A 71,240-nucleotide genomic window follows, 5' to 3' on the forward strand; every position below is an offset into this window, starting at 1 on the left:
GACACACAGACACCCCCCCCCCAACACACACAGTAAAAAAAAATCAAAGCCATATAAATTTTGTTTTTATTGTTCCAGTCAAAAAAAGAGGAACACCTCAATATGTAAACAATTTCCCTAACACAGCGAGTTCTTAAAGAGAGAGAGAGATAGACTCTAAAAAAATTTGGCATTGTAGTGATTTCTCAATACGCGGTTTGTGCTTTCGCATCGAACATGCTTTCATCTCCTTGTCCGTGCACAGACGTGCTGGGAGTCGAGGAAAGAGAGTTACAAAAGGACAGAAAGTCACGTCAGGAGCCAAACCAGCACTTGAGCCCTGCCTGGCTTTCTTTTTCAGAAAACTTGGCGCGAAAGCCGGGCAACATGGACTCCAGGAGCAAATCTTATTTATCAAGAAGAGAAAGAGAGCCTTGGGAGGCATTTTGGAAAGATGCTTTTCCTTGTTTTTCTCCTGTTTCTCTCTCAGGGATCCCTGGCTTTGCTTGGAGAAGACTTGGTTTTGTGCGTTGTTGTGTTTAATTTCTACACATCACTCAGGTCTCCTACATCACCCTGTTTTATGATTTTCTTGGACATGTAGTTTACTACTAAGTGCGACCGACATTCCTCCAGCAATTTATTGTTTTTGCCAGATTCACAGAATCGTTTCAAATGTGCTTGACAGCTTTGTCAAGGACATTTTGCTTTTTTCCAGTGAAAGTTATTCTTTTAAAAACTCAATTCTAAAGACTTAAGGGCCTCTAAGTGCTGGGGTGGGTTTATTAATAGAGGGTGTCACGCGTTCCTCACTTTGCAGTCTCTAGATTCCCATCTTCTATAATTTAGCACCACTTTTCAAAATGCATATTTTGTGAGGTCCCCAGTAAACTGTCCCACCCCTCCGAGGCCAGTCTGCACACCACCTCCTCTCTTGTTTGGTGCACACCTATTTGTGGGTCCTCTCCCATGCTGGCCCCTCAACAGAAAGGGTTGCCATCCCCACTGGACCTCCATTTTTCCAATCCTGAGGAATGTCAGGTGAATGTCCCTTTTTTCTCTAGGAAGCCATTCCTGATTGCTGACATGAAAACTCATCTGCTTTCTTTGTATTTCATAACAGTTGGCTTTCCCACCCCTCTGTATTAGGTGGCTTTGTTCCTAAAATTAGAGTCAGTTTATTACCCTCTTTCTGCCTCAGCTTCTTTGTAAGGGGGCATCAGTATTTGCTCACGGGGCTTTTGTGTGTTTCTATGGACTTGCCATAGTGTTGTCTCATGGCCAGAGGTGGTTGCCGTAAGGGTGAGGCCTTGTTGAAGACAGAGGAAGATACCACTATTTCTTAGAGTCTTCAGAATAACTTGCCTGTGATATTGGCCACCATACTACAAGTGTTCATGGGCAACGCTTAGTCAAGCACATGTGGAGTTAGAACTATAAAGCATGGGGGCAGCAGCCAGCTTTCAGAATACTTTGAGTGGAGCTTTGTCCTTGGCTAGTTTCATTCAGCTGTTTCGATCCCTGAGAATGGAAACACTAGTGTGTGACTACCCCCATCACTGGCCTTGAAAACACCTTGAAGTTGCTTTGCACCTTGAAAACAAGACATATTATTTCTCGGAAGGGTGCAAGTATTTGATCAGAAACTCAAGGTCTTAAAATGATTTCTGGGAACAAAGTGGAAAATTAAGTACACCTTGTACTTTTTTGGAAAGGGTGCTGGAGCTGGAATACCAGCATGAACCCCCGTGACATCTTGATCACCTGGTTCTGAGGGTGGCTGGGCTTTGTTTGCCTAAGTAGTTCTTGGTAGTTCTCTGTGACGGTAGGAATGTTTAAATAGTTCCTGAGAGTTGTGTGTGATAATATGAATGAGCAATTCTAGGTCAAGAGAAACATAACTGTCTACAGTCATGTAAGTCTCAAGCCACATTCAGAGGTAGATTCCATTTCATAGACTCAGGATAAAAAAGACCACCAAACTTAGGAACTGTTCTGGACTTTGGAACTGGTGAGCTTTCCAGCATAAATTTCTTTTTATCTTAGAATATTACTCACAGAACAACTTCGTATTTTACTGGGCCATAGTAAACATTTTGGACCTTAATATTGTGCTATTTTATTGGGAAAGGCAAATATGATGAATTATCTTTTAATTAATAGTGAAAGAAAGTGATATGACTAAAAAAAAAAAAAGCAGTTAATTAAAGTATTGTTATGGTAGAAGATTTTTGCCTCCCTAATTATGTTCATCTTAGTTCAGTACTAACATTTTCTTTTTGTGCTTGGGGCCCTTGATGATTCCCTCATGGAGGGTAAAGGCTGGGTTCCTGGTCAAAGCAAGTTTCCAGTAACCTGCTGGGTTCGATTAACTTGTTCTTGGATAAGCTGGCTGGGTATATTGATGCATTTACCTTCTATCAATGAAGATTTTCTTCCTTGGACCTTTTTCTACTGTACAGAACACTATAGCACTGCCCGTGAATACCTCATTTGTCCAGAAAGCACCTAACTCACAGCTTGTCTATTAGCTATGGGATCTAATGGTAGCAGGTTAGAAAAGAGAAGGCTGTGGTTGGTGAGGGGATGGATGATATATGGATAATAATAATGCTTCACCGCTGCCAATAAATGAATCAGTGAAACCTTTAAAAGTAGCTAAGAAAGCGAAACCATCTGCGGTCATTTAGTATTGGTTGGTATAGACTGGTGTTGGTGTAGACCAGAACTGTTATTAGAATCACAGAAGCAGAGACTGGGAATCAAATGTTTGCTGAAAGAGGTGAGGAAACTAGCAGTAGGCAATTCTTTCTCAAGCTCACATGGAACGTTCACAAGATAGACTTCATCCTGGCCTATAAAACATAGCTTAACACACGTACATAATAGAAATCATACAGTCTTTACTCTTGGACCACAATGGAATTAAACTAGATAAAACCCAGAAAGACAGATGGAAAACTTTAGTTACTTGGAGATTCATAACACAGTTCTAAATCACACATGGCTCAAAGAAGAAAACTCAAAAGAATTTAAAAAATGAACTAATGAGAATGAAAATACAACCTACTAGAACTTATGGGATTCAGTAAAGCAGGGCTTAGTGGCAATTTGTAGAGCACATTGTAGAAAAGGCAAAAGATGTAATATCAAAAATTTAAGCTTCAACCTTAAGAAACTAGGAAAGAAGAAGTGAATTAAATCTAAAGTAAGAAGGAAAAAAAAAAGAAATACTAAAAAGTTAGAGCAGAAGTCAGAGAAATTGAGAAGTAGAGAATCAGTGGAGAAAATTAATAAAACCTGAAGCTGATAGTTGCAAAGATCCATGAAATTGACAAACACGTAGCCATGGAAGGCTACACCGCCTTGCATCAACCCAGAGAAGTCTTCTTTCTCTCAGTAAGGGAGAAAATCTACCTGAACATGCAAAGAGAGAGGAACCAGGGACTAGCAGGCCACACGTCGTATTGATGCCCATGGTAACAACATCAGAAACTTAAACGGACGTAGGTTTTCTAGTGGGGAGGATCAGGCTGGGAACGTTTCCATTGATCCCACATGGACACGGGCTGCTGTGGGGTGAGCTGCAGACGCTGAACTGATCTGGGACTCAGAGAGCGAGGACTTGACCCCACGATGTGGACACTGACATCCCCTCTTGGAGAGCTCACCACCGCCTGGGGCACCACCACGTCCGTGGGATCGCTGCCGTTGCTCCTGGCCTGCAGACTTTAATCCCGTCTGCTCCGTGGTGCCAGGCTGATTTTAACTCCGAAAGCTTGGGTGCCAGCTGCCACATCACCTTTCATAGCAACGGGAGGAGTCTCGTCTCAAGTTCAAAACCACGTGGAAAGCGGCAAGTTTGAGGGGAATTAATATTTGGGGGCTCTGCATCCTGGGGTCAAACATGAACACCTCAGATTTGAAATCGGGTCTTTTAAGAGGATTTTAAATATGATTTTTAAATTGCTTTTGTTTGCAGTTAGCTTATTATTATCAAACTGCTCTGTAGTTATTTGCTTTGGACCAATCTTAACCCTTTAGATAGAATTTGTTTAATGATGAGTAGCGGCAGCTCTCTGGGCATTATCACATCAGATAATGTGAATTGAATCCTGGAATCCTTATTTTCTTTCAGGTGAATGTTGTTTGGGCATGCGTGTCTGTGGCCATGGGGGTGATGGCTTAAGTGGGAGCCCCGGAGAAAGAAGGCTGGGCATGCTCTGCCTGGGGTGCTGACGGAGCACCTGCTTGCTTGGGAATTGCCTCATAGTTACTTTGGGGTCCTCACCCCCCCAAGCCTGTCCTTAAGCAGAGCAGCCCTGGTGCCTCTGCCAGCTCTCCTTGGAGATTCTCTGAGTAGCCCATGTTGACAGACCGTGGGTTGCCATGGCAGCAGCCAAACACGTCCTGGGTAACCAGGCACCACCTGGTGCGAGCTTCTCTCCCCCCCAGAGCACAGTCTGTGCAGACGGTGCTCGAGGAGAGACCATTCACCGACACAGACATTTAGGTCTTCCTCTCGGAGTCTGTGCACGGGGGCGAGCTCACCGTTGTCTCTGTTGTGTTAGCTAAGGGGCACCGGGGGAGCAGAGATGGCCAGCTGGCGGGCCAGCCCCATGTTGCAAAGCTCAGGAAGATCCCTCTGGAGAACTGCAGCTGTGCTTTGGCTCAAGACCTCACTTTTCACTCTTCCCAGTCTCTGCCCGGGCGCCCACCCATCACTCACAGGCTCTCAAGGTGTCTGTGGCGTGGGCACAAGATGGTCTGAGGGGCAGGCTTTGATCATAATACAGTGAGTCTTCACTTAACACCCAGACAGGCCTGGGAGACGGCGACGTGTATGGAAACCAGTCCTCTCGTTCAGCATTGGCTGGATCCACATTTGCTCATCACGGTTACAGGAAAATGACATCATGGGGGTGCCTACCGTACATGCTCAATTAAAACTGGGGACCACTAAGTGGTAAGAGATAGGAGGACCCCCAATAACAGGTTCTTGGCTATAGCTCAGGAGTAGGATAAACACTCCAAGGAAGGTGCCTGGGAAGAAACTTCTGGTGGCGAGAGGACCTGCGTGGAGAGCTTGATGAGAAGCTGTGCCGACACGAAAGCTGCGTGGGCACCACGGACAGCGGAAATTGTGTCTCCAGGAGTTGCTGTCCAGAGGAGTTCCTGGCAAGTGAAGAAGAGACCTTGACATGCTGGCCTCGTTTGGGGGCGCTGCCAGAAAGAAAGGGGTGGCCTTTGCATGGGTTGCGGGTTGAGTGGATCAGGCCCCTTACTTAAAATGACAGAACAGGGACACGCCATCTAGGGCGCTGGCTGGGTTGCTTCATGAGTCAGCTGAGTGTGTGCTTAGGCTTAACCAGACCAAAGGGTGAGAACTGCAGAGACTGAGGCATGAGATATGAAAAGGGGAAAAGCACCAAGATAACTGCCCTGGGACAGTGGGGTCCTTTTTGGGCTCCCTCACACTTAGGCCACTAATGCTTTGGTATTGTTTGGGGCTTCTGAATGGGAGGGGCACACTGCATTGGGGATCTGGAAGTTTCTTCCATTCTTCCAAGGAGACTTATCATCTCTCATCCAAGCGGCTGTTTGGTGGGGTCAAGAGAGCAGAGCCAGGTAACCCAAAGACACAGGGTTCCCAGCAGACTGTCCTGGGGGTGGGGGGTCATTGTCTAGATGGGCAGGAACCAGACTTTAAAGGAGCGGCTCGCCCTGAGAGCCTTCAGCAGGTGGCTGAGGCTTCTGGATTACCCAGGGTGGGATGACCCAAGGCTGAGCCAAGGGAGGGTATTACTCATCCTCACTCCCAGGCAGCAAAAAAGAAGAAAGAAGATGATGCTAGAATGGCACCTGCCACGGCTGGACCTGAGAACAAGGTACTTTCCACTTTTCTAAGAATGTTTTTTTCCTAAGAATGTTGACAGAGGCTCCAGCTGAACACGCACAGCTGAGGGGAGCCTGGGCCTCTGTGCTTCAGCTGGCCCAATTCTACGACTGGTCTTTGGTGGTGACAGACCTACACCCACACACTGCCCGTTGGCCTGGACTGGGTTTCACTAACCAAAGGGATCTCATCTTAGGCTCCCGGACTTTCCTTTGAAGGGATATTTTATGATTTCTCTCAGAATTTTAAAAGTGATGCTGAATTACATGCGCACTTCACTGGGGCCTGTTAGTGGCAGGTATTTTCATTGCCTGAGAGACACAGCCCTTCGTATTCCTATAAGACTGGCTGGTTGATATCACAGTATTCACGATCAGGGTTAATACAGTGTGTGCAGGGTCTTACTCTTGACAGTCACTCCCTCCGTAAGGGTTTGGAAAGTGGGGAAACGTCATTCTTTGAAACCAACATCTGTTGCCTCTGTGGTCACAGTTCTCTGACCGAACGCAGGGGATCAAGGTTCAGAAGGATAGTGCCTAAAAATAACCTGATAAACACCATTTTCACTGGTGACAGGTCTCCCTCAGCTAAGCACATCGACCGTCCCAGCGAGTCACTCCCCCGCGACCTTTCCCCAGGACTTTCCCTGGAATAGGTGGATGTAGGAAGCCTTTTGCCAAGGCAATGAGGTCAAGTGAAAGTTTGACTCCTGCAGTTATTTAAGTTTCGTGGTGTTGAGCTGTGAGATTCCCCCTCGAGCATCCTGCTGTTCTGCTGCCCCCGCGTCCTGCAGACGCCATCTACTAGCTTCTCACCAGGGCCACGCCCAGCGCAATTTCCTGCGCTCCTCTGTCAGCTGTGCAGCAGCACGAGGATCCGTTACACGATTTTTTTCTTACCCACTGAATTTCCAGGAAATCACCCATAAGAGAACTTGGTATTTTTAAAAAATAGAATAAAGAAATAAAGAACCAGCTTGGCGGACCTATGTCTGGCTTTGAAAGTGCTTCCTCAGAACACCAGTGAGATCTGCTCAGTGCCACTACAGGATGTCACTTAATATCGACTTATCTCAACCCCCCTCCTCTAGATTTCTTCCAGCCAATATTTCTGCAGGACCAACCTTTATCTCGGCCTTTGGACTCAGAAAGCTGCCAACAAGCCAACAACCTTTTTCTTACTCTCCTGTTTCCCTTGCGCTCTTTTCAAAGGACCCATTGGTTTTATTTGCACGTTAAGCTTTCAGCCAGGAGACTGGAGAGCCAGCACTCGTGCAGGTACGTGAGCAGCGTGCAGGGTTCTTCTCCATCATGTTGACCCGTTGTAGCTACAGGAGACAGCAGGGAAAGCTGGGAGCGGCCTGTTTAGTTCTTCAAGAGAGTGGGGGAGGGTAGCAGGCACGGGAGCGGCCCCTGGTGTGATGCAGGGTGACCGCTGCCTGCCCAGTTCACCCCACGGAGCGGAGACCTGTGGCCCAGCTCTGCACACGTTCAGTGCCCGTGGGGGCCAGCGAAGCGGCGTCTCAGTCCAGTTCTACAGGGACTCCCCACTTCTTTACTGGTCATCAGTGCGTGGCTTTAGCATATCGTTGTCTAATGAAATATATACATTCCACCTGCGTCTCGGCTGCCTGCTTATTACACTCTGGGGAAGAGCTGTGAAAAGGAAGGAGTCTTCCCTTGAGACCTGACTATGGCTGGACTTTCAGAGCCCGGTGAAGCAGCTCTCCCTCTTACCAAAAATGTGTTCTGTTTTCCTCAACCAGACCTATGAGTGACTCCAATTGATTTATATGGAAAAGAGTGTCATTATTCTAAACTGCTCAGGAATCTCTTCCTGGTGTTAGTAACACAATAGCTCAGAAAGGTGGCAAACTGGTCCCATGAAGGGCCTCAGAGTAAATACACTAGTCTGCTGGCTGTGTGGTCTCTGTTTTAACTACTTAGTTCCGCTACTACAATGCGAAAACAGTCATAGGCCCCACGTCAGTAAATGGGCAAACCTGTTCCAGTGAAATGTTGTTTGTGGACAGCAAAATTTGGATTTCATACCATTTTCACATGTTACAAAATATTCTTGTTATTCCCCACAACCATTTGAAAAAGTAAAAGTCATCGTCAGCTTGTGCGTGGGGCATAAACAAGATGGCGGGCCAGATTCTCTGAGCAGATGCGCCCAGCGTTTTTGCAGTAAACAGAGCCCTTGGCTTAAGCCACAGCACCTGGGTTTGAGACCCAGATGTACGATATTCTGGCTCGTAACCTTGGGGAAGGGAAGTGATTTAGTTTGCCCAAATCCCCCTTTCCATCTCTAAGGTGTAAATTATAATCCTCAAGCTCTCAGGGTGGGCTAGAATTAAACGAGGTGATTGCACTCACGCTTTGAACGCTCCGAACACCACACAACGCGGTGGTGTGGCTTTGAAGCTGCTGCTTGCAGCGTGCTTTGCTGAGCCCTGTTGTAGCCCGGCAGAGGCCTTGCTTCTAGGTGCCGCTCTACATCTGAAACACGCCAAGGCATTAGGTCAGAAATATTAGGAAGAGGTGTTTCGCTCCATTTTAAATGAGCAGATAACATTGTCTTAAATACAGCTTGGCCCTCAAGTCTAGAAACACGACAGTATCATCTTACTGTAATGGATTTACAGAATCAGCGAATCCTCCCTCATGTCTTTTTCAGCTTCATAGCCGCCCATTGAACGGAAATCATAGATGACACTGACCGGTTATGGCAATGTTTCATTTTTAACTACCTTTTGGACTCTTCTGAACCATATGGAATATCCCCTCTGTCAGGGAGAGAGCGACTGGAAACTATCAGACGATAGGCAAGTGGCTTTGGAAATGAGCATGACCATTTTAACTTTTAAAATCTTGAATCACTCAACTAAGGAAATGATTTCACATTCTTTGGTTGCGTTCAAGCTGCTTCTTAAAAACACTGTTAAGGTCTCTTTCTCTGCCCTTCATTTCCGCCACACCCCGCACCTTTGTAAAGGGTTCTGAACAGACCAAGGGTATTTGCTTCATCTAGATGAAGTAAATAAAGCAAAGGGGAAAAAGCAAGAAAGCTGAAATGTAAGGACATTTAAGGGGGGAAAGCATAAGGAGGCTGCCCTGGAGACTTCAAAATGTAGGCTTTTAAATGAAGTCACTGATAATTTTTAATTAGAGTGTAATGAAATATATACATTTCAGAGCCCTAGTTTGGTTAAACCAACAAGAGAAGATTGTGCTTCAGAAATAGACGGACATTTTTAGAGACAGCAGCGGCATTTCTGTCAGGGAACACAAGATAATAAGTTAAGTCAATGGATCTAGAGCTGGGGAGCTGGAGAAAGAGCAACAGACAGGGCTATAGGGAGGAGGGGGCTGGGGGAACGGGGGGCTCTTCTGTGGACATGGTCTGTGGGGTGAGCTGGGCTGAACGCCACGTTTGGAAGAAATTAATAGCAAAGTCATGAGCTGATTCCGCCCAGCCACTGCAAACAAGCTCATCGGAAAGCGTGTAGGTCGCCTAGGGGACAGCCAAAAACATAAACAATTTTATTAGTTACATCAAGTAGACTTATAAATGTGTGTGTGCTCTTCCAGTTGGTATCCTGTGCGGGTGGTTGAAAATCAGAATCTGAGGGTCTCAGCAGCCCTTGGGAGGTCCTGCTTCCGGCTGACTCTGTCCTTTTCTTCCAGACTGGGGTCAGCTGTGGCGGGCGGTCGCCCTTTCGTCCAAAGTTCTCATCCGGCCAATGGATCCTGCCATGCTTTTATGGAAAAGCGACTCAGACACATCAACCAGGCAGACCAGAAGATCAAGTTGCAAGTGATCCTTGTTAGCATGGGTCTTATGGATTTCAAAGAGGCTTATTTATTTTCAGAGCACTTGATTTGCTAACAAAGTGACCGAGGACTCCATTTTGTGGACTGGGGTGGGTAGAAAGCCGGGGTCACCTCTGTTGCGCTGTCTTCATAAAAAACGCCCTTCGGTACCTGCTGCTTAGAAAATCTAATCTTCGTGAGCTTCCTTTAGCTCCAAATTTTAGCAACGGACATAAAATACACTAACTGTGTTATCAATAACTGTAGAAAAATAGACGCGTTTGATGTGGGGGGGCGGGTCTAGTAAAAGGGCTTGGGGAGCCTCCTCCAGGAAAGATTCAGAGGCTCACGCTACAAAAAACGAGATTTGGTTCATATTTCATCTTCACCTACATCGACATCAAAGACGGTGAGAAACAGGGAGAGACCTCACACCCTGTGCCCGTCGCGGAGACAGACCCGGACCCAGGCGCAGCCCAGCCACGACCCAGGCTCCTTGCCAGTTGCGCGGGAGGCCCGGGTGGCGCCTCCGTCAGGCCGGGGCTGCGGCGTCCTTGGGGCCGTCGGGACGGTCGCAGTGGGCCCACCGAGTCTTCAAGAGCTAAAGGAGCAGACTTCGCAGGCCTGCTCCATCTTGCTTTGTGCTACCCTGCCTTCCTGGGGACTCGGGGTGTGGCAGGGCGAGCGCCCCCAGGCCAAGAGCGCCCTAATAAGGCGACAGCGAGGTAAGGCCACAGTCGCTCCCCACGGCCCAGCAGGAAGGGGATGGGGCTCGCCCTCCTCCGCCACGACAGCCTTCTCCGGAGAGTGTGGGGCGAATAAATGATCCGACAGCCACCCGGCGCCACGGGTGAAAGGTCGGCAAACAGGAAAGGGCTGTAGCCAACAGTTTTGTTTTCCATATCAGTGTCATGAAGCGCTCGTCCTGGTGAGGGTCTCGGATGTGGGAGAAGAGAGACCCCAGTTAAATGCAAAGCTGCTTCCTTATCTCTGGGACATGCGCGTGAGTGGACAGTGTCCAGCCCGACGCCAGGGCCCGCGCCACGCGGCCAGGGTCGGCAGGGACCAGGCTGAGCGCTCCCACCTCCACGGCGCGAAGCCTCCGGCTGGGCACAGCTGGGCACAGCTGCAGGAGCTGACAGTGAACTTGGATCCGGTCAAAGAATATTCGTGATGGACAAATGGCGTCGGGGGACAATTCATAAAGGAGAAGTTAAGGGGAGAGTTCTGTTACAGTGCAAGATCTCCGCCTGCCCTTGAGGGGCGTCGAAGATTCTCTCTCTCCTTATTTTTTCACTTGAATTTTTTTTCACTTTGTCGTTTAGCTTTTCAGTACAACATTCCCTTCCTGCCTTCCTCCTGCCTACATTTATCTTTGCAGAATAAAATAAATGAAGGTTTCGGTTGCCTGTTTTCTTTTGAATGGGAGACACTTTGGATTCGATGTCTAACCTGGGGCACAGTCCAGAGAGATTTCTTAGACGTCATCCAGATGGCTCATGTCATCTCTGAATAGGAAACCGGTCACTTCATAACAACAAGAGGACAAGAATGAAGACCAAGGCCGGTGATGCTGATGGATAAGCCATGGGAGGCGGGAAGCGAGCTGGGTGGCGTCAGTGTGGGGTCAGAGGCGACAGTGTCCATCATCCCCTGAGCCTGGTGACTGTCAGGGCTTTATGCCGAGACCGTCTTCGGCTAACGGACACGCCTCAGTTTCTAATAGGCTGTAGTTTCTACTCATGACAAAGTGGAACAGCAGGGGAATCAATGATGTTGCAGAAGGAAAATTTCCCAGACTGCTGCACTACGGAGGGCGCAAGCTCAGGGGGAAAACGTGGACACCGCCCCAGCCACTCGCCAGCGTGTCCTCCTTGGGGAAGGTTCTCGCGGCCAGGCAGTGAGGCCCTTGCGTCTTACAGAAGAGCCCTCAGTGTGTAAACATTTCCCCGCGTATCTGCGTTGGGTGGTGGGTTCTGTCATCTCCTGCGCCTGCCACTTCCCCAGACCTATGGCTTATTAGATTTGATGAGCAGATCGGCAGGGACCGTGAGGAAGGAGAACGGCCCTGGACGTGAACACAGGACAGTGACCATGCGCTCAGGGGCCAGTGCTGGGCGGGACCCAAGAGACTCGGCGAGCACAGGCCTCAGGACATAAATGCCTACTGGACGTCAGGAATCTTTTTTTTTTTTTAAATCTCATTTCTAAAGTTATGTATCTACACCTACACTAATTATACCTCTATGTACATTGTTTAAGAGTTCTGCTCTACAGTACTTTTGTACATGCTGGGTTTTAGTACTAATTGCAAAAAGAAAATAATTACATAAGGCATAGATATGTACAGTGTCTTCTCTTTCGCTCCCCCGGGTCCTGGAACTGCAGTGCCCCTGGGGGGCAGGCACCTGGCCCTGGAGGTGAAGTGTGGGGGTGTCGAGAGAATGGAGGGCCCTAGTCTATGTCTCATGCATGAGTAAGTAGGCACCGGAGACCTTACTTGACGTATCCCAGGTAAATTCCTTGGCTCGCTCTCGTGATCTGGTCTCAAACAACACGTGCAGGGGAAGGAGCTCCGAGCGCCGGGAGCTGAACACTGGGGCGTGGGGAGCAGATCAGCGTGGCCACTGGTGCTGGCGCATGGAACCGTCACCAAATCCGTGTCTACCTTGTCAACCTGAAGGACTGAGCGAGGGCAGGTAGATATTTTACACCTTGAAGATTTGTTTTCGGATAATGCCAAAATCAAATATAAATAAAGATCAAAATACGAGAGACAGGAAAGAAAGAGAATGAGAAGCGAGGACAGGCCGTGGGGCGGGGCGGGGAGCGGGAGTCGCCGCGCGGGGACTACACTTTGGACTCGTTCTCTAGGTTGGCCACGTCACCGTTCCTCTCCGTTTGCTCCTCCGGGCTCTTCTCCTCCTCCTCGGTCTCCAGTTCTGCGTGTTGGTTGAGTTTGCTGGACACAGACCAGCTCAGGGGCAGCTCCGCCCTGCTGGCCAGCTCAGCCAGCTCTTTGGCACTGAGAGACGGGGTGCTGGTCTCGTAGGTCTCGTGGAAGCTGTTGTAGTCCACCTCGTAGAAGCCGTCTTCCAGCGTCAGGACGGGCGTGAACCGGTAGCCCCACAGAATCTCACTGGTGATGTAGGAGCTCCGTGCTTGGCACGTCATCCCTGTGGAGAAAATGGAGGCTTTAGTCTGTGAGGGGCGTCCTGAGGCCAAGGGGCCCAGGAGCTGGGCAGGGCTCCAGGTGCTGCTGTTTAGATGGCGACCCACTCGGGGTTCGACCCCCTGCGGGGGTTACTCGTGCTGCTGACCTCCCAGTACCTGCAACGAGCTGGCGGTGGAGATTCTAGGCCTCCAGGCGGAGTCCTGGGGAGACACACATGCACACACATGCATACGCACACACACACGCACATGCATATGCACACACATGCACACACGCATGTGCGCTCGCACACGTGCACACCCACGTGGTTCTCCCTTGTCTGCTCTTTGAGAACCCTGCGGTCAAGGGTGACAGGGAATCTGCTGAGTCCTGCTGGGACTTGAGGGCTCGGCCGCAGACCGGGAACGATAGATCTGGTGGCACTCCCCGGGCATGACTGTGGGCTGCAGCCCCAGGCAGGGCCCCCCTCCCAGCAGCAGGGCCCACGGGCCACGCCCACGGCCCCAGATGATGGCAGAAGAGCGGGAGTCAGAGGCTCCTTGTTCTCACTGTGCGATAATCCAATACCCAAAAGGCCTTTCTCCTCCTTCTCAGAGATGAGAAGCCTGTTTCCAATCGGTACAGGCCCCCCTCTGCCCAGCAGCTGCTGGCAGCCCTGAAGCGGGTTTCCTTTAAACGCCAAGTGACCCCCAGGGTCGCCCCACCCATCTCCTCAGGAAAGAAAGCGGGCAGTGGACTTGGCGTAAGACACCGGAGGCCCCGGGGCGCTTTCTCCTCAGCTCGAACTCTCTTAGGAAAGTTCTCACAGGGACAACACTAAAACATGTAGCTTATTCGCAGTGACCTTGTCTTTTCGGGGCTGACTTGCCCATCGGCTGGGCAGAACCAGGCCCCAGGACACACCGTGAAAAATTTGAATTCCTTCTAAAGTCAGGGGGAAAAAAGAAACTTTTGGGTGGAAGGCGGTGCCCATAGAACCATCTGCGCTAAGACGGCCGCAGATGGCAGTGTCGGCAGGGCCTGGGAACAAGAGTAAGGGACCCACAAAGGGGCGCGTGGCCCGTGTGGGGTCAGGAAGGGGCCGCCAGCCCCGGCTCCTGGGGACAGTGCCACGAGCGGTCGCCCTGTGCCGACAGCGGGTGCGGGGGGGACGGGGTGGCTACACAGCGGCTTCAGGGTTACAAGGTGTCCCCCAAACGGTGCCCGGGATCCTCCTGGGTAGAGGACGAAACTGGGGCGCTGGGCTCTGCTCCCATGTCCGTGTAGAGTCTGAGCCAGCCTTGGGGTCTCCCTCCTCATCTCACCACGAAACGGGACCTTCCTCGGCGTGGCCCGACTCCCGCAGGCCTCTCCCCGAAACAGGCGTCGCGGGGCTTCTGGGTGTTAAAAAGGAGAAGCGGCTCCGCTTTGCTGCCCTTCTCAGCGATGCTGTCTGCGGAGTTACCAGGTGCCTGTGTTTGGGAGTGATGGGGGACAGGTGACGGCAGGGGAGCAGGGACCCTCGATGGGAAGGGCCCTCGACCGCCCCGTGCCCAGACAGGATTCCCTGGTGATGGATCCTTTACAGCTTTTTTTTTTTCCCCTAAAGGGAGTTGCTGTTTATTGTACAGTGACTAGGAATCCGACATGGGCAAATAAAAGAATTCCGAACGCTTGTGGGGGGCAGGCCCTAGTGGGGCTGGGGCCGCTGGGCCCGGACTTGCTGTGGTCTCCGAGGCGCTGCTCAGCCAGTGGGAACCACACGGACGGCACGGCCGCGGCGCCGGGGTGGCAGCTGGGGCTTCGTGCGTGCTCGTGTCCTTGATGGTCAGGTGTTGGGTCTCGGGAGAGCTGAAGACCCATCTCCATGGCAGCCTTGACTGGCTTCTGGGCAAATGACCATGGAAAGTTCCACAAGCCAGAGTCAGCTCTGAGGTGGGCGGATGTGAACTGAGGGGGATGTGAACTTTGGATAATATTCCCCATTTTTCTTCTTCGTCGCCATTACCATCTGCATGGGCATGTAGTATTCCCAAGCAGCTACTCCGAGCCGGGGCTCTTCTGGAGGCGTCATTCGGTATTTCATGGACCTCTTCTGACAAGCCCCAGTAGACGTGGCGTCATCTCCCTGTTTTATGGACGGAGAAACCGAAGCGCAGAGACGCCCCAGGTTTAATGCTCAGGGAATCCGGCCTCACTCTCCCAGCGGCGGGTTGCAGGTCTTGGGGCGCGAGGGGGGCTCTCCCTGGTGTGCTGGGGCAGCCGTGCCTTTGCCGTTATTAATGCTCAGGGCGGCGGTTTGATTACACCACAGTGTTGTCGGGGCTAAGCCATCTCCCCCAGAAGGGTGCCTGTGGGTGTGCGTCTTTTAAAAATAATTTCATTTCATAATTTCTCCACTGGAAGCTCTTTGGCATCCTGGTTATTCTTCTGAGAGTCTTACTTGCAGGTACGTAAACGCAGGCGTCTTGTTCCTCGAGCAGATTACCTAGAAGCAGGAGGGGAGGGGCTGGGAGCACCTGGTGCAGACGGGACAGGACAGCCGGGACAGGACAGCCGGGACAGGACAGCCGGGACAGGACAGCTGGGACAGGACAGCCGGAGCAGGACAGCCCACCAGGCTGGCTCAGGGATCTGTAGCAGGCGCTGGGCAAACAGGGTCAGGCCCTGCGAGATGAGGATTTAACAAGCGAAGCTCTATTTTTAGATTCACAGCGACAAGCCGTGATGGGAGACATCCTGTGCAGAACACCAGGAGGATGGAGCCGCCTCCAGGGAGGTCCCTGGATGAAGCCGGAGGTGTTCACTCATCAGGTGGACGATACATCAAAACTGCCGGGGAGGAGATTGCAGGGAAATAGAACAAACCACCCACACCACTTCTGAATACTGTGAAATGAATCTATCTTGCCAATATTTAGACACACAGAGCCAACGGGCTGTAGACACTTGGCTTTTTTATTTCAAATGCCAGGCTACATGGTGTGATACTTCCCTTTCCCTTTACCCCTGTGATCACTCTCAGTAAGAACTGTGCTAAATTAGCACAGTAATAAAGTGTTCCCTGCTTGTGTTTATAAGGCTGCGCGTGGGCGAGCAGAGAACAACGAGGCTGATGTACCCATCCGGGCGTCCAACACAGACAGCCGGCTGCAATCTCGGCCATGATGCATCGGGATTTTAACTCAGTAGGTCCAGCCAACTGCTGGTCGTTTCAGTGAGAACCAGCCCTCCCTGCGCTCAAGTTCACTAAACATTTGTGTTTCTTCTGCTACCCACATATTGGAGGGCCAGTGAGGTTTCCTCCCTGCCAGGCAAAACCAAATCGAAATGTGCATTTTTTTAATGTCTAATAAAAAAAGGCTTTCATGGGTATTCCTAGCCGAAACCTCTCCAGGGTGGTTAGCGCACCCACAAATGAAGTATGGAGCTCAGCACTAAATGTTATTTATTGAGTGTTTTTGTGTGCCGGGCACCTTGCCCTCACCCCAGCCCTCCTGGCTGCTGTTAGCAAGGCCGCTCCACAGAGGTGCCAAGGAAGGCAAAGAGACACAAGTGACCTTGTGGGTCACACAGTGGCATGGACTGAATTCTGTCCCCCCAGATTCACACATTGAAAGCCCCAGACACTAATGTGACTGTATCCAGAATAGGGATGAAGATGAGGCAGACTAAAGGGGGGTGACCAGGGTGGAGTCTCCCCGCCCAGTGGGACTGGTGTTCTTACAAGGGTGGGAGGTGCTTGTCCTTTCTGTGTGCGCCAAGGGAGAGGCCCCGGGCCTGAGCGAGAAGGTGGCCACCTACACCAGAAGGGAGAGCTCAGCAGAGACCAACGCAGGCAGCACCGACCGTGGCCTTCTGGCTCTAGAGCCTGGAGAGGAGGCATCTCTGTTGATTAAACCCACCAGTCCGCAGGGTGCGGCTGTGGCAGCCGTAGCTGATGGTGACCTGGGTTTAGCCTACAGGGTGAGACTCCAGAGTCTATGCCCCCGCCGCCCTGCTGTTATTCCTGTTTTTGGAAGCAGGGGCTGTGTGTTAAGTGTGATATCTATATAACTTCTTTAAGTATCTTCCACTTGTATTTTACAGGGTAAAACGGAGCCCCAATAAGCCCTGATGGCCGAAGGCTGCTGCCCCGGGCTGTGACTTCTCTGCCAGCCGGCACCTGCGTCCCGTCTGTCCTGCCTGCACCACTCTCTGCCCGCCTTTCCCCGCTGCTCTCCTTCTAAGCCTGTTCATGCTGAGCCACACACACGTGTTTGTTCTTTACCAAATCTCAGTCACTGGCGACCATCTTCAGGAAGTCACCTGGAGACACCATCTAGCCTTTATTTCTTTTAAAAGCAATCCCAAAGAGCCTCAAATCAAACAACAAACTGCAGACTTTTTCTTCAAATACTTTCCATGTATCTCTTTTCTCCATCAGGGAGAACCTGCATCCAGGCAGTGTCTGTCTTTATCACTGATCCCACCCACAAAGTGGTCTGGAGTGCTCACACCCATCGTTTTGCCGAGGGCTGTTTACATACGAGTCAGACCTCAGAGCCGAGGACAGATAATCCTCCAGCTGAAACAAGAAAACCCACGTGAAACTACTCATCTTGGAAAGTTCCAGTAGGTACTGGTAGATCATAGACCAATCAAGGCCTGCAGGTGTGCTAGAAAGCCCATCGGCAAGCTTCCTTGCTTCCAAAATGCCACCCTCATATGACACCCAGCGCTGGGAAACCCAGCACCTACTCACTTGACTCAATAAAACCTTTCAAAGCCTCCAAGTTTCTCCTGGCAGGAGAGTGACACTGGCTGATTCTCTCTTATAAGCTGAGTGCACCGCCTTTGTGAATTCCACAGGTGCTCTGTGTCTTTTTGACACTATCAATCACATACCTTCGAGACAGGATAGTAAATTTCTTGGCAGTTTTTTTTAATCTTAGTATATTCCCTGAGGAATATTGTTGATTGTGAGGTAGCACGATCGACAAAATATTGTGTTAAGTTACTTCAATTCACTTAAATACATTTTTTTTTCTACGTGGCTGTGTTCTCTATTTTATATCCAGTCAGGCTCATTTGTTTCCATTTGTATTTTCTTTGAGGACTTGCTTTTGTCATCTTTTCTAAAAAGAAATTTGTACACCATTTAAATAGTTCAAAAATTAAGTCAGTGGGTGATCCGGTGATAGTTACTGATGTCAAATTATAGTGTTCACACCTGGAACTTATGAAATGTTGACAATAAAAATAAGTTAAGACAAGCAAAAAAAAAAAAATCATGTCTTCACTCTTAAAGAAATCAAGAGTGAGGACATGAGCCTGGAAACAGCCTCCAGAGAGCTCTGGGAAAGCTGCCCGAATTCTGAGCTTTTTAGGGAGGTTTATATACAGTAATTTCAAGGATTTTTGCAGAGGCAAGAAAATCCAGCTGGGCATCTGGTTAACATAGCCATCGACTGTCATCTATGCACTGAGGGAAACAAGGAATGTGGTTAAAAGTTACCCCAATTCAAGGCTTATCCTCTGGGACCTGGGAGGTGCGGCAGGGCCATGTGCCTCAAAGCCAATCTCTTTTTGAAGTTACTGATTTGCCTGGAGTCCACTTCTTAGCTGTTGCTTTTACTTCTGCACGGTTCTTGAGTCCAGAACAGGGGTTCCCTTTAGAGGTCGAGTTTAGCTTATAGATTTATAAGCCGGCGTCCCCTAACCAAGTGTAATGGCAGGACAGGCCACAGTGCAGGTTTTCTATGATTCCAGCCGACAGGTGAAGGAGGAATCCTGGAGCCCTCAGTGGCTGTTGCAGGCTTTTATTGGGACTGACCAGGCACACGGCAGGCAGGGGTGCTGGGGGGCCGGGAGGCTGGCAGGCCTCCCAGCCCCCAGCAAGCCTTCACTCTGCCTGGGCTCTCCGGTGTTCTCTCTGCTTCTCTTGTGGTTCTGCTCTCTGCTTCTGCTGGGGTTGCCGTGACGCCACCCTTAAAAGCCCAGTCTCAGCCTAGGTGAATCCCTTCTACCTAGGCCCACACCCTCCTCCAGGTGCCGCCATCAGGCATGCATTCGGGACCGCAGGTTTCCGTCATCTATCCTAGTGGCGGGAGGGCAGAAAAGCCTGATACTTTTTACCTACCCTACACCAAGTCAGCCTTGAAATACATATTCAGAAAAGACCCCTTCCATTGCTCCCCGCCGTGCTGGATGTGGTCATCAGTTTCCAGCTTATCCTTCCCATGTTTCCTTTCGTAAATCAGCAGCCAACACTACACACCTGCTCTTACCTCCCAGGCTAAGCAGCTCTGCTTTAGAAGGATGTGTGTATATATGTGTGTTTGAGGAGGAAGAGGTTAAAGGAAAAAAATAGGAAAGAACATGAAGATAGAAAACTGCAATGGGGTGGGCTATAGGCCCCTCAGCTGCTTCCCCACTGACCAGTGTGCGCCCACCAGAATCTTCGGTGCTGAACTGCATTTGTTTAGGAATTTTGGGGGTAGGGTCCGAGAAACAGTGTTTGGCAACAGCATCTGGCAACATGGCTAATAAATACTTACATTTTTATTCATTTTAGATGATAATAAGTAATTTATTCATTTATTATATTTTTATTGAGGACCTACTATGTGTCAGGCATTTTGATGGGCTCTGGGGACACAATGATGACATGGCCTTTGGGCTTATTGGATTTACAGTTGACTGAGGATGAAATGGACACCCAAATAAGTGTGAAATCACAACTATGATAGATGCAGTGAAGCAAAGGTAGATCCTTCTGTAAAGCCATAACAAAGACATCACACGTGTTTTGGTGCGGGAATTAATGACAGTGTCCCTGAGGATGTGACATTTGAAATAAGATTTGGAGCATGAGCAGGGGAGGAGAGGGCAGGGCACATACACTACAGCAATAGTGTGTGCTCTGCAGGGTGTCTGGGGAGTTTGAGAAACTCAGAGGTGAGTGGCTTAAGATGTGGTCTATATACACAATGGAATAGTACTCAGCGATAAAAAAGATAAATCCATGCCATTTGCAGCAACTTGGATAGAGATGGAAGGGACTATGCTAAGTGAAATAAGTCAGAAGGACAAAGATAAATACCAGATGGTGTCACTGATATGTGGAATATGAAATATCTAAATTAATAGTCAAATAAAGATAAGTTGAAAAATTAACCCTTGGTAGCTGACTGCAGAACTGAAATGAAAGGGGGTTACGGGGGTGAGGAGGGAAGGAACAAAGAGGGAGGAAGCACCATGGACTATGTTGGTGCAAAGTGGGTGAGTGGGGGGTGGGTATACTGTGGTGATAATAACTGAGGATGGTACCCCACTTTTACCTCAGTTAAAAAAATCCTTAACAACAACAAAAATAGGAACTGAGAGAGGACTAGTGTGCTCGGGGTGTGGATAAAGGCGTCTGCAGATGGGACAATGACTTGGAAGTTGAGAACAGCCAGAAAGCTGCTTCAGTAGTACAAAGATGAGCTGGGGGAGACTCAGAGGAGACGTGGAGGCTGCAGCAGACAGAGGAGGCTGAGTGGAGAGACCTCTGCAATGAATTATTCATGGGCATGGGTCAGAGGGAAGAGTCGAGGCAGACGCCCAGCTTCCTAGGCAAGGGGTTGGATGGTGATGCCACAGGGGGTCTTGAGTATGGGAAGATGATGTGGCCGGTTGGCTGTAGAAGTCAGGCAGAAGCCAAGTCGGGAGCATGTTTCCAGAAGGGCAGAGAGTTCACAGAGCCAGGAAGTGTGAGATAAGAGGTAAAATGGCCCCAACCCAGACGTGGACATTGGATTTCAAAATGGCGGCCGCAGCCAGCTTGGTGAAAGCTGAGGGATAAAGGAGCAAGTGCGGGGGTTAAAAAGTGAATCTAAAGTGAGGAAATGAAACAAGTGAATTTAGAAAGGCTTTTCAAGAATCTCACGATGAAGATGAGAAAAGGAAGCAACTGCTAGCAAGGAGCGTGGCACAGAGAGGTTTTAAATTTGGGAGCCACCTGGCCAAGCTCTACTTAGGACGAGAACAGTTTGGGTTGAGTGGGCAGGGTGCAACTGCGGGTAATCAAATTCTCCCCCTCTGGAGGGATGGGTGAGGCTGGGAGAGCAAGGTGGAGGCCCCCTACCCTCCCAATCCCCTGTCCTCAGACAGGGGTGCTGGTTTAGGCAGATGCGTGATATGGCGGCGGAGAGTTGAAGGAATTTCTGTCTGAAAGTTCTAATTTTCCCTGTGTGGTGGGAGGTGAAGGAGAGGAGGAAGATGTGAAATTTTCTGTGTCGAGTGGGCGCGTGGGTTGATGGGAGAAACAGAGAGGGATTTAGGTGGCGGATCGTGCATTTGCATGACTATCCATTGCTTTTTGATCGAACCCAGAACTGCACTAGGTGGCCTCCTTCACTGTCTCGTGATCTTCGGGTCCCTCTGGGTTTATGGACATGTCCCAGTTCCGTGGCTGCCGTCCGCAAAGGCACACGGGGTATTAATGGGTCACGTGGGGCGGCTTTCAGGCGCTGGGCAGCAGCAGCCCCTGATTGTAACCAGGACACATACAGCCCTGGGGGATCTGGGGGCCACACTGGGCCCGAGAGAGCAGAGAGCTGGGGGGCGGTGATGAGAGGCAGAGGCCTTATCTCTCCACGGCCTTGGCACTTGCTGTTGCTCACACCTGGCTGTCACTGCACCCGAAACAATCCATCCCACCCGACCAGTGGGCCTCAGCCAGACTGCTGGGGTTGAGATCCATCCATCAAAGCCCCGGGGGATTATATGTTCATTTGAGCAAGAATTGATTGAACACTTTGGGGTTCCAGACCCTGCTTGGTGATGGGGGTGCAGGGATGAGGCCTCGACGTTGGAGACCCTCCGTCCAAGGTCCCAGCGCCACTGGGTGTGTTCTCAGAGGTTGGATCAATGAAAGTGGGTGGAGGAGCCTCCGGTTGTTGGAACCAAGGTGGGGTCAGCCTAGACTCCCCGAGGGGCGTGGTGCCCTAAAACACCACCTCAAGCTTCAATTGCCCTGGTGTTCATTTCTGTCTACTTTTTCTTTCATATAAAAACACTGGTTTTGAGCAAGTTGGGAGGGAGACTGTGGGCATGCTCTCATTCCAGACCGAGCAGAGGGGACGTCAAACGCCCTGGGAGTAGGCAGCCCCGAGGCGGGTGAGAAAACGGAGTTTTGCTGTTGGTCAAGAAAACATCACTTTCACGATGGGCCCAGCAGTGCGGCCTTTCCTGGAGGGACTTGGTGGGGCCTGGAGGCACCTGGAGTCTCCTGGAGGCACCTGGAGGGACCTGAGGCTCCTGGAGTCTCCCGGAGGGACCTGGAGGGCCATGAACGCGCAGAGGGAGAGCCTGGACTGTGTCCGGTTTTCAGAAAGACTTGAACGCCTGTTCCCATGGGGAGCAGGTGGAGGGTGGTGGGGGGAAGCCGCAGACGTGAGTGGGGTGGACACAAGCAAACGGGTTTTCTTTTGAGAAACACACTTTAAAGGTTTTTTTTTTTTTTTTTTTTTTTTTTACCAAAAGTCACTTATTTTTAGAAACACAAATAAGATTTCGTAGACGGACTCACAAACCCCGCGCTAGGGAGGCCGGGTAAGAGACCAGGGCTTCAGAATAGCAGAGGCGCCCGAACGTTCCATCCAGGCCGTGGTGACTGGAGGGTCCCCTCAGTGTTCAGCCACAGCGCTAGCTGGTTATGGTCCCGGTGACACCTGTTCCGGCTTCCTGGTTCCCCCGGCCCGGCCTTGTAAGGCAGGAAGAAGTGGGTAGAGGCCTTGTGTTCCTCCCGGGGACTCTGCTCTCCTCTCCTTGTTCCCGGAGGGAGGCTGGATTTCCAGCCGGTGTGCAGAGGGCGGCAGAGCTCCTGAGGGAGCAGCAGGTCTGGGCCTGGCCACCGTGAACGGCCCCGGGCTCGGCCAGCCTTGTGCGGGGGTGCCTGGATCAGGCGCAGGGGAGGGGAGCTTGCAGACTAAATCACGGATTAGTTGAAATAATCCCAAAGAACCCGGCACAGGGCAGAGCGGCACCTCCTTCCTGTAGCAGGCTGGCCCCAGGACAAGGGGGGGTTCCAGGTTTCCTGCCCCACCCAAGAGGGGGCTGGAGCTGAGCAGGGAGGAGAAGAGGCTGCAGAGGAGCCGGGGAAGGAAGCAGGATGGAGCCAGGAGGAGGCCTGGAGGGGGCACGAGGAGCAGAGGCACGTGAAGAAGCTGCGTTTGCTCCTTGGTCCTGGATGGGTTGAGTGAGACAGACGGGGGCGAGAGACCCGCGGCGGGTTAACAACGGCAGCTTTTATCTTGATTTTGATTTTGCTCTTTTCCTCCCAGACTTGTCTGACTGTTTCTGCCCCTTTTCTATGGTCCCCGCCAGAAGGTGCTTAGACTGGGGCGGGCTCTCGGGCCTTGCTTTGGGCCAACCCTGTTTGGCTGGTCTTTTACCCACGAGGGGACGGGTGAGTTCAGGTGCTTGATTTGGAAGCTACAGTCTTTGCTTTTCTGTACTGCACATTAATTGTATTGAAGTTCCTTTCCAAGAAAGGTCTATATGTTTTATCTTGATGCGGCAGATGGCAGGTGGGTTTAGGGGTTCTGGGGTGCCCTCTCCCTGCCCTGTAACAGACTAAGGACGCCGTTTATTGGCACAGACTCTCATTTCTCTCCTCATGAGGGTGGAGAGGTCGGCCTGAGGGTGGAGAGGTCGGCCTGAGGGTGGAGAGGTCGGCCTGAGGGCTCCTGGGTGCACTTAGACTGTCCTCGGCTGCAGCCGGGGCTGAGGCCAGGCCATGGGTTTGTGGTGCCCGTGCTGAACTCTGGGCTGGGGGACCCCGAGACTTCCCTGGGGCTGACCTCTGGCCCCTGGCTCTCCCCTCTGGAGGCTGGAGCTGCTCTCTCCTGCCCTGCACCCTCTGCTCCTCCCCTGGCCCTCCTCTGCCTCCCAGCTTCCTGCCGCTGCTGACTCAGAAGCAGTCTTCACCTTTGCCCTTGCTGCTGTCTAGGTGGCCGTAGCTGGAGGAACTGCCCCCAGGCTTGGCTTCTTGCGGGGGTGTTGTCCTGGTGGGTGTGGGGTGGCCAGAGTGTGAGGAGGGAAGGGGCACTCGGGTCCCGCTTGAGTCCTGGCCCCGCTCAGTGGGGACCGGGCAGGCGGCTTGGGGTCTCCTACTTGCTGCTGGAAGAGACTGTTTTCTCCTCCTCTTGCCGGGGGTCATCACGGAGCGGGGCAGCGTTTTGCCCCAGGGGAAGCTCTGGGAGCCGGGGTGCCCTGCCCTGCCTGCGAGCAGATCCCGGGGCCAGAAGAGGCTGCCCCAGGTGTCCCCGAGTGGGGCGCAGGGCCTGCTGCCTGCACTGCCTTCCTCCACCAGGAGAGGCGCCCTGGGGCTCACCCACTCAGGCCCACAGGCCAATCCGCAGGTGCCAGGACCTGCCCTGCCCTGGGGCCCTGCTCTGGCCACCCCAGACCTGTGAGAGCACCCCTGGACCTGAGGGCTGTGGGTGCCCTTTGGCAAGCCTGTTGGGGGACTCACACCCACCTCCAAGGACCCTGGCTGGGCGAGTTGCTTATGAGGACAGGAGAGAAGAGAGGAGCCTTGAGACCACATCTGTGCTCTTTCTCTGGCCCCAGAAACCCGAGGGGTGGCCTGGGAGGAGGTCCGGCCAGCGGGGCGGTGGGCTGCTCCTCTGACATGGTGTGGGTGGCTCTGAACGGAGGGGACCTGCCTGCACCCGCACCCAGCCGTCAGCGGCAGGAGAGCCTGGCCAGCTGCCAGGGCCCAGGGGCCCTCCTCCCCGCTCCTCCCACCTGTGAGGGGCTCACATTAAACTTAAAGCTGGGTGCTGGGCTGGCACCCCAATTAACACCCTAACCACCAGCGGAGTTTCCTGTGAGCTAGTGCCCCTTTCTATCGACACCTCAACCACCTGCAATATTTCCCACCCCCCAGTCTTAGCAAAAAGTTTTTTCCTTTATTCTGAGCACACAGGCGCCCGGCCTGGCTAACCCAGCTCAGAGCAAGGCTGAAAGCAAATGGCGCCGGCTCCGGCCCTTCCCTCCCCGGGACAGTGACTAACTTCCAGCCTCTTGGCCCGTGGATTCCCCCACAAGCTGCGCCGAGCTCCCCCACAGCCCTGCCACATGCAGACCCAAGCATGGGGCCCAGGTCCGGGCGGTCACCGCGCCCAGAGGGGCTCCCCTGACTTTCGGGGTGAAAATCACACATTGCTCCTGGGGAGGGGCAGTTAAGAGAGGCTTAGCCAGAGGCGGCCACGCACGCCCCAGGCCTCCGAAGCCGCCCTCCTGCAGCCGTGACCCGGTGGGCCGGGAGGCAGGCAGGTCCTGGGGCCGCGCTCCCGGGCTGCTGGGGAGCGTGCGGGTCAGACCTCGTCTGTGAGTCCCGCGCGTTCAGGCGCCTTCTGGGCGGGCTGCAGTGTTTGTTGACTTAAGACATTTTTGAGATTCATTTTTGCGAGGCAGGTGTCCTCTCTTACAACGAGGCTCCTGCGCCTGTACAGCTGGGCGGTCACTTCATGATGCGCGGGGCAGGGTGGCTGCCAAGGCGGGAGGGCGAGACGGTGACTGCCCCGTTCCCCACTCCCTAGTGGCACCGGCCAGAGCGAAACACCCATTTCAGAGGTTCAGTGGAGAATCAGGTGCGATGGGCGCATCTCACCTGGAGTGTTCCTGCGGCAGGAGCGCAGGCAAATGAAGCACCGAGGCGGGAGGCAGGCGCCGGGGCAGCTTGACGCTGCAGTTCACTGGGGATGAGCAGTGGCCCCGGAATGCCCTGGCAGGCGAGTCTGTGCCCAGGCTCCGCGGCCGCGCAGCATTTAGAGCTGGTGCTCCAGCCTCTGCAGTGCAGGCTTTGGCGAAGAGCATTCCTTGTGCCGAAATGGTGCAGCGAGCAGGCAGGAGGGATGTTTGTGTGCAACTTTCTGAGGGTTTAAAAAGCCCTGCAGAAGTGGGCGGTGATGCGTGAGGCTTTCGGCATTTGCTTTTGGCTTGTCTGCACAAAGTGAGTATGTGCCCAAAGACCGTGCTCATTCCTGAGGGCACACAGGCCATGGCAGGTCCAGAGGCAGGGTCCCCGGGAGGGGAAGGGATGCAAAAGCCCGAGGAATTCTCTGTGGCACAGAATTGGGGCTCACTGGGGGTCAGGGGCCTGCAGAGGCCTTTCCCCACTCCTGTTACTGAGGCAGAGACCCTGGCCCAGGGGCGCGGCAGGCCCTGAGGCTCAGCTAGACCCCCCGCCTCCCAGGTGGTCCTCCCCTCTCCATAGGAAGTATCTGTCTGGAAATGTTGGCTCCCGCACTTCAAAATAAAAACTCCTTGTTCTTGTTTCCCAAATGATCAATTTGTTTTCCGTGTTTACATTAGTTGGGCGCCGTGTGGGGAATACTTCTAAGTCACTTGTCAAATGAGATGTACTTTAATAGAGTTTCCAGGCCTCAAAGGCTTCGCTGCTTCCTGAGGGCTCATGTTGGTCAGCTGGCTCTTCTTGTTCTTTTCTAGGCTCTTCTGGAAGCTGCAGCTAGATCAGATGACACTGCTGCACTAGAAGAATGTGTAACTGTGAGGTTGCCTGGCCAAGAAGAAGTCACAGGTTGTCTGCTTGTTTTGAGAAACGAAGGGGCAGGGGGAGGGGTGACACAGTGAATCCCAAGAAAAAGAGATTAAAGAGACAATAAAGATGAGAGCAGAAGGCAAAGAAACAGAAAACTGTACGGTGGGAGGCTGAACTGCGGTTCTTGAGAGGCAACTGAAATTGACCAACCTCTGATTAAATTTCCAAATGGAAAGGTAATTGAAACAAATAGTACCAGCCAGGGGAAGTATCACAACAATAGATACGAAAGTAATACAAGAAAAATCACAAATATATGAGGAAGCTTGAAAATTTAGATGAAGTAGATGAATCCCTAAATACATACCCATGTATCTATCAAGAAGTCCTAATCGCTTTATCAACGGGGAAGGCAGATCTTAAATCTACTTATCATTTCCTGTTGTGCCTTCCCCAGTCAGGAACTCCCTGACTGAAATTCCCTTCCTTTAAGATGGTGACTGAAGGCACATGGGCAAGTTACCCAGTCTTGCTGGGTCTCTCTCATGTACACAGGAGGTCTACATGTTATTATTAAATTTCTTTTTGTTTTTTTCTCTTATCAATCTGCATCAAGATCGATTGATCAATCAATAGATCCACCCATCCATCTATCTGATATATCTGTCTACTTACCTACCCATCCATCTATCCATCGATCCCTGCATCTGTCCACCATCTATCCATCCATCCACCCACTTATGTACCACTCACCCATTCATCACTCTGTTTACCACTTACTCACCCACTTGCTCACCCACCCAATACCCTCTCCATCCATCTGTCCATCCATCCATCTCTTCACTCTTCAACAAGCATTTGGAGTGCTGAAACTTCTCCAGTAGCAACCCCGATGGTCCCCGGCAAACGCACCATTGCAGCCCTCTGCGGGCTGGGGGCCTACCTCACAGACGCCCTGTCCTCCCAGAGCTGGAAGTCGCCTATGAGGTGGATGTGTGGACAGTTTGCTTTCTCCTGAGGGCTGTGAGCCAGAGTCTGTCAAGCCTCTCTCACAGCTGCTGGTAATTTGATGGCACCCTTGGGTGTTCCTTGATTCCTGATGCTATCTCTTAGCTGTTTCCCACTGCACCTGGCTTTTACCTGAGCATAAGTCTGACCATATTTCCTCTTTTCTGAGAACACCAGTCATGGTCCAGTCCACACCTACTCCACTGTGACCTCATCCTAACTAATTACCTCTGCAAAGACCCTATTTCCAAATGAGGCCACCTTCTGAGGTCCCAGGGGTTAGGACTTCAACATATGAAATTTGGGGGACACACTTCAATAATAATTTTGGGCATTGTGGGGGCGTGGGCCGCGTACGGTGAATAACTGGTGTCTGAAACCATCACCCTAGCCAGGAGTATTTACTCAGGAGTATTGATTGGCTTTGGTTTCATTTTGCGGGACAGGTCAGGCAGTCACAAGGCATGGCTGATGAGCACTCGTTGGTGGGAACAAATGGATTTCCAGTGGGCGGTGTGGGCTGGTTGTGTAGAGCAAAGTACAAGCTGGTCCCCAGCTCAATGCAGCTGGATCAAAGACCTCAGGATACGAGTTAACTGTTAATAGCCTTTACCAGAAAACAAAGAACAAGTATTTTATTTCCTATTTCTGTATAGGAAATAGGAAATAGGAAATAGGAAAGGCCGATTCCTGTAACATACATCATCCCCACAGCCCCCAACACCGACATTCCTAGCACACGCTGCTGACTCTGTAAGGAAAGTATTGTTAAGCTTCACCACATACAAGAAAAATATTCTGCTGGCCAGCGATAACAAATAAAAATACCATGAGCAAAGAAGACCACAGATGGAAGGACTGACTGAAAAAGACGTTTTTGCAAAGCCTAGAAGTGACAGAAGGCTAATGTCCTTTATCCAAAAAAGGTAAACTTTAATAGCAAAATGGGTGCGGGACAGAAAAAGAAGCACCAGTAAATTTAGTAAAAGATGCTCAGAGGACTCTAAGAAATGCCATGACATCTGCTTTCACCTCTGGCCAAGACCAGTGAGTGGTTCACACCAGTGTGGAGGAGGGTTGTGTGGAAGGCACACTTAGTGCTGGAGGTGGAACGGTAAATCCACCCAGCCCCAGGGAGGGCAAGTTGGAAACATCTAAGAGTAAAATTTGCACCTGCTCTTCCACCCCATCAGCCTCACCCCCCTAGGATCCAGCCTATGGAAATCAAAGAGGCTCCTGGATGCTGGTTAGTATTCTTCAGTTGGGCACTGGATATCTAAATGCAGTATACCCATAAAATGAAATATTATTTTGCAGTTTAAAAGAATGTGCTAGTAAAGATTTACAGTCTGCTACATTTTTTAAGAAAGCAATTAACCTCGGGTAAAACGTCTGCTTGCATTTGAGTAACAAAATATCAATATGTATTCCTGAGTATGGACATATGCTGGGTAAGTGGAAGGTATTTCTGGAAGGCAGCGAGCTGTGGTTCTCTCCTGGCAGGGCGCGTGGAGGGAGAGGATGGAAGGGGGCGGCTTTCCCTTATATTTTTTATGTTATTTGAATCTCATACCATGTGAAAGTATTATTTTTAATGTGAAAGAATAAAAATTAAAGTAAAAAAAAAGGATCCATGGATCCTTCTATGGAAACAATGAGGTTTTGCTCTGAGCCATCGTTACATGCTGCTCCCTAATGCGCAGTGGAGGGCACCGAGGCAGAAGTTAATTGCTCTGGAGTAGAAAATAAAAGGAGAATTATCCCCCATGTCAAACTGGTAGTAGGTGGAAGACTTAGGCAGCTAGTTCCCCCCCCGCCCAGAGGGAGGGAGTTACTATGTGTTTAAAAATATGCATTGGGTTGTTTCCAAAGCTTAGCTATTGTAAACAGTGCTGCTATAAACATAGGGGTGCAGGTGCTCTTTGGAATTGATGTTTCTGTGTCCTTTGGGTAAATACCTAGGAGTGGAATTGCTGGATCCTATGGAAACAACCCAAATGCCCAAAAATAGATGACTGGATAAAGAAGATGGGGTCCATATACACCATGGAATATTACTCAGCATTCAAAAAAGATAAACACGTGCAATTTGTAGAAACATGGATGGCGCTGGAAGGGATCATGCTCAGCGAAATAAGCCAGAAAGAAAAAGAAGAATACCGGATGGTTTCACTCATAGCAGGAATCTAGAAAACCTAAATAAGGGACCAGGAAAAAGAATAACTATAAGAAAGAAAATATCAAAACCAACAAACAGCTATGAACCAGAGACACACTTTGGAGGGGGTGGGGAAAGGAGGGGTTGGGGTCATAATCAGGGGGTTGCAATTGGCTCCACAGGAGGCCCGAACACGCACGTCCCCAAGGGAGACAAAGCGAGGATCACGGCACATGAAAAAATGCTCATCACTGCTGAGCAAGGAAGTGCAAGTCGAAACCACATGAGACACCTCTGCACGCCTGTGACAATGGCCCCCGTCCAAACGACCAAAAACCAGTGTTGGCAGGTCATGCAGGAGAAGGAGCCTGGCACACTGTTGGTGGGAATGCGGGTGGGTCCAGCCCCATGGAAAACAGCACGGAGCTTTCTCAAAATATTGAAAATCGATGCAGCAGTCCCACGCCTGGGCATCTAGCTGAACCCCGGTGGATAGCTGGTGTTCTGACCCCCGGCGAAGTCCCTCCTGTGCGCTTCTGTACTGACGTGTTGGTCACATAATTCTGGTCCAAGTTCCTGGGATGTGAGCGCGAGAGATGCCTAAAGCTGGCCTGTGGCCTTTGTGAGGTCTTCCCGCCTGCCCCAGGGGGTTGGGAGAGACGAGAAAGATGGGACCATAGCACTCACCCGGAGGTGGTTGCTCAGGAGGCCTGTCTGGGCCCTCCCAGGCCCTGGTGGCGCATGGTGCTGTGTGGATGTGTCATTTATGCAAAGGCTGAGCACCTGTGCTGATGGCGCATCACCGCAGATTCCTAAGAAAGTGGGGGTGTGGCCAGAAGGGAGTTTGGACCCACATGATTCTTTCAGGATGGAATGGCCTTAGGACTGTCAGCCTCATGATGTGCGGGTGCTGAGAATCAACATTTCCATGAGAGGACCTGGGGAAGTCTGAGCAGGGGATAACACGCAGAGGTCAGAGAGCAGGGAAGGGAAGGCAAGGGAGAGCCGGGCAGAGCCCCATGTAACAAAATCACTCACATTCTTGCACTTTTTTCCTTTAAAACACCCTGGTAACAATAGTGCTGTTTGCTGACGAGGCTCTGCATTGGAGCAGAAGTGCAGTTTCAGCTCTTTCAAAGGTCAGAGCCTCGGCTCCCCATTCTCACATCCTGGGGGTGCAGGTTGGAAGTGGGGATGCAAACAGTGGCATTGCTTCCTGGGCTCTGGCTGCTTGACTTCTCCCCGGAGTGTGCTGGGAGCTGACGGCTCTGCCGCCGTCACCCACCTCCCGGCTGAAAACTCCCCCGGGGATGTTTTCCCATTTTGTGTTGTGCAGTGACTCGGGTTTTATGTCAGTCTCAACTGACTAGAACAGGGGAGAATTACATGGTTTTTGACATGTTAAAATGGTTGGATAAAACCCCAAAGAACAATAATATTTTATGACACCTGAAAATGATACGTGTTCATAAATGAATGCTTATGGGAACACGGCCTCCATTACTTTAAAACTTACTGCTCGTGACTGTGTGCTCTGGGGACAGAGTGGAGTGGTTGCCATGGAGACCCTCACAAGGTCTAACATATTTACTACCTGTCTCCCTTTACAGAAAGCCCTTCAAACCCCTGCCTTCAGACGTGTATTCCCTACTGGCAGTATGGTGGCTCTTACTAACTTTGGCAATGTCAAGTGCATGGAAGTTTCTGGAAAATCCTTGCCTGTGGACTGAGTCCCCCTCAGCTTAAGATGCCTTGCCTGTTGAGTTTTTACCTTCAAAAAGTCTGGTGGGTTCTGATGCACCTTCACCTGGCAGCATTGTCTCGGGTGAGGGTGACACTTTTGGAGTCCCCTTCCTGATGGACCGGAGATTTAGGTAAAGGAAACACCTTTTCTCAGACTTTGCTTCTCTGACACAGGAGGGGAGGTTTTCGAGTAAGACCAGAGCCCATCTGAGAAAGTGCCATGCTTGGGAAGAGGCGGAGTGCACTGGACAGGGACACGTGTCCTGGGAGCCCAGCCCTGGAGACTCTCCCTGGACCAGTCCCCCCACTCAGAAGGGGCACCGGTGCACTCCACATGGCAGAGCCTCCTGTGTGAGTCGCAGGCGAACTCTGAGATGTTTTGCCTTTTGGATTTCTGCTTTAAACCACCTCTATTTATAGTGGATGGAATTTATACCATGTGGTGGGTCTGGGTGGGAAAGGATCCTATGGAATAAACAGGCTCTTTTTTAAAGTATTTTATAATTTTCAAATTAAATGACTTAATGGCTTCCTTGGGGAACTTCCTTGCTCACTCTTCTTGGAGTTGAGATAACAAGGTGCCAGGTGAAATGAAACACTACAGGGGGTCGCAGACACAGTCAGGAAGGGCAGCCTTTGCTTTTTTAAAAAGGCATTTATCAATAAGCCAGAAATTAAATAAAAAAATCCCATTCACAATTACACACACACAAAATTTAATACCTAAGAGTAAAATTAACAAAGGAGGTAAAGGACCTGTATGAAGAAAACAATAAGACATTGTTAAAAGAAGTAGAAGACATAAAGAAGTGGAAGGATATTCCCTGTTCATGGATTGGAAGGATCAACATAGTCAAAATGGCCATCCTGTCCAAAGCATTATACAGATTCAGTGCAATCCTATAAAAATCTCAGTGGAATATTTTAAAGAAATAGAACAAACATTACTGAAATTCACATGGAGCCCCAAAAGATCCCAGATAGCCAAAGCAATCCTGACAAAAAAGAAAAATGTGCTATTACACTTCCAGACTTCAAACTATACTATGAAGTTATAATAATTTAAACAGCATGGTATTGGAACACAAACACACAGGCCAATGGAATAGAACTTAGTGTCCCAAAATAAACCCACAGCTGTCTGGATAGTTAATATACAGCAAAGGAGCTGAGACTATACAATGGAGCAAATAAACCTTCTTCAATAAATGGTGTTGGGAAAACTGGACAACCACATGCTAAAGAATCAGGCTAGATCAATATCTCACACCATAAACAAAAATCAACTTGACGTGGATAAAAGACTTGTATGTAGACCTGAAACCAAAAATACATAAAACAGGCAAACACTTCATGACATAAGTTTCAGTGATATCTTCAGTGATGTTGGATACAATATGTATACAGAATAAAAAAAGAATATAAACAATTGGAACTACATTAAGTTAAAAAGCTTCTAAACAGCAACAGAAACCATAACCAAAATAGAAAGACACCCAATTGAATGAGAAAAAATTTCACACATCATACATCTGAGAAGGGGCTGAGGTCAAAGATCTACAAAAAACTCACATGTTCAACAAAAAGAAAACAAACAAAAGAGATACTTCTCCAAAGAAGACATATAGAAGACCAACAGGCACATGGAAAATGGTCATCACTTACTGTCAGGAAATGCAAGCCAAAACCTCAAGACACCACCCGGTGAGAATGGCCCATATCAGAAAGACCAAAACAAAAAACCCCAAAAAAACAAAAAACCCAAACCCAAAAAACCAAAGAAACAAGTGCTGGCAAGGATGTGAGAAAAAGGACCCCGTTTACCCTGTTGGAGGGAAGGTAAACTGGCTCAGCCCTGGTGGAAAGCGGTGTGGTTTCTCAGTGTTAAAATTGGATCTTCAATATGACCCAGCAATCCCACCGCAGGGCGTCTACCCAAGAACACAAAAACATGAACTCCAAGGGAAACCTGCATGCCATGTTCACCCCAGCACTATTCCCACTAGCCGAGCCCCGGAAGCACCCTAACTGCCCCCAGACAAGTGGATGGAGAAGATGTGGTATAGACACAGCGGAATTCTACTCAGTGGCCAAAAGAGATAAACTCGTGCGATTTGAGGGAACATGAGCATGGCCGGAAGGGACGCTGCTCAGCAAAATTAAGTTAGAATTAAGTCAAAATTAAGTCAGACAATCCCTGAATGGTTTCCCTTATACGAGGAACATAGAAAAGCGACACAAAGGGTCAGATAAAGCCAAACTAAAACTCCAGCCCTTGAAAGCAGACTGCAGAGCTGAGGCCCTCATGGGGGCCGGGGGAGGGAGGGAGCACAAGTCGGGGGGAGCACAGGGCCAGTGGCGGTGGGCTGTGGATGCTCTGGAGGTGGGAGCACTGTGGTAGCAGCTCCGGGCGGGGAGGAACCTATACTTCCAAAATACAGTGATGTCAGCCAGTGGCACCTCAATAAAAAACAGTGAAATAGTTCCCCCAAAGTCGTTTATGTATTCACCCCTTTTATTGAGCATCTACCACATGCCAGATTGTGCCAGTGGTTGGGGATAGAAAGCAGAAGGACTTAATCATGATCCCCAAAATTGTAGAGTCTGTTGGGAGTGCCCCCATGGACAAGTGCCATGATGCCAGATGACGCCATGGAGACTTGCAGAAAAGCTGGGGGACAGACAGGGAGGGCTCCAGAGTTTGCCAAGCCCCCCGTTAGGTTCCCCAGGGGCAGTGCCATGGGGAGTAGACGCTGGTGCATGAATGGGAAAGTGAATGGAGGAGGATTTTCCAGGTGGAGATAATGTTAAATTCGTGCACATGTGCAGGTTCAGAAACACACACAGCAAGGCACCTCCCGGGCCAGGGCAGGCCACTGGGAACCGTTCTTTAGTCGTCCGTTGTTCAGAGACGACGGATGCTTTGAGCTGTGGAGTGAGGACATGGGATTTGGTGGTTAGAAAATTTATTCTGATGATTTCGAGGATGTTTGCAGAAACGTGGGACTGCAGTTCAGCAGACTGGCGTGGCAGCGTCCGGTGTGTGTGTGTCGTGCGGGTGGGTGGGTATTGAAGGTGGCGGGCACCAGTGCATGGGCAAGATGCCGGAGCAGAGAGGATGTCTGGGTGCTGCATGGAATGGATGGAGCCAGTTAGGGAGGCCAGTTAGGGCTGCCACAAACGCCTGTGCAGGTTGTACACTGCTCAACTCCACATCCAAGGGGTACGGTCTGGTCTGGATCTTTATTACATGATCTTCCCAGCAGATGGCAGTAGAGTGTCTCGAGGGATGCCTAATCCTCTAGCACAAAATAGCCCAGGGCTAGCGCATCCCTGGATGAGGGAGGGTTTGGCACTGAGAAGGCTGCAGAACTCAGCGGAGGGATGAGCAGGAGATGCCAGCCGGTTTCTGACCTGGGCAGTGGGGAGAGCAGCGGTTCCCCTTATTGAGGGGTAGAAGATAGGAGAGCGGGCAGATCAGAGTTCAGGACAGGTTGTATTCCGGGGATCTGAGAGCCCCTCAGATGGAGAAGTTGGAGTGAAAACAGACAAGCAGGCTGAGGCCAGGCCAGCAGGACCTGCAGGCTGGGCAAGGAACCTGGATTTCCCAAGCGCGGGGGGAATCCATTCGCAGATTTTAGGCACAGGGATAACCTGCCCTGCCTTGCATTTTATTAAGAGCGCTCTGGTTGCTGCATGCAAAGTGCATCTTTGTATCAAACTGAAAGAGGGGACTTGCTTGAACACCATTGCCTCAACAGGGTGACAGCTTCATCTGGGTGACAGCTGTAGAGACAGACCTACTTTGGAAGTAAAATCTATGGGGCTTCCTGACGGCAAGGGAGTGGGAGCAATCAAGGATGATGCTGCAGTTTTGACTTAAGTCACTGCCTGGCAGGTGACAACATTTACAAACACGAGTTAGACGGAGAGCTGAACAGCTTCTATGGGGTTCTAGATTCTCAGGTACCTGCTTTGGCCCTGTTAACGGCATGAGCTTGGCAGGGGTCTGAGCAGGATGCCCCGTATGTGGATGAGTCCTGAGCTCAGAGCTCAGGGGAGAGGTGAGGGCCAGAGAGAGAAACTTATGTCACATGCAAAAGAGATGGTTATAAACAAAGTCTTGGCTGAAATCAGGAAAAAGGAGAACAGGACTCTGGATGGAACGGCTCCGAAGCATTCTGGGAAAAGGAGGAAGAGCCAGCAGGAGATTGGAAAGGAGGCCCTGGGGGAATGAGGAGAAGCAGAAGTGGTTATGAGCGCCCGGTGGGGGCCCGGGCAGGGGTCCGCGGATCCCAGGGCGCAGGAGCAGAGGTGAGGCCTGGGCAGCAGGAAGGCACCTGCTGGTGGTGCTGGGTGCTTGGATGGAAGCCCAGCTGCGCGGGGAAGGGAAAAAGTGGTGATGGACGTGATGGACAATTCTTTCTAGAAGTAACGTGGAAAGGCTAGTGGAGAGATGGGACATACTGGAAAGGGCTAAGGCATCAAGAGCAGTAGAATTTTGTTTTGGTTTATTCTCGAAGATGGTAGAAATTAGGGAAGGTTTTTCTGTGGCTGGAAATAGACTACCAAGACAAGAATGAAGTCAGAGGAAAGAGGACATGGTTGCAACCTAAGATCTGAAAGTCTTTGGGCCTCCCCGGTGGCGCAGCAGTTGAACGCTGGGTTGTGAAGGTGCCCGCAGCCTCTGCAGCACCAGTTCGATCCCTGGCTGCCAGCGAGGGTCCCACATGGTGCGCAGACCTCTCCTGCTGCACCCGCTGCTCCCCTCAGCAGTGTACTTCATCAGTCTGCCTGTTCCATTCCCCGCTCTGGCTCTGGTGAATTCTCTCACCCTCCCGCGCTTCTGACTGTACCCAGTGCTTGTATAAATAAATAAATAAATAAATCTTTAAAAAAAAAAAAGATCTAAAAGTCTTTGAGTCAGCAAAGGTGGGGACCTGGAGTTGACTGACGGGGCCCCACAATAACAGAATGGAAGTCAGGCCTGGTCTGAGGCCCTGCGGGGCTGGATGTGGCCCGGAGGAGGCTGGCGCTCCAGTCTGCTGGCCTCCATGCTTCAACCCAGGGTGACGCCAGCTGCTGTCTGAGAGGGAGGTGGTGTTGGAGGGTTGAGAGAGGAGAAACGGAAGCTGAGATTTTCATGGGTGGGTGCACCTCTAGATTTGACCTCATCATAAGAGACCCGGGGAGGACACGTGAGAAGCACCGACGGCAGCTGCACGTCTCTGTCCGATGCCCCCAGCGTCTCCTGCCCCCTTGGCTACCTGCTCCCGGGTTCTGGTGCTCATTCTTGGTGAGATTGCCTCTCGCTGAGCCTGCGTAGCCTGAACTCGAGGAAAGAAATGCCCCCGAGTGAGTCTACCTCTTCTGTGGCACAAGGGGACACGTGGCTTTGCTGACAGTGTCTCCAGTGACCCTCTTCAACACCAGGGGTGGGTGTTTCCACCCATAGGTTAGGCTTTTGCTAATTCCTCCACCAAACACAAGCTGTGACTCATGCCAGGGCCTGGAGGTGTACTGGATGCAGCCCGGCCCTTCCTTTCTCTTGACCCGGCCATCTTTCCCCTCAACTGTGGTGGTGACCCGTCTGCTGTTGGCTTAATGGTGGTGAGCTCTTTTGTTCCCTTGCCTGGGGGTGACAGCACAGCCTGAACACACTGAGGCGCCTCTGGATGAAGACAAAGGAACATGCTGGGAAGATCTGGGAGGGGACTTCACAATCTTTCTTGCCTTCAGTTTGACCTTGTGAATCCTTAAGAACTTCTGCAAGAATCATGGACCAGCATCGCTCAGCGCCTCTAGGATGGTACACCTTTCCTGATTTTGTTTGGGGCGATAGTATAAATAACCAGTTACCTCAAGCAAATAAAGAACTAATACTTCATCATGACTTTAGCCCCCTGAGTTGTATAAAATATACTAATTTTGGACCAATGTGGACATGGTCCACCTCAGATTCACACTTCGCACTCTCATCTCCTCGATGCTTCCTACTGTGTGCCCTTTTTTTTTTTTTTTAAAAAAAAGATTTATTTATTTATTTATACAAGCACAGTCAGAAGCGCGGGAGTGTGAGAGAATTCATCAGAGCCAGAGCGGGGAAGAGAGCAGGCAGACTGACAAAGTACACTGCTGAGGGGAGCAGCAGGTGGCAGGAGAGGTCTGCGCGCCATGTGGGACCCTCGCCTGTGGCCGGGGATCAAACTGGTGCTGCAGAGGCTGCGGGCAGCTTCGCAGCCCAGCGTTCAACCACTGCGCCACCAGGGGAGGCCCACCTACAGTGTGCTCTTGATGCTCCCTACTGTGTGCTCTTCTTGAACCCATCAGACCCTCCTTTATCCATCAGGTGTCTGAGATTTCTATTAATATTCTCCAGATATAAATGTGCTGAGGAAGGATAAAAGGAAAGTTTACTTAGCAAATGCTTAATTTAAGTCTTCTAAGGATGGCCTCAGTGACTGCACAAAACCCATCATCATCACCATCATCATCCAACCGCAAAAAGGGTCTTGGACATTTGACAGTGAAGTGGATATTCCGACAGGCGGGGCCAAGCCGGAGTCTTCTTATTACAGGGTTTTCTGACAGATTTCAGAATTAGAATTGATAATTCCCTTTCAGGGTTAAATTTCGTTTCCCTCCCTAGGGATTTGTGAGCTGGCTGCTTGGCTGCTCTCTGGGTTTATGGACAGGGCACCAGGCCACGTTGGGTGGAGCTGACCCAAAGCTTCCACTGCATCATCAACTGATAACATTGAATGGTGTGGAATCTAAGAATACAAGCCAATGGGTGCCCTTTGCAGAGACTCAATGCCAATGGTTATGCAAGAGCAGATTGCCTCCGCCTGCCTCCTGCAGGCGGGTGAGGTGAGCCAGTAACTCTCTGCAGTAACTCTCCTGCAGTAACTCTCCTGCAGGCGGGCGAGGTGAGCCAGTAACCAAAAGAGAAGCTATCACCCAGCCATAACTGTACGAATGAACTTGATCTTACAACCATGCTTTTACACTTGACATGTGTACTATGAAATTTTGCAGGGATACAGGGGCAGACTGGGGAGGTTGGCAGCTCTGAGTCTGGACTCTTGTGTTCCCACCTCACCTGCTGAGTGTCCTTGATTGAGCAAGCTGCTTTCTCCCCAACCCCCTTCTCAAGATAAATGGGTTGGTTCCTCCCTTGCAGAGTTGTTTTTAGGATTGAAAATAATCTAATAAAGTCATTGGCATCTAAGAGACACCTAATGAATGGTGGGTAAGAATAGCACGATTCACAGAATCATAAATTCACTCTAAGTTCATCTACCACTCACTGTGTTGCAGGGCCTATGGATAACAGGCGTGTATGATCTCATGGCGTCTTCTTGGAGCCAAAGTACTGGTCCTATTTTTCAGAATGCAGAATGGAAAAAGAGGTTTGGCGATGTTGATGAATGGGGTACACCCACTCGCACTGTCAGGGGTGGAGACGAATTTTGAAGTCAGATTTTCTGACCTCAAAGTCTTAACCAGTGAGAAGGTATTTAAAGGTGGGAGAAATTCTGCAGAGAAGCCAGCTATGCACACATTTCATGGCAAGTCTGGGGCTGTCAGCAGGACGGGACGGCCAGCTTGACAAAATCTTAGCATCACATTTTCTATCAAGCAAGATAGCCTAGATTTTACTATGGCAACCATCCATATTTCAGTGGCTTTAAGTTATTGCTCCATCCTGCTGCTTGTCCCAAGTGGCTTGGGGATTGACTCCTCAAGGCCGGTGAAGGGCCTAGTCTTACCGAAGCTCCCTTGTGACGCATGCTTCTGGGAGGACTGTTGAAATGGGAAGGGACAGTCACCCGGTTTATAGTTTCCACTGGAGTGACCTGCATGGTCGACGCTTCTGCTGCCAGGACTGCTGCAGGAGGTCTTGTTGCCCCAGCCAGATAGGATACTGACAAGCAGCTAAGAGAAAGGGCCTCACACCGTGGGGCTGAAGATATGGCATCCCTTTGCTTTTTGTTCATGGACATAGAGAGAGAAAAATTTATCAGAAAGTATATTAGGCAATAAATTATATGTATCAGCATACTGTAAGTAAATAGCACGGAAAATTGTTTGTTTAGAAATTAGTTGTTGGGCAGTTTGGCCCACTTGACAATGGGAGATGGTTTATTGAACATGCCTGACAATCATTACAATACAATAATTATAATAGGTCCTTCTTCTGCCTTCTCTTGAAGTTTCTCGGGAAAGTTTTTAAATGAAGCTGTTTGAGTTAAGGAGTTTCTAGGTAAAGGAAGTTCTGATAGCTGAGTAGCAGCCGGCCCCTGGTGTGAAGGCCAAGAAAATAAGAAAAGTTCTTTCTTTGCTTAGGCTTTAGCTGATGGGAATGTTCCGGTGGCTATCAATTGTATTAGGTTATTGTTTAGCTGAAACAATGAATTTTAGTGTAAGACTTAGTTTTTTATTGCCTTCTTGCTGAGAGCACAAAAAAGAGATGCGCTAATTGTTTCTGCTTTGTTTCTATGAACTTGATAATGTAATCTCAATGCTTGCAAAAAACGTATAAATAAAGAACCTGCTGAGCCTTTTGGGCAGAAGATACTAACACCTCACAAAGTGTCGGTGTCTCCTCATTCCCTTCCCCCCAGTCCCTAAGTTTCAGATCATTCGTATTCGCCGTCGCCGTCTCGTCTCATCCTTTCAGGAACCCTGACACGACATTTTGCCGGAGGCTGGTCCCTGGCACAGGACCGTGGGGCTCTGCTCACTGGGTACAGGGGCTGTGTCTGGAGGGATGACACTGAAGATGCTCCGTGTTCACGTGTGAGCTCTTACGGGAACATGGCCTTCCTTGTTTTTAAATTTATTGCCTGTGGCTGCTTTCGTGCTCTGGGGACAGAGTGGAGTGGTTGCCACAGAGACCCTCACAGAGTCTGACATCGTTACTAGCTGTGCCTTTACAGAAAGCCCTTCAAACCCCCGCCCTCCAATGTGAGCTCCTTATGGGCAGCGTGGTGGGCAACACTAATGTCGACCGTACATGGCAACCCTAACGCAAACGCTTTTGATGGAGCCCACCAGTTTCCAAGCCACTTGGGTATCCATGATAGACTGTATCACTCTGTCCTTGATTATTTATTCCAAGTCCCTGTGAAAGAATTCTGTCTCTCCATTCCCTGGACATCAGGTACCGCCAGATGACTTGCTATGACTAATAAATGGCGAGCAGAAGCAAGGCATCCTGTCATTTTTCTTTCTCCCTGCAGTGAGAATAGCATGTTCTACGTAGCATGTCTGTACCCTGGAGGAAACGGGATATGAAGAGTCGCAGCGAAAGCATAGTGCAAGTGAGAAATAAACATTTGTGTGTTAAGCCTTTAGTGTAGTTTGTTACTGCAGCAGAACTCAGCTCAGGTATGCACACTTACCATTCTTAGCACTTAGAGAACAATGGGATTGACTATTAGAAATTCACATTCACAGTTTACTTTGTTGAGGTATTTCTATACTTTACAGCAGAAGTATCTATAAGGACTTATGTATAAGTAAATATTATTTGGTTGAATTAAGACATTCTCCAAATTGGGACATCAACATTCCTCAGAGTTCTTATGAAAAACTAGGAGGAGAATTTGGAACACAGAAATATTGTTTTCAGATGCAGACTGTTGGCCTTGTCTTCACTAAGCAGCTGCCTTAGAAGACCTGAGACTAATCTATATTCATGTCCACTTGGGCAGAAATTGTGATGACGAAATGCTACTATCTATAGGAACGCAAAGCCTTTTCTGAGTCCAGTGATCCTCATGAGTTCAGATTCCATCGATTTGGAATTCGAGGTAGGTAGCTGGCGCCGAGGCCGGGCTGCCATTTGTTCTTACTTTGAGAGCGCACATTTTGTGCACTGGCTCTTCCAGGCTGCCGTTCTGACGATAGCAGGCTCCAGGAGGGAGCCCTGTCTTCCTGTCTGGGCGGATGCAGGCTTCCTGGAAATAGCAGAACCACTCGCTGGGACCTGCGTTCCCTACCTCCCCTGCCTTTTTTTCCTGACAAAGCTTGGCTCTCTCCTGTGTGGTCCCTGGGGGAAAATGACCTGCTTTTTTTTTTTTTTTTTCATAGCATTTGGCAAGTTGAAGGGTCACCGGGAGGTAGGTACCATATTGTTTCCAACTTAGAGTGGAAGTCACCGAACCATAGAGAAGTTAGGTGAGCCAGTGAATGGAGCAACTCTGGTGTGCAGGCACATGGGTTCATGCTATTAATGACACAAAGAAGCATGGATCAGCTGAGCTGTGGCTGAGGGACATTACTTTTGAAGAAGAGGAGTACTAAATAATTAATACGACAAACAAGACTTGTAAGTAGGCTGGAATAGGACAGCAGTGCAAGGGCATGCTTAGCTGGGGAAGAGGCACCTCCAGTTGTTTAAGTATTTAGCAGAAACACGTGTGTGTGAATAATTTACATGGTTTTCCCAGTGATTCTCTCTGGTCATTAGCAGTATCGGCTAGAACTGTTTCACAGGCAGCATGCTGACAAGCACTCATATTACTAAATGCCCTAGGAAATAATCAACTCTGCTTAGTGAAGGGTATGCTGGTAAGAGGCTTCAGGCTAGTTGACAGTCGTCTCTAAATGTGGAGGTGGCCATATTGGCCACTACACCGGCACACATGGTCTCCTCTTTCATATCAATGGAGCTGTTTCTTCCCAACTTGACGGTCGACTTGACATTTTGTCAGAATCAACATTTAGATGCTGGTCCAAGTTTTTCTTGGGTTTGAAATCTAAACTGCCTCTACTTGGTGGCCATGACTGATTTCTATTGAGCATCTATTTGAGTAGATTCTGATGGCTCGTGTGGGGAAGAAAGAATGACGGATTTTCTGGGAACAGTGTTTTAAAGAAAATTTTTATAATTGTCCCGTATTTTTGGTCTTTTCAACTATAACAATATATGGCAACGTTGTGCACTGCTTTCTAAACCATGGGGAAAGTTTAACAAAATCAGAATGCTTAGCAGAGTACAGTATTTTTCCTTTCAGAGAAGTGGTAGAAAGTTAAAAATTCTACTTGGTATAACATCCAACCTCAGGTTGTCAGGAATCTGGTAAACCAGAACACAGTCCCCAAACCGCTGAAGACCACAGAGCATTTTCCACTTACGGGGAGCAATTATTCTTGGTTTTTATCCAGCCAATGACTCTGCCAGAATATATTATGTGGAGGAGGACATTTTGGAAGGAAGTCCCAAATAAATAACTTGGACCTAACGTTCAAAGAAGAAAGGATAGTTGGATTTCTTGATGTTGATGGATGGTGTGTTTATAACTAGGAAAACATTCAGATGTCTGAAGCTTTTCATTACTCTTTAGACAGCACTTGCCAGGAGATTTTTAGCCAAGTTCTTAGCATCTCAGTTCTCATCAATGAACTCTTTCCCCAAGCTATGTTAATGTGGGGTAGGGGGAGGGTTATAGCTCTTAAGAGAAAAATGGCAAATCCCAAGATAATGGCTTGCTAATGGAGGGATTAGTGGTAATTTATCAAAAGGAGAAAATAAGAGTTGAAACATGTAATAGCTATGAGACATCATTATCAGAAATAGCTTAGGAGTGCTCTAAAATGACCCCTCAACCGTCTTATCTGAGAAATGCCACCGTTTCAAGCCCTGCAGTCTCATATTCTCCCCGATTATAGTCAAGTGGTATTTTCATTACAGCAAAGAAAAATGGTATTTGGACATCAGATACAATGGTGCATCATCTCCCTCCAGGGGTATTTTTGTAGACAATACTTACTTAATTTCGTTTTCAGAACTGTTTTGCAGCACAACTTGTTTTAATATACGATTGTTAAAAATTTGAGTGATTGCATTAAAAACAAATTGATAACACGGGAGAACAATAGACAAACCTTATAGAAAAAGAGGAATTAATGTGAGAGAAAAGAGTAGAAAGCCTGTCTTCACACAAAGCACCAGCTGTCTTTGAGGGAACATTTATGTACAGACTCTTCGCGAACCAACAGAACTCATGAGGACAAGAGCACTGAACTTGGGGTCTAGACATCATCCGTGGTCTTGGGGTTCAAGTTCCTGCTCTCCCAATGGCTACTGGACTAGCCAAGTCAGGAGGCTTGAGGCTTCCACTCCCACATCCGTAATACAAGAGTGGGGGGGTTTCCTTCCAACTGTGCTGTCAAAGATGAGGGTCTTCCCGTGAATGTTATTCAAGCCTCAGAACCAGGCTTGCCTGTGGTGAAGGACGAAGGGGTGCTTTCATCCACTTCCAGCATCCCCACTACCTGCGGCGTCCTCACCTACCTCCTGCTTCCTTGTGTACGTCTGGGACTACATGCTTCCTTCTCAGAGCCCACCAACAGTGACATTTGGACTCTCAGGCTCCCTTATCTATGAAGTGTTACCTAGTATATTCTCTCTAAATTGGCTTCATCCCACTCTTCATTTTCATTAGTTTTTCTGAGTAGTATTTATTTATTTATTTTTGAAAAAAGATTTATTTATTTATACAAGCACTGGGTACAGTCAGAAGCGTGGGAGGGTGAGAGAATTCACCGGAGCCAGAGCGGGGAGCAGAGCAGGCAGAGGGACCCAAGTACACTGCTGAGGGGAGCAGCGGGCGGCAGGAGAGGTCTGCGCGCCATGTGGGACCCTCGCCTGGCGGCCGGGGATTGAACCAGTGCTGCAGAGGCTGCGGGCAGCCTCGCAACCCAGCGCTCAACCACTGCACCACCGGGGAGGCCCCTGAGTAGTATTTAAATCTTGATTTCTTTGCGAAGAATTGAACAGAGAGCACAAAAAGACCAGAGATGGAAAGAGAACACAGAGAGGGAGAGGTTGAAGAGAGTGTAGCCAATCAGTGCGTTAATTTCTTTTGGATCCCAATTCAAACCAGCATCTTGTAAAACAAGAGGACAAAGACAAAAAAAGACACTTTCCATTTATAATTGGAAGTTTGAACATTTTGTGGTTATTTGATCTTAAGAAATGACTCGTTACTTGGGTGTCATGGCAAAGCCATGTTTTGAAACAGGTCATTCCCCTTCAGAGACACACACAGAAGTGCTTGCTGCTAAAATGATATGCTGCTGGGGCAGAGAGTGGTGGAATAGGGGGGAATAGGATCTGGACAAGTCCTCTGTAAGTTCTATAGTTTCCCTAATAAAAAGTGTGAAGAAAAGGCGTGATGAGGATTCATTCTAATGAAGCCTCTTGCTCAGGTACTACTGGAAGGGGCTGCTTGTCACAGTTGCATCATGGCGGGGGTAAATATGGCCGTTCATCAATCAGAAAGGCTATGGTGAGGCGCCCACTGGCAGCAGGCCCAGCTCTGTGTAACTGTCATCTCGCCTGCAGGCCAATCTGCCCTCTATAAATAACAGTCTATATGAATGCTCTACTATTTTAATGCACATTTGTGCAGCTGCAGAGCATGTTTGTTTACGTAGCGATGAACTCTTTTGTAAACATCACTATCTCAAAATTGCCCATGTGTCAGGAACACAAAGGGCCCCCTTTAAAAATATATTTGTGGGATGAGACACGGCCAGTTTCCAGATGTCTGGGTGGCTGGTGTCAGAATTTTCCAGGGTTTGATTCATTTTCAAAAATAGAATCACATGACTGGAAGGTTCTGGAGAGGTCGCCACACAACCCCCTCTGACTCTGGGCAGAAGCAGACCACAGTCACCAGGCAGGGAGGCGGGCTTGTCCTCGTGGGTGGCAGCCTGCCCTTTGGGAGGTCAGAGAGCTCATGGCATGGAGGGCCCGTGCCAAGGCCTGCACAGAGCGGGGTCTTTAAGGAGCAGACTGCACTTTCTCAAAGGGAGCCTGACTCAGACAAGCCAGGGTTGCTGCAGCACGGCTGACACCTGGCTACTGCTCTTGAGTGGTGTGCCCTCTGGCTGTTCTGGCCTGAGACCAGCACACTAAGGACCCCAGGCTCACTGGGGGTAGCTCAGATGGCCAGAAAACACCCCATGGGTGCCCAGGACTGAAATGACAGGAAGAGAGCACCTTGTCCAGGCGGCAGCATGGGGCTCAGCCTCGGGAGACATGGATTGCAGTGATGTAAGGTCAACTCAGATATATTGGAAGGAAGGAATGAGTAAAGTGGAATCTGTTGTGGGTCAGTTAACTCTTTTCATGGCTCCTGATTCCCCATGGGCCCTACAATAAATGATCAGAGCTTGCAGATTTGCTTGCCTTGTGTGTACACTGGGTCCACATTTATTTTTTCCTACACTTTGAATCACTGAAGCATTTCTTCCCTCCAGGGCCTATTTAATGGCCATAAATCCCAATTGTGCTCTTTATTCACACAGAAAAAGCATCCTGCTGAAGCTTAAGAGATAAGATGTGCAGGAGGTACTGAACTGTAGGAATCCCAGCCGGGTAGGATCAAGCTACTAGACGAGCTCAGAACTTTCTAGAACGCTCCTCCCTCCACTTTCCAGGAAATATAAAACTATTTTTTTAAAGGAAGATTAATAGAGGCTGCCTGTTCCAGGAATAGTGGTGAGAGTTTTGATTCTTTCTTCTGGCAGCTACCCAGTTTTCTCCAGGACAGTGTAGAGAGGCCCCTGGGTGCTCAGAGGCAAACATCAGTATTAATCACCAAGAAAAGGATGCTCCTCCCTTTGGAAAGGCTCACTCATTACAAGCTGTCATCAGAAAGACAGGGTCTGCCCCCTGTCTGCCCCCAGGGAGGGTTCTGCTTCGGAGACATCATAGAGATGTCTCCTGCAATTACTTGCGTTTCAAGATTGGGCTTCGGTTTGCAGGAACTGGTAACTTAGCTTGTGCAATCTGAAGCTCACATTAACACCAGTTACCAGAGGGTCCATCCCCAGTGGCTTTTATGTCCTGAGCTCAGAGGCACAACAGTAACAAGACTTGTCCATTGCCGACCCCTATGTCCTATTGAGAGTGGGCATAGTGAGACATTTAATACCAAGACCAGAGCTCCAGTTGTCAGTGTGCCAGAGACTGTACCTCCAGCGGTTGCCACTAAGGGGCTCCAGAGTCCCTGTGCTCAGCCCAGGTGGGAGAAGTTTCTGGGCTGTAGCAGGTGGCGGAACCCCCTGTTTGAATTGTTTGCTCCCCCACTTCTGCCCCCACACACAGCTATTGCCTCCTGAGTACACCCAAAAATCAGGCTCAAAACACAATATCCCTGTTCACATGTACAACATCTATTCATCTATCTATAATTATTTTGTTATTCCTTCAAGCTTTTTTTTGGATTAGTTCATTTCATGTTCCAGGAAAGGAGACCCCTCATATCTCTGGGCTCCATGCAGAGCCCGTCTCGCGCATTTCCACTGTTTGCTGCATTTAAAAATCCGACCACAGCAGTTGCACCCCCCAGAAGAGAAATGTACCAGAGATCAGGACTGGCCTGTGGGGACAGGGAGAAAGACAGGCAGTGACTGACTTTCATTTAGGAGATAATTAGAATCAATTCACTTGTTGGGGGTTGATGAAGAACCTGGGACCGGCCTGTGGAAGGGGGCCTGCATATCCAGGTTGTGTAGACCACCTTTTTTTTTTTTTTAATTATTTTTTTTTAAAACTTTTTTTTTTTTTATAGAGGCATGTTTTATTTATTTATTTATTTATTTATTTATTTATTTATTTATTTATTTATTTGTTTGTTTGTTTGTTTGTTTTGTTTATACATGCACTGGGTACAGTCAGAAGCACGGGAGGGTGAGAGAATTCACCAGAGCCAGAGCAGGGAGCAGAGCAGGCAGAAGGACCGAAGGACACTGCTGAGGGGAGCAGCGGGCGGCAGGAGAGGTCTGCGCGCCATGTGGGACCCTCCTCCGGTGGCCGGGGAGCAGCCGGGGATCGAACCGGCGCCGCAGAGGCCGCGGGCAGCTTCGCAACCCAGCGCTCAACCGCTGCGCCAACCGGGGAGGCCCTGTAGACCACCTTTAACTTCCAGCCAAGACTCAAAGCTCAGGAGGGCAGACTGTACCCCTGGGAGGTCCCCAGGCTAATATGGACAGTGCTGAACAACAGTCAAGGAACTGGTGAGCTCGGGTTCCAGTTCACACTTTTCCTGTTGTTACCATCAGTTTCTGGCTCTGGTCTGTGGGATGTTACAGGAAAATACGGGTCAGATCTGCTTTGCTGTTGGGATGGGTAACTCTTGGAATGTCCAGATACAAGTGGAACTCAATAAAAGCAACATTTTCTCTATTTTGAGAAGAGCTCTTCTTCCCCCAACCACACCGATGATTACCTGTTGACAGCAGAGGGTCAACAGGATTGTGATGAATGGATCTTCCGCGTTTTCCCCTCTTGCTGGCAGTTACAAATGGGATCTGCAGCAGGCAGCCTCCGTGGGTGTGGCAGGGAGAACATGGAGAAAGACCCCAGGGGCTCACTTGACAGAAAAGACAACCAATGCTATGGGCCTTATAAATGGTTTCCCAAGAAGGAGTGAAATTGTATTTTTATTAAAGCAATTTGTCAGGGTTCCTTTGAAAGGCTCATCTTCTTCCTCCGGGCTGGGGAATAAATAACTTCAAGTATTTAAATTAACCCCTGTTTTAAAGTCATTTAAAAATTTCTTTAGAGACAGATCAAATTTTAATTTAAGTAAATATTTGGAAACTTAAAATCTATTAAGTGGTGTTTTAAAAAAACATGCTTACTAATTAATTTCCCTAAGGGCTTTTTGAGAGCTAAGTGGTTAGCCTTCTGGGTGAATGCACTTAAAGTGACAGGACACGGGCCTACTAGGTCATCAAGCAAGAGGATGGTGCTGCAGTGAGTGAGGGGTAGTGTCCAGCACCCATGCCCCCGGCTGGAACACGCCTTACCTGTAGCTTCCACCATCCCTTCCAGGATCACCACAATCTCCAGTTCCTCTTTGGGCAGCTGGGCTTTGGAGATCTCCCAGAAGGGGCTCTGTTGGTTAATTTCGTGGCTGATGATGAGCGGTGACACCAGAAACAGACGGTCATCCCCAGTGTAGTACCCCACGTTGATATCTGTCTGGTTCAAAGGGATGAACTCCCCCTCAGAGGTCTGTTTGGATTTGATCAGTTTGGCTCTGATAGACGCCTCCACGATGTGGGAGTTCCTCAGGTCCCCGACGCGGAACATGAGACACAGCTTCCCGTCCCGCATGGAGATCACGGCATGGGTGGAAAAGACCAGGGTCTCTGCCCTCTTCTTGGGCTGCGAAATTTTTACAAACATGCATCCCACCATGAATGCATTGACGATGGAACCCAACACAGATTGGATTAAGAGAAGAATAATTCCCTCAGGGCACTTGTCCGTGATGACCCGGTAGCCATACCCGATGGTGGTTTCTGTCTCTATGGAGAATAAAAAAGCAGAGACAAACCCGTTGAGGTTGGTGACGCAGGGCGTCCATGAGGGGTCCTCTATGTGGTCCATATCTCCTCGGATATATGCAATTAACCACCAGATCATCCCAAAAAAGAGCCACGTCACTGTGTAAACCATGACGAAAATCAACAGGTTGAACCGCCACTTGAGGTCCACGAGGGTGGTGAAGATGTCGGTCAGGTAGCGGTAGGTCTCCCGCACGTTGCCGTGGTGCACGTTGCACTTGCCATCCTTCCGCACGTACCTCTGGATTTTCCTTTTGGTCCGGTCCCGGCTGATGTGTCTTGGCAGGTCATCCCGCGCCTGCTTAGGCAACTTTGGCTGGTGAATGGCCACGGGACTCTCCACATCTTGGTCCATGGAGTCACCCTCCAGGACGTTAGCTGGTGGTTTAGAGAAAAGAAAAGAGAAACTGAATGAAATGCTGGCTCCTTGGGGGCATTGAAACCACATTATGCAGGGTAGAAGGTGGTGAAACCAAGTAGCATTTGGGTAGCTTAATAGTAGATGAGCCATTTTGTCTGGTGTCATCTGGACAAGCTTCTAGTCAACCGGCTCCCCTGTACTGTCCCATCTCACTTAGGCAAGTCCTTTTCCATCCTTTCCACCAGGTCAGCGCTCACTGCTGTGAAACTGTCACCCTCCCCAGGTGCTGAGTGTCTCCCCACCCTGTCTGAGGGGCCTGGCATGGAGAGGGCGGGTAAGTTGTCTCTGGGTTAAGACGACTTTCAATGCCCTATACACTGCCTATTCCCACTGTTGGTGGGAATGCAAATCGGAATAGTCGCTATGGAGAAGAGAATGTATAAGTTAACATTAGAAATACCATAGGATCCAGCTATTCCACTTCTGGGTATTTATATAAAGAAAATGAAAACACTCACTTGAAAAATATGCACCCCAATTATACATTGCAGAATGAATGTATAATAGCCAAGGTATGGAAACAAATTAAATGCCCACTGACTGATGAGATGGTAAAGAAGGTGTGGTATTTATACTCAGTGGAATATTACTCAGCTATAAAAAAGGTGAAACCTTGCCATTTGCAACAACATGGATGGACCCAGAGGGGATCATGCTAAGTGAAGTAAGTCAGGTGGAGAAAGACAAACATGATGGTTTCCCTCATATGTGCCAGATAAAGAAACAAAGGAAAAGAACAAAACAAAAACAACTCTTATGCTCTGACAACAAAATGGTAGTTCCCAGATGGAGGGGGGGTGGGGTGGGGAGAAGGTAAAGGGCATGGGTTTGTTAGGTGGGGATTAGAAAACGGACTCACGGTGGTGATGGTGATGTAGTATATACAGATTTTAAAATGTAAAGCTGTACACATGAAGAAAACTTAAATGAAAAGCCATTTTAACACCCCAAGTTTAGAAAGGCATTAATTTGAAAATAAAGGTCATTACTTATGTTGGGGAAGAGCAGAAGACACCTTTGGATGTAGCCTTGGGCTCTAGGCAGTGGCGGGCTCTTGGACGTGCTACCTGTTAGGGACTGAGCTGTGTCCCCCAATCCATTCGTTGAGGCCCTAACCCCCATGTGACTGGTTTGGAGATGGGGCCTTTAAGGACATATTAGGGTTAACTGAGGTCAAGAGCCCTCATCTAGTAGGACTGGTGTCCTGATAATAAGAGGGGTATGAGCCAGGGAGAAAGACCTCACCAGAACCCGAACTCATCTGGCGGGTATCCCCAGGGGGCTAAGCAATGTCCAAATTCCTCGAGTCTCATCACGGACAGAATGATGATCCTGGAGCCAGACTCACAGCACTGTTAAGAGGTGCAGCCCAAGCCCTGGATGTGATGTGCGCCTGCGTGGGGCAGGCACAGACTAAACATCCCTTTGTCGTAGCTTTGTCACTCTCCTTACATCTAAAGCAAGTGTCTTGAGCAAACTCTACATTGCCAAGTTGCAGAATTAAAAACCTTTCCTGGTTTTGCCGGCACATGGGCAAGCGTGGCTGATTCAGGGCCGGTGCGGGGGACGTCTCTTTCTGTGGTCTACACACTGGGTTTGCCTAGATGCTGAGCCTCTGCAGTTTGGTGATTTTCTTTCCAACGGCCTTTAGGATAAATGCACTAGAACAGTTGATGGTTAACAACGCGTTGGAAAAGTTCTCCTAGAGTCTCTGCGCCTGGGGAACGCAGGAACACGTGTAAGCCTCCGTGCGCGTGAGGCGTTCAGTCAATACTTTAAAGCTGTCTACAAGTTTTACAAGCAGTTTCTTCCCCCAGGTCCCCAGGCCTGGGGGGCCTCCCCGCGTGTTACCTACATCTCCCCGGGGTAGAGGAGAAATAGACTGTTGAGAAAACGCGGATCTGAGTAGGAAAGTCGCTGGGGACGGGACTGCAGTGGCACCACCTTAACTTATGGATCACCCTTGCTCGTGGCTGGTTAGTTCCCTTAAAAATCTATCCCACGGATGTGTTGTTTTATTTCGGTACAAGGAAGACGCGGCGTCCGGCCTGCAGAGGCCCCCGTGGCTGGACAGAATCCACTCCACGAACGCTGCCCTCCAGTCCTTCACCTGTGATTAAGAACCGTTGTTCCCCCAACCCCGCCTGTCTTAGAAGAGAGAGCAGGAGGGGAGTGGGGGAAGCACAGAGCTCGGGACTGGTGGGAGGCTGCGGCGCCTGGGCCCTGTCCCTGTGCCCTGCCAACACCCTCTGGATGTTTCTGGCCCAGAACGGTCGCAGCTGAGCTCTCGCTGCTTCTAATTTTGCCTCGAGTGGGAGTCTCTAAATATGACTTCGTGTGGGCTGAACTCTGGGCTCAGACGCCGCTGGCCTGGGGAGGCCTCGCCTGCCGAGCGCTGGAAGGGCGCGTGGAGGCCTGGCGTCTCTTCTGGCCTTGGTCAACTACCCATGGCCAGGGCACCCTGAACCCCGAAGTGGAAGAGGGCCTGCAGATTGGCCGACTCTAGTGATAGTCATGGTTAAAATTGTTACGGGGGAAATCTACCCCCACCCCCGTGCCGCCCTCCCCTGCCCCTCTATTAGAAGCTGTTTCCCCCCTTTTCTGGCTCAGCTGCCTCTTCACGCTCCAAGCCTTTGTCCTGAGCTGGAGGGGCCTGTTTGAAGGGTGAGTGAGTGCGTGGGGAGCAGCGCTGTGGGCAGTCGTGGGGACCTGCCAGTGGGCCCTCCAAAGCCGTTGCTTCTTTTTGTAGCTCAGGGTGGCCAGCGGCCCCAGCCTCCTTCGCACTGGCTTGCTGGACTGTCCTGGAGAGGGGTCTGTCCTTCTGGATCCAGGTCTTCTGTGGAGTAGGGGCCCCCTCCTGTGTCTTTGCCCCTTCTCTGTGGGATGATGGGTGGGGTCACGGGGTGGCGGGGCTGGGGTCCTCAGGGGGTTTCCATCCCACTGGTCAGCACAACAGAGGGGAGCCACTTAGCATGTGTGTCAACTCTCACCTTGTGGCTCCCCTCCAACGTTGTGGCCGCCATACTGGGTGAGAAGCTCTCTGCGGGGCCTGGCCTGGACCTGGCCTGGCGAGGAGAAGCGGGGAGGCCTGCTGGGCCTGGGGCTGCCCTGAACCAGCCTGTGCCTCACTGACCGTCGGGGGATGGAGATGCATGTGGTCCTTTTAAAAGAACCTGGATCCAGAGCAGGAGGGCAGGTGGGCTGGAGTTGTGGGTACCGGTGGACAGGGTCTGGGGGTGCCCTGGATGGAGGAGAGATCTTCCCGGGCTGGGCTGTGCGCCAGCCTCAGCACCCCTTCTGCACACGTGCGCACACTATGCAGTAGGAAGACAGAGGGGGATGCTACTGATGCTTCTCGACTTTTCTTTCTTGGAATCCCAGGTGTGAATTCGAGGGGGTGAACTGAATTGCATTTGCAAGAGCATTCTGAGCAGCTCGGCAGGGCCGGTGCAGCTGCAGTTGGCAGAGCAGACACCTCTGGCACACACATTCCTGCCCAGCGCAGGTGCTGGGCCACCCAGGCCGACTTCTCACCCGCAACCCCCTACCCAGCAGGCTCCGACCTTGCCCAGTGCCGCCGGCTGTGTGCATGCGCGCTGACCACAGGGTATGGGGTGGGGGTGGGGAGGCCAGGTCCTCTCAGCCTCACTCCCCTTGCAGGGAGCCTTCCACTCTCTGTGAGGTGATGCAGTGGGTGAGGGGCCGGGAGCGGTGCCTGGCAGCTCCGTGATCTGCTTCTACTTGGGCTGCTTTTCTGAGTTTTGGCCTAGAGTTAACAGTGGGGCTGTGGGAAGAGCCAGATTCTTTTCTCTCCTCTCCCCTCTTCCACAGAACCATCAATTTACGCAAAACTAGCTCGGGTGCAAAACTGGCTGGTGTTGAGTGGGGTTGGCCCCCACAGGGTCAGCTAGATCTCCTGCCATGCCCAGAGCAGGCGTCTGTGCCCTCGGTGTGGAAACCAGAGGCCAGCAGAGGCCTGTGAGCTCAGGCGAGGACCACTACTCAAAACCACAGATTGTTGGCCACAGGTAGTGAGGCCTGGAGGCTGCGAGAAACTCCTGTCCTGACTTAAGTCTGTCTCCTTCCCTAATAGAAGAGACCACCACGCCCTAAGCTTCTGCCCTTTTCCTGATTGGAGAAGCCATCATTGTGCTCCTTTATGACCCAGCAGAATGTAGCTGTGTATGGGGGCGTGGGTGGGGGTCGTCCAGCTGTAGGCCCACTAGTGAATGTGTCCTCTGTAAGAATCTCATCTGTACAGCACGAGGACCCCGCTCCCCTTTCTAGTCTGTTGTGTGAAGTCTCTCTTCTCTCCCTTCTTGCTACCTCAGGTCCCTAAAAGCAGGATGTACATCCTCAGTTTGCTCCATGACTCTTTAGACCGTATAACCGCGTGGATGAACCCCCATCTGGAAGCTACTAGATTGTGTTTCCTTTGCTGATCTGTCTGATGCTGTTTTGATGATTTGTCCAGTCAAGAAGAATCCAGAGGGTGGGCCCCCTGCAGTGCCCTGGCAGCTGACATTTCACCTGAAAGAATAATGACACAGGACAGGCCGCACCTGGAGGTGCTGTTCCCCGAATCACTGGATGCAGGTTGTTGAATTTCGGGTGCAGGCTGGTGGAGGGCAGGCTGTGGGTGGCCCTGGCTGGTGTGTATGAACACCGTGGAGAATGCTTCTGTATCTAAGAAAATGTTCTAAAGTTCTAAAGTTAATGTCACTGGGAAAACCTAACCGGAAAACAGGCTAGATGGTGAACTCATGTGCAGAGCTAAAAATGAGAAGGAAACGCGTGCAGATGTAATAGGGTAATTCAGAGTGTGCACGTGTGTGTGTGTGTGTGGGGTATTTTATGGTGTTTCTAATTATCCTTTTAAACATTTTGGTTTTTCCAAATTTTCCTAAATGAGTTTATAGCACTTTTATAATCATAAAGAATAAAAGGAATATTTAAACATAACATTGACATGCTTCTGGTGTGTGATAGAAGGAAGTTAAGACAATTGTCACCAAGTCCCACAGAGGGAAGTGGCAGAATGTCTTGGGTGTGAAGCTCCTGGAGGGCCTGGCCCGGAGGGGCAGAGCCATGAGCTGTCCCAGGGACTGCCTTGCAGCCACACAGAGGAGCTAGAAGCCTGGAGCTCCCCAGGGGCTGTTAGATCCAGATGGAGGGAAGAGGGACAGATGCCACACACGGTGGGAGTTCAGGCAGGGCCCCTAGTGACGTGGACACATGTCTTCCTCAACATACGAGACCTATTTGATGAGAAGACAAAGCACAGATGAGAGATCACATCTGCAAGTCGCCTACTGAGAAGGGGTGACCCATGGCCAAGATAAGCAGAGATCTCTACAACAACTCAGCAACAGAGATGCCCACAAGCCAATGCAGAGATGGGCAGAGGACTTGGCTGGAGTAGCCCTTTGTCCAGAGAAGACAGATGGCCAGGAAGCCTGTGAGGAACTGCTCAGCACCCCTGGGTCCCCAGGCTTTAGGGGACTGCAAACTCCACCACAAGGAGTTACTGCCTTATAGCTGTTAGGACAGCTGCTGACAAAAAGAAAAGGCAAAGTCAGTGTTAATGAAAATGTGGAGAAGAGGGAGCCCTGGTTATTGCTGGGGGGAAGGTAAAATGGTGCAGCCACTGTGGACACAGCACAGCGGCTCCTCTAACAGTCAAAAATGGGGCTACCATGGGTTCAGCGATCTTACTTGGAGGAATAAACCACAAAGAACTCAAAAGAGGCACTCAAGACTTGCATGTCTTTGTTCATAGAAGCAGGATTCACCAGAATGAAGCGTGGAAACCACTAAACTTTCCATCAGCTGATGAGTAAATGAACAAACTATGGTCTGTCCACTCACTGGAATATTACTCAGCCTTGAAAAGTGACACAATGATACAATGTGGAAGATCCTTGGGAACACTATGCCATGCCAGGTTAAAAATATACACAAACATTGCATGAGTCCAATCCCACAAGGAACCTAAAATAGGCAAATTCTTATAGACAGAAAGTAGAATAGAGGTTACTGCAGGGAGGGAGGAATTTGTGATGATCAAAAGTTCCAGAAAGGGATGGTAGTGATGGTTGCACAGCATCGTGAATGTAGACACTGAGGCCACTGGGATGTATACTTATTGGCGCATACTATGGGGACAACTGGTTGTCCCCAAGTGATGGGTCCCTTCTTATTCCTTATATTAGAAGAAATTTTATGTAGATTCATGTAAATGTAAAAAAAGAGAAAATTACAGAAGAAGTTGATGTATTTTATAATTCAAGGAGTTGAGAAGCCCGTCTAATCATGATAAGATTCCACACACTATTTTAACAGATTGATATTTTTATCAATATAAAATTTTTAAATGCTTGTAAAATAAATCTAAGAAGGAAAATTATTTGCAGCACGTAACATAGTTCCCATTTACCAAAGCAAGAAGTACCTCCATAGACAACATGTTCAAAGGAAATGAGAAAGGAGTTTGTAAGTGAAGAAAAACAGAGTCCCAAGCATATGGAGACTTCTCCACAGTGGCAAGGTCAAAGCAATGCAAATATAAAAATGTTTTTACCCTAATGTTGGTAAAATTAAAAGTAAATCACAAATACAGTATAGTGTGCATGTGTGTGTGTGTGTAGAGGGAGAGGAATTGTGAACCTGTAAGTGTAAAAGGCAAATCTGGAGGGCAGGTGACAGTAGGTTTCATACTATAGAAATGAGTAAATGCCTTGAATTGGCGATTCAGGGTCTTAGACATCTACTATAAGGAAATAATTTCACGAATGTTCATATATGGTATGCGGGGGATATAGTAAAGTCTCTTTCATAACAGTGAACAAAATACAACACACACAGGTGTCTGGAGCATGCGCAGTGTTGCGCAGCACGTTCCATCAATGAAGTTTTGCTTTACTGTTTTGCCTGCTGAGAAACCACAGGTTTTTCCTGTTAATCAAATGAGACTGGGAGGTACGATGGAGCTACCAGGATATACGAGACTGGGAGGTACGAGGAGCTACCAGGATATAAGAGCAGAATGAGGGAGAGAGAGGAGAGAAAGAAAAGAGATTTAAGAGGAGAACCACGAGAGAGTAAAGGGGTTACTGCGAGAGGAGCAGAGAGAAGGTCAGGGAAGGTAGAAAGACAAGGAAAAGTAAGAAAAGGTAAAGAAAAAATAAAGAAGCAACCGCTAGCGTCAAGTTGTCTCAAGCCCCTCATTTCAATCCTCAGCCCTTCTCTTTTCGTGCCTACAAATCCCGCGGGTCGGGACACACAGGTATCAACAGAATACTAGTTAAACATATTGCTGCAAATATACAGTCATCGGGTGCTTAACGATATTTCATCAACAACCCACACCTCCTGTGGAGGTCCTGCAGGCTGTATCAAACAGTCCAGGTGTGTAGCAGGTTCTACCATGTAAGTTTATGTAATTACACTCTGTGGCACACAACAATAAAACAGCCTAACAGCATATTTCTCAAAATGGTATCCCCGTTATTAAGCAACAAATGACTAACCTACGGAATACTATGCAGCCATGAAAAATGAATTATCAATACCTTGGGGTCTTCACCTCTCTGTGTAAAGATCACTTTTTCAATGAAGTTTCCATTTGCCCAGTATTCACGTCACCTCTCTTGTTCTACCCTTTGCTTTTTTCTGTAGCATATTAAACCTTCCAGCTTCTATCACCTTTTGGCCCCTGTGGGAAGGAAAGTTCCCCAAGGGCAGGGAACTATGCATATTTTGATGGGTGGATGTCAGGTCCTGGAAAAAGTGACTGGAACCTAGCAGTTAAACTAGTGCCTATTATGAAAGAATGTGCGTGTTGACCTGGCAGGCTGGCCATGCTATGGTGTTAAGTGAAAAAGCGAATAAGAAACGTAGAGTCTACTTTGGAGCAACTGCCTCCTTGCAATAATGTGGGTTTGGGAGTGCGCATATGTGGTGTGTGTATGTGTAGAGAATGCCCTCCAAGATGCTAATTTAGATCTATCTCTGAGTTGTAAGTTTGTGGGTGTTCTTGCTTTCCTCTTTCAATTTTTCTATATTTAAAATCCCCCTTAATATGCTTCTATCATCTAAAAAATTAGTAGGAAACATAAACTATTTTTGCTTTGAATAACCAAAACAAATCTTGCATAGAGCTAATAAGCCACGTCCACTAGGCTTGGCGATTAGGGTTCGCTCTTGCAGTGGGCTGGGTAGCATCTCCCCCACATTCATGGCCCCCGGAAAGCCTCAGACTGACATTTTTTGGAAATAAGGTCTTTTGGAAGTGACATAGGTAAGGGTCAAGATGAAGTCACACAGGGCTAGACTCTGAATCCTATTGGTCCTCTTCGTGACAGAGAGCACAGGACACGAGAGGACGCAGGTGCTGCTGGGGACAGACGCAGGGAGGGCGGTGATGCTGCATGAGCCCAGCACACCGGAGCCTCCAGGGCAGAGAAGGGCCAGGGGTGGGGGGCTCTCCCCCAGAGCTCTTGGAGCTGGGGTCTGGCTCTGCCCACCCCTCCTGGTGTGTGACCTCCAGGACAGGAGCGGCTCACCCTGTAGTTTTACATCCTCTGGGTTGTGTTAACTTGTTAACAGGACACCAACAGTGGGCGATTTAGGGAGGCCGGTGCTGGTGGGAGGGGGCCCTAGGGGCTGCAGGGCAGCCAGAGGGAGCGTGGGTTTGTTTACAGACAGAAATGATGGGTGGGACTCGTGAGAGAGAGAGACAGACAGAGACACAGAGAGACAGAGAGAGAGACAGAGAAAGAGAGGAGACAAAGGAACAGACACACGGGGAGCAGGGAGAGAGAGAGACTGAGTGAAGCTAAGACAGAGACAGACAGAAGCAGGTGCATAGAGAAGAGCCAGGAGGAGAGGAAGACGCAGATGCAGGGAGAAACAGACGGGAGATCAAAGCGGCCACAGTGGGCAATGACGGAAGGGAGGGCGCTTTTGGGCGCCAGTCCACGCCTTGAAGCCAGGCGAGGGGTCGCACGGGAGGGGCCGAGGGGACGGGAGTCTGACGGGGGGGGGGGGCACGGGTGCCAGAGAGAGGCAGAAACAGCCAAGGGACCCTCGCTTGCAGGGGGGCGCGAGGGGAGGAGGCGGGATGGTGCAGACACCGCCTTTCCACTTCGGGTCACCAGGGGCTTCACGCGGGCTCACTTCTGGAAAACCACATTTCCACGGCTCCTGGGATCCGGGAGCACCGTGCACCGAGGAGCCACAGTGTCCCGTCAGGCGAGGCTCGCCCCTTCCGGTCTGGGGGATCAGGACCCCTGTCAGGAGGCATCTGCGCCCCTTGCACGGCAGGCGGGAGCCCCGGGCCGTGTCGGGGGTGGGGGTGAGCACCTCGTGGGTGTGCACACATGTGTCCCGCATTTTCTGAAGTGCGTGGGCTCCGCCTTCTGAGGGAGACCCATTTGGGGGCCTCCTGAGAGCCGCAGTGGCCAGAGGCCCTGAAGTTCATAATCAGAAGTTGCCAGGCTCGTGGCTGCTGCTCGACCCCGAGCTGAGCGGGTCCCTCCTCCTGGGCCTGGGTGGGGCGGGCACTTGTGTCTGGTGTCATGGGGAGGGGAGCTGGGTGTAGCTTCTCCTGCTGTTTGAGCTCTTGGGATGAGGGGCTCGGGGTCCTGTTGACATTTTAGCTTGGTGTGGAGCTAAATTTAGAGTGTCCGGTGCCCAGCAAGGTCAGAGAAGCGGGCTGGCTGCTCCATGTGTGGGAGGTGACTGTCAGATGTGCCATTTCGATGCCAGAAGGAGAGAAGTGACAGGTCGCTGTGGGCTGGAAGGAGACTGACATTCAAAACTCCCTTTTCTCTTTTAAAGGGACTCTCCGAATCCGAACCTTGGCTGTTTAGAGTTATAGGGACTTTTCGGGACCCAGCACACAGAGCTGTGAGGCTTGCCTGGGGGAGCAAGAGGCCCGGGCGGCTGCACTCAGCCTGCCAGGCCCTGGCCTGCCCCAAGCCTGAGCCTGCTCGGAAGCAAGGGCGCTTTTTGTGATTCACTCAAATGCACGGCACGGGAGCAGCCGCTTGGGCTCACAGACACCATCTAGATCATCCTCCTTTTTAAGCAGAGGAATTAGGTGAGAAAGCAGCCCCAGAGAAGCCAGAGGACTGGTCAGGCGGTAGGGCCAGAGGCGGAGCTTGAGACTGGGCATCACAGTGGAGCTCAGCAGGCGGCTTCAGCTCCCTCCCCTGCCTCCCCCAGCCAGGGACCTTGGAATTGGTGGTTTCCTTCTGGAGCAAGAATCCCTCCACTTCTCCTGAGGACGCCAGCGGGAGACTTAGAATGAGCCAGACCTGAGAGTCTCTGCTGGCTGGGAGCCCTGGACCCATGGCTTCCTTACTTGCAAGATGGGGTGAAATGCCTCCCCGGGGTTGGAGCTGCACAGTGGGCACTGAGCCCTGTGACAAGGCCGGGGCCTTGGGGTGACCCCTTTCTGCCACCCTCAGTCTCTGTGCATTGGTTCAGGTCACTTATGTCTCGAGTCTCAGTTTCCTTAATTGTTCTGCGAGAACAAGACGACCCACCTTGCAGGGTTCCTGTGAGTGAGCAATACATCCTGCAAGCTGAGCACCTGGCACATCGCAGACATCGAGCAAATGGTAGCTACTGCGAACGTGTCTGGGTTGAAGAAGGTACACAATTTGTAGCTATAATAATCATGATTTCTATAAGCCCAACACTGTCCTGGAAACTGGAAATTTCAGAAGCAATTTAAGAGGCAGATGGGCACCCCCATCTGGAAGCTAAGGGCCTGCTGGGAATACAAGCCTGCAGACTGCTCCCAGCAAAGCATGACTGCTTCCGCCCGGTGGGCAAGAGATGGGACGCCCTAGCCTGGCAGAGACAGGGCTCAGCAGTGGCTGGGCTGAGTGGCCAAGGCATGTGAAGGGGGTGGGAAGGATGGTGGCTCTGGCACGTGAAAGGCAACACTCATGACCATCTACCAAGTGCCAAGTACCGGGCAGTAGGGCAGCCCGCAGGGAAGGGCTGACCCATCACCAAGACGAGGCCTCGGAGCAACTGCTGCAGCTGCCCACCTCGCCCACGGCAGGGATGGGCCTGCTGTCAGCATGAGCTGATTCTCGAGCTCACGTCTTTCATTCTGCCGTTGCAGATAGAGGAGAGGGGTGTGTATTTTCTCTGCACGCCCAGGTATGTGTTATTTTCCAAGGAAACAGCTATTCCCGGCCTCCTTCCCCTCCTCGACGCCACGTTTAATGCACGATCCACAGGCAGCGTGTGGTTTAACTCTGCACTTGAAGTTTAAGTGTTTGCATTTTGATCAGATTAATGCTGACTTCCTCTTGGCTAGGAAAGCTCGTCCCCTCGGCGTGCATCTCAGTGATTACCCTCACTCCTGCATCAACAACACCAAATGAGTTCTACTGAGACGTGGTTTAAATTCCCAGCAAAATGCCACTGGAAAGCAGGAGGCCCATGTGTTGCTCCTCTGAGGTCTGTGTTGTCTGGACAAGTCTGCCTTTGGTATTTAGGGGTCTCAGGAAGAGAAGTCTCTCTCCTGAGTCATTGCTTCAGGGCTAGAAATGGGCGTTGCCTTAGGGTTCTGAAGAGGGAAAAAAGCTCAAGATTTGGGGTCCCCCCCTAGCCATGGGCACCTTGTCTTGGCCTTAACTTTGCTGCATCTCTGTGTTTTTTCTCACAGGACTGTCGCCAGACTATTCCTACCGGCATGTGCCCTGAAAAATACTCACTGGCTACCATTTTTTGAAGGATGAAATGAGAAATTTCATTTCAAAGGATGCTTGATGGGTTTTTGAATGGTCTCCGTCCCATGAAGCCAATCACATCTCATTTCCTCTGAAGAGCAAATGAAACGTAATTTCAGCCAGGAGTTGTCCAGACTCTGGCAGCCCCAGAAGGTGAGAGTCACGTCTCACTCTCTCCTCACACCGCTTCTCCGAGGCTCACGAGCCCCTAGGCCTCAGAGGAGAAAGACTCTCCCTTCCCGCACCAGACACACAGGTGGCCCTGCCTCACCTACACCGTAACGCTCTGGACGCCTCGGGCCTTTGTAAACCCGCACTGACCTTCTGGGTTCACGTCAAAGGCGCATCCATGCACGTGGGTCCCCAGCTGGCTGAGAGCGGGGGTCTGTATGACGTCATGCTCCAGAGTTGCTTGTGTTTTAAGTGTTTTTCTTTTCTTTGGGTTACCGTGTGTGTGTGTATGTGTGTGTGTGTGTAACTACTGAGGGCTCAAAGTTCTTACAAGTGCTGTCAGTCAAGGACTCTACAGAGGAGAGAGCGAGATGGCCTCTCCAGTTCCAGCAGGTTCTATAAATTGGGCTTGGTCCAGTGGTGTGCCAGCAAACAACTCCAGAGAAACAAACAAACACAAAGCCCTGAATCTGAGCATTTGTCATCTTCTGTGGTGTCAAAACTCCCACCAAGGCCTGTTTCAAGCTATCAGTTTTGAAGAAACTCTCGAAATTCCCGAATACCTAACAATCAGCTCTCACAAGGGGTTGAGCGTCCCATGGGGGTCAAACCCTATATCCCATAGGTGGCGTGAAGTGGCCCCAGGTTGGTGGGAGGTGGTAGGGGTGAGGGGGGCGGGGCAAGAAATGAGGGACGATTAGTCTAGGAGAGGTTTCCTACTCTGTCTCTCTCTAGGAGAGTTCTAGAACAAGCTGGCATTTTAAGGGTCTGAGACATATTATTGCTGCATAAAATACTATGTAATTACTTAAATTCATTGCCCCCAGAGGTCCTCAGACTCACTTAAACCAAGCCACCCCCACTGGCTGCATGTCCAGATTCTGGGCACGTGCATCTGAGATCTGTCCGGTGCAGCTTCCAGGGGTGACGGGAGTTGGAGCCAGGCAGGGCCATGTTGCCCTTCCTCACGACTTGCTCCCCTTTCCAGCTGACTCTCAGCTCCATGTCTGTTCTGGGGCTCACCCACGCGCCCTCTGCTGCACTCGCTCGTGGGCTGAGAGAGGAGAGACGTGACTCAGTCAAGCGGGAGGAGCGGAGAGGAGTGACAGTGACATGTCACCCAAACAGAGGCGGCTGCGCGGCGACAGAGGGGAGGTTCGCTTACCCTCTGTTGCTAGACTCAGGTAGGAGGAAGCAGAGCTTCTAAAATGGGCTCATCGCACCAGAACGGGGGCAGCCTGGGGGCAGGGGGGGAATCACCTGTGGACTGACTGCTGTGGGGCTGCTCCTCGCCAGGGCCCCAAGACACGGCCGTTCTGCCTTCCAGCGTGGCGTGGCTCCCGGTGGCGGGGCCTCCCCAGGTCTTATGTGTCCCTGCCCCCACAGCCCTTCCCCGCAAGCTCTCCACTTGGGTGAACCCTGATTTGAACTCCAGGGGGGGCCTCTAGAGCAGCCGGATGGAATTATCAGGGGAGAGGTGAGCCCCCCCCCACCCCGTGCCTTCCTGCCGAATGCTTGTCACCCGGCGGGGTGCTCTGTCCAGCATAGTGTCTGTGGCCACCCAGATTTCCAAGGGGACAGGTGTGGGGGCTCCCCTGTGGATGGGCCATTTGGGAAGTACTGGGGTCTGTAAAGGAAGGCGCCTGTTTTCCTCTGGGCCTCACCAGCTTTCTGGGGGCATAGCCTGGTGAGCTTCTGTGGGACCCAAGGGGGTGGCCCCCAGGGCTGAGCAGCATCTCATGACCCTGATACGCTGTGTGCCCAGCACCCAGCATCCTCGCCTTGCCATTTAGGTCCTGTAGCTCTCACTGGACACCCACCCCACCCCACACCCTGTGCTAAGCTCTGGGGAAACAAAGCATCAGTTCCTGCCAGGGAAACCCCAAGTTCATTTGTGGTTGGAAGCTGGTCTGAGTTAGGGTGTGAGTGGTAGGGGAGAGACATTTTAGAATCAGATAAGATGTTCTCTTCAAAATTGTTTTGGCATGGGGAGTGGCTGCTTAATGGGCTTGGGGTTACTTTTGGGGGTGCTGAGAATGCCTGGGAGCTTAGTGGACGTGGTGGCTGTACGTCACTGTCCGTGGACTAGAAGATACTGAAATGGATGCTCTAAAAGGGTCCATTTTACCACCCCGTTAATAAATGGGCAGCAGATCTGAACAGACAATTCACTGAAGAGAAGGTCCAGGGGGCCAAAAGGTACGTGGAAAAATGTTCATTATAAAGCCACACTGAGACCCCATCTTGCACTGTGAGAACAACATGTATCAAAAGATTCTCAAGTGCTGGAGCAGATGTGGGGTAAGGGGAGGCCCATGACCCCTCTGGTGGGAATGTGGACTGGCACAGCCATTATGGGAGGCCACCTGGACTCATCTTAGAAAACTAAACACAGAAATTCTGTCCGACCCAGCCACCCCGCTCTTGGGCTTGAAGAGCATGAAGCCAGCAACTCAACACGTTATTGGCTCTACATGTTGATGGGGGCACTGCTGACGTAGCTGGGACATGGAGACAGCTCAGTGCTCGGAGGTAAGGACTGGTCAGGGAGCAAGGTCCGGCCATGTAATGGATCCTGTTCAGCCACCAGGAAAGGAAATGTGGCCATTTACAGCAAAACGGAGAAACTTCAAGGGAATTCTGTGCAGAAAAGCAGGGCAGAACGACCAAAACAAATACTGGACATTTAATAAAGGACAATCGGACAAGGTACAACACTTACAAAACTAGCAAACATTTAGAAATCAGTGAGGACTCTGAGGTTAAAGTGGGGGGCATGGAGAAAGGGTCAGGGATGAGGGCTGGTGTTGGGGGCAGTTGTATGGGGGGTCAGGAATGTCTGGGTGATACTAGTGCATCTCCCATCAGCCGAAGAGCAACCTCAGCCCCCACAGACAAGGGGAGCCCACAGCTTGGCCTCAGTGCTCGGTCACGGTCCAGGAAACGTACTTCAGAGAATGAAATAATTCTAAATATCACCATCCTTTCCTTTGAATTTCTTGAAAACCATGAAAAGTATCCAATGTCACAATCTACAGACACCTGTACACATATAAAAAAATTAAAATGAGGGCCTCCCCGGTGGCGCAGCAGTTGAGCGCTGGGCTGTGAAGCTGCCCGCAGTCTCTGCAGCACCGGTTTGATGCCAGTGAGAATCCCACATGGCGTGCAGACCTCTCCTGCCGCGCCCTCCGCTCCCCTCAGCAGTGTACTTCGTCAGTCTGCCTGTTCTGTTCCCCGCTCTGGCTCTGGTGGATTCTCTCACCCTCCCGTGCTTCTGACTGTATCCAGTGCTTGAATAAATAAATAAATAAATAAATAAATAAATAAATAAATAAATAAATAAATAAATAAATCTTAAAAAAATTAAAATGATCATTTTTTTATGTTATGCAAATTTTACCTAAAAAAGTTGCCTTGGACAGTATTAATCCACAAGTCCAACCCCCTGTGGGGGTTGAAGCCCCGTTTGCCTGAGCCTGGAAAGCAGGGCCTGCAGCGGGGGGCAGAGCAAGTCAGGATGGTGAAGGCAGCAGCAGGCAGATGCCTCTTGTGGCCTGGTGAGTCCTGCTGCCCGGCCAGCACCCAGCACTGTCAGCCTGCAGCGCCGGCGATCATGCCAGAGCTCCTGCCGTCATTAATAATGGTGACTGTGACCAATGCAGGTGCCTCCAGCCTATTCTTGGCCACTGGACCGGAGGGACCACCCTTAATGCTCTTGTTGGACACTCAAGCCACCTGTGTGCCCTGCAGATGACCGGGTGACACGCGCTGTGCTTCTGAGATCAAAGTCCTATCACGTGACTCAGGGGCTCCGAGTTTCTCTTTGTGATGGGAGAATTTCCCTTTCGTCACTCACTGTTCTTTCCTCGTGTTGGCATCGACATGGCGAGGGTTGAGGAGGGGCTGCAGCGCTTCCTTTGCCAGCACAGTTTATTCTTTTCCTCTGTGCAAGCCCGATGCTAAGAGGCCTGTGTGGTTTCACCTCCAGGGCATGCTGGCTAGTGGAGAAAGTCTCACCGGGGGTCTGGCTGCCAGAAGGCAGCTGGTTGGCGCCCATGTCCCTTCCCTCCTTGAGGGGCCCCTGCGCTCACAGCCAGCCTTGTGGATTTTCATCAGGCTTCGGAGTATGTGCATTTCCTTCCTCTCCCAGCTCGGCGCGGGGGGGTGGGGGGGGGTGGGGGGGTGGGGGGGTGGGGGGGTGGGGGGGTGTTTCTCTTGCAAAATTAAGTGCATTTTTAAAGGAGACAGAAGGAAAGTCAATTCTCTGCAATTCTTTGCCTTTTTTTTGAGGGGGGTATCATCTTGCCAAAAGGAAGAAACGGCTTCCCTGGCAATGACCATGTATTTTGGGGCCGTTCAGGCAGGCAGCTCTGGCTGCAGTCCATCTTGAATAGAGCCTTTGGTTCTGGGAGGGAAAGAGGTCTGGGAGGGGAGACCTGGGTGGGCTCTGGGGACAGGGTCCCAGCACTGATGAAAGCTCCGGGTCCACCAAGCCACACAGCCTGGCTGATTTCTCGCCAGCTTACAGCACAGAAAGCCTGACTAGCCGCACCGTGGCGCCGTTGGAGGACTCAAGGCTGGCCCCTGGTTTTCAAGTCCACGTGTTAAGCTGTCTGTGAATGAAGGTGGGCTGAGTTGCAAGGATCTTTGGCTGAGATGTGCTTCTCACGGCTGAGGTCTTTGGTAAAAAGGAGAAAATGCTCACATCGGCCTGGGCTCTGCACATGGCTGGCTCTTGGGGAAGCTTCGTGAAAATGTGGGTTCTTGGACAGCGGCTTCTGGGGCTTTCCAGGGCTGAATTTATTAAATGTTTACATCCTATTCTTTTTATCAGTGAAACTGTGAACTCTTTCTGATTCTCTGCTCGTACTGACAACTGGCCTGGGGGCAGAGGGTTACTGAGTCCCAACCCCAGTTGGCATCTGTATCTCCCGGGGCTGATTTATTAATAGCCCAGAGAGTGCATGTGGCCGTGTGCCTCCCGGCGGCTGTGGCCTGCCTGCTGCTGCGCTGCCTGCATTTCGTGTACTTGGGATGGAGTCCTTTTCAAATTACATTTTCTCTTACTTCTGCTTACTCCTCCCCGGGGGCCTATTGGCCTGCTGTGTGCTTTGCTCAGCCTCCCACTGAATCATTCTTGCCTTTCGGTTCTCCAGCAAAGGTTTATTTGATTTCTTTAGAGTCACTTGATTGAATTCTCAACACAAGTACATACACTGAAGTAATTACATCTGCTCCTTTTAAAAAGAAAAATAGAAATCTGCGTTCCTCTCTCGTTGCCTTGCTGGTGGAATCAGCATTTGCAAATGAAGTGTCCTTGAGAAGTCTTGTCTCATCCACTTTTGCAACCTTTGGCTTAGATCATAAATTCAGAGATGCTGGGGTGTCTAGCTTTAATTTCAACATTGCTATTTATATTCCTTTCCCTAAGCCCCAAGAAATACTCTTCAAATTGATTGTCGGGTGGATCAGGAGGGATTTGGTGTGTGTGCTGGTTTTTAATGGGTCTTGCTTGACTTGGGATGCTGTTGACAGCACAGTCCGTGTGACGGGGGTGCCAGCTAATGCATCTCTGGCACCACCCTCTGTAATAGCACCCTGATACATGCAGAACACAGAGGTCCCCTTTCGCCTGCAGGTTCCTCCTTGAAAGGGCAGGTGGGCTCTTTTTATCTGGAAAAAAGCGAGTAACTTTTGCTGGAGAGAGTCCTATGGTGGCCCCCCAAGGGGCAGAAGCTCCTCTGTCTCCTGTGAGCCCATGTGGCAGCCCCCAGCCCTGAGTGGCTCTTGAGCACTTGGAATCAGCCTGGGCCGAATCGAGATGTGCTGTAAGGACAAAGTAGCCAGGGGGTTTTGAGGTATGAAACATGCAAGTCACCTCCTCCTTGGCTTTCACAGTGATTATATGTTGGGGTGATAGTTTTCTATCCACATCGGGTTCATCAGATACATTATTATGCTGATTTCCCCTAGTGCTTTTTACTTTTAAACGTGCCTATTAGGAAATCTGTGCTATTACAGGTTACGTGGTGTTATATTTCCACTGCCCGGGGCTCGGCAGAACACTGGGTCCCCGGCAATCCCAAGTCAGAGTCAGGAGGTGCCTGTGGAAGGAGCCAAGGGTTCTGTACTTGAGAAGCAATTGAGCCTTCGGAGCCAAGCGCAAGAAGTTGGAAAAGGGTTGGGCGATGGCAGACAATGTGTGCAAACAATTTTGCATCTTTGTTTGGAAGCTGCAGCCAGGTAGGCGGTGCTCAGGGGTGTGTGGGCTTCCTGCTTGCCAGCAACGCCCTCCCCTGTGACCGGCTGGAGAAAGCAGACATGGATAGTGTCAACTGTGAGTGAGAGAGTGTGTCAGTGTGCAATTATGTGTGTGAGTGTGTGTGAGACTGAGAGTATGCGACCATGTGAACACAAATGTGTGAGTGCGCACACGAGTGTGTATGTGTGCAAGAGTCTGCATGCGTGTGAGTGTGCACTTGTGAGTGAAACTGAGAGTATAAGTGTGACCGTGTGAGCACGAGTGTGTGAGTGCATGCCAGTGTGTGTGCAAGAGTGCACACGTGTGAGTGTGCATGTGACAGTGTGACTGAGAATGTGAGTGAGTGTGCAGTAGCTCAGGGAATATGGACTCTCACCCGTCGGTAAGGGAGTGGAGCGCAGCGAGGCGTCCTCTGATTTAGGCGTGCTTTATCTATCGGCTTTAATTTTTTGCCCTTTGAACACCCCTCCAGAGATGATAAAACAAGCGAGAACGGCCGCGCCTTGGCATCCGGAGCTGCAGGAGAGTCACGGCCGCGTCGAGGCCTGGCGACACGGGCTGTTGACAGTCACGCGGCCTGTCAGGCTCTTCCTGCAGAGTCAACCGCCCACAGCGGCATGGCCGGGAGCTCCTGGAAGCACCTTGGAAGGTGTGCTCCGGGAGTGCGAAGCCGTGGCCATCAGGATTCTTCCCCACGGCCCTGCAACCCCACGTCGTGAGTGTCCAGAGCCCTTGCTCTGTCTTGCACACTGCGCCGGGAAGCCTGCAGGCTCCAAGCTGGCAGCCCGTGCCCGGCTCCCCTGCACTCCCATCTCTTGGAGCTTCAAGGGGCTCCCCCTCCTCTGATCTGGCCTGCCCCGGCCTGCTCCAGCCTGCTCTGTTCTGCCTTCAGTCGCTGCCACGCTCCTTAGGGACGTCCCCAGCCTCTAACACGTGACCGGGCCGTTGCCTCTGACGGCCTCTTCCTCCCTTTCCCCACCCTAAGGAGCTCGGGGTTCTCCCAGGCCCAGCGCTCTCCCTTCCTGTGACTCAGCCCCACAGCTCCCCGAATCCTCAGGCCCTCATCCTCACCCCAGTGCCTGAGCATGGTGCCAGCGTGGGGCATGGCCAGGTCTGACTCCCGAGACACCGGCCCTGACACACGTGGGCTCTCGGGCGAGTGCCCGTGTTGCCCGCGTGTCCCGGGGCTGTAACGGCATCAGGCACGGGGTCTCCGTCTACGGGGCTGGGGAGATGCTGCCTGAGCAGACTGCTGTGTGGGTAGATGTGTGTGTTTCCACAGTTATTTGTACACGGACGGGTTGCACGTCAGGGTGATTTGGGGTACCGGCCAGAACATGCAAATACCCGCTTTCAATGGGCAGCTGCTTAAAACCATTTTCAAAGCCTCAGTTACTCTCTCCCCCCGTGGCCAGCGATACTTCTCTCCACTTTCCCTCTGTCTATCGGCCCACAAAGTTTTCTTGAGGCGTTAAATGTGATAGTCAGAAAAATACTTTGAAATTCTTGCAGGAAAATTTACTTTTCCCTAAATCCACAAGGGATCCACACTACCCTATAAAAAATGGATAGCACGGAGACGTATTTCTTCCAGATGAGACCATAGGAGAGTGACTGGGCTAAGCAGAGGATCCATGACTTGCTGGGAACAGACAGAATTAGATGTCCAAAGAGCTGACCTCTCAGATAAGGTGTGGACTTCACCGGGGTTTCCTACCCAACAAGCAAAGTCCTCTGGGAAGGACAACTAAGGTGGCACAATCCCATGCCGGCGCCTTCCACAGAGACCCCCCTCCACTTGCACACTGATTTAAGTGAGAGACGTGGAGATCTCGTAAATGGTGGCTGAACGAAGGCCCAGCAAGAAACCAGTCAAGCCTCACAGGTGTGGTCATTGATCTGCTATACATGATGTTTTCCAGAATAAGTTCCTGAGATATTCAAGACTGTGCAGCTCAGGCTTACTGGGGGTATGTGTTGTAAGGGATGAGAACAGAAAGAAGGTACTAGAATTTCACTGAGTGGCAGGCACCCCAGATTGGGAGTAGGTTTTCAGAGATCTCTGTTGGTGGCTTGTAGGGAGCAAAACGATGCTGCTCCCGTGTCCGTATGAAAGCGTGTCCGTGCGCACTATATGGCAAAGGGAAATTGAGGTTTTGGATGGAGTTAAGGTCAGCTGGGGTTGTCCTGGCTCTTTGACAGTGGAAGAAGGAGGACCAGAAAGATGGTGGCCTACGGCCTCATCTACTGAACACAAAAGAAGCGGCCAAGAGTCAAGGAAAGTAGGCCCCCCTCCCCGCCCCCCAAAGCTCGGAAAGGCAAGGAAACAGATTCTGTTCTAGAGTTTCCAGAAAGGAGAGCTGCCCCGAAGGCCCCTTGGCTCTAGCCTGGTGAGACTCATGTCAGACTTCTGACCTCTAGGACTGGAGGAGAATATATCGGTGGTGATCTGTCAAGGCAGTGACAGGAAGTGATGCAGTCCAGTAAGGAGATTCAGTGTGGTTCAGCCGATAAACAACGGACATTCCCTAAACGCCAGGTTCTAAATGCTCAAGGTACAGAGGGAGTAAGGGCACAGCCTTACCCTTGCCATTGGGGGCCTGCAGGTCACATGCCCACTAGCACAGCGACGGTGGTTCCAGCACCGTGATGTATCGGTCAGCTCGGGTTGCTGACCCCGAAACTGTAGGCTGGTTGGCTTAAACTGGAGGCTGGTGGTGCTAGGTGGAGGCACCAGCTGACTCCAGTGAGGCTCTCTGGTTTGCAGCTGCCTTCTCCTGTGCTCATGGGTGGAGAGAGAGGGAGCTTGTAAGTCTCTTAAGGGCACTAATCCTGCCCATGAAGGCACCACTCTTGTGACCTACTGACCTGCCACAGGCTCTACCTCCTGCTGCCATCACCTTGGGGTTAGTGCTTCACTGTTTGAAGTTTAGGGACAGATTTTAGTCCATGTGGGAACACAGATACGGTAGAGTGATTGTCCTGAATGAAGTGTGTTGGGGGAGGTCCAAGAAAACAGGGAGCTCCTAGGTAGAAAGCAGAGGGCAGGGCAGCACAGGCCTAGGAAGCAGCTAAACTCAGCGTGGAGTCCTAAGAAACCACTTCCTTTCTCAGCCAGCCGTGTGTGTTCTGGGGTGCGTGAGTGGCTCTCTGAGATGAGAGGGGAGTGTGGGCGGAACACACTTCATGTGTGTAATTCAGTCTTGCCCAAAATGCTGTGAGAGAAGTCACTTTCATTGCTATTGCGGTGACACAGGGCAGAGGAGGTTCTGGAAAGTCCAGGAACTGGCCCAGGGTGTTTGACCTGCTGCTTCATGTCAAAGCTCATGGCCTCCACGAGGCTACTCTACTCTGACTAGTCCCCTCTCTGATAAGTCACAGAGAAGCAGGAGAGCTCAAGTGGCCCCGACTCAGGCTGAAAAGGGGGCCTGGTGCATAACAGGAGCTCAGTAAATGCTTCTGGAATAGATGTGTGAGTAACATTCCACTAACATTTGGAACGTGATCTCCGACTTTACATGCTCCCTAAATCATCCTTTATTCTCTTTGCTTATTGGCTTTTCTTCTTCTTTTAGCATTCAGCACCACATCCAAATGGATCCCAAGCAAACGTTTTATGCTTCCCACCTGAAAGGTTTTATTGACTATTGAAATTGATAATGGAGCCCTATAGCCTGCGTTTTTATAACTTTGGAGCCTTGTCCAGAAATGTTAAACACTGTTGTTACATATGCCGATATAAAATCGGCGGAGTGTTGGGACATGCATACAGAGCACCGTGTGAGTCCCAGTGGAAGATTCCAGAGGTACAGGGTGTGGTTCCAGACCCGAACAAGCCTCATGAGGAGGGGCACCCTGCACAAGAAGGCAACTGCGGAGAGAGAACACAGCAATCTGTCTTCTCCCTCCCTGCAAGGGGCAGTTATTTGCCATGTGGGAAGGAACCAAGGGGATTTGTGTTTTG

At 50.5% G+C, this 71,240-nt stretch overlaps 1 protein-coding gene across 1 annotated transcript; it reads right to left on the reverse strand.

The window, feature by feature from the left end:
* Positions 1 to 12,540: 12,540 nt before the first annotated feature.
* Positions 12,541 to 49,036, reverse strand: KCNJ6 (potassium inwardly rectifying channel subfamily J member 6; the record flags this gene model as incomplete). Its single annotated transcript, XM_084232526.1, has 2 exons — positions 48,124 to 49,036; positions 12,541 to 12,866 (listed from the first exon to the last, which is right to left on the reverse strand). The coding sequence occupies exons 1-2, from the start codon at positions 49,019 to 49,021 to the stop codon at positions 12,541 to 12,543; spliced, it is 1,224 nt and encodes a 407-aa protein (XP_084088652.1). The 5' UTR covers positions 49,022 to 49,036.
* Positions 49,037 to 71,240: the final 22,204 nt, after the last annotated feature.

This window comes from Talpa europaea (assembly GCF_964194135.1).
Source record: "Talpa europaea genome assembly, chromosome: 4".
Lineage (NCBI taxonomy): Eukaryota > Metazoa > Chordata > Mammalia > Eulipotyphla > Talpidae > Talpa > Talpa europaea.